The 69,789-nt window shown below is 32.2% G+C and overlaps 2 protein-coding genes and 3 long non-coding RNA genes across 13 annotated transcripts; 2 read left to right on the plus strand and 3 right to left on the minus strand.

The window, feature by feature from the left end:
- Positions 1-11,584: 11,584 nt before the first annotated feature.
- LOC107010773 lies at positions 11,585-15,014 on the plus strand. The gene is made up of 4 exons (XR_003576995.1): positions 11,585-11,838; positions 12,369-12,498; positions 14,573-14,679; positions 14,787-15,014. It is a non-coding gene; the product is annotated as an uncharacterized LOC107010773 (long non-coding RNA).
- Positions 15,015-21,238: 6,224 nt separating this feature from the next.
- Positions 21,239-22,896, minus strand: LOC107011947 (protein COFACTOR ASSEMBLY OF COMPLEX C SUBUNIT B CCB3, chloroplastic). Of its 2 annotated transcripts, XM_015211639.2 has the most exons (3): positions 22,753-22,896; positions 22,646-22,680; positions 21,239-21,926 (listed from the first exon to the last, which is right to left on the minus strand). In XM_015211639.2, exons 1-3 carry the CDS (start codon positions 22,793-22,795, stop codon positions 21,453-21,455), a joined length of 552 nt encoding a protein of 183 aa, XP_015067125.1. In that variant the 5' UTR covers positions 22,796-22,896; the 3' UTR covers positions 21,239-21,452. The 2 variants fall into 2 exon arrangements, with proteins under 2 accessions (XP_015067125.1, XP_015067126.1); XM_015211640.2 differs by lacking the exon at positions 22,646-22,680 and having other exon boundaries at positions 22,753-22,885.
- A 10,564-nt stretch (positions 22,897-33,460) lies between these two features.
- LOC107010888 lies at positions 33,461-35,226 on the minus strand. Its single transcript, XR_001455760.1, has 2 exons — positions 33,908-35,226; positions 33,461-33,797 (listed from the first exon to the last, which is right to left on the minus strand). It is a non-coding gene; the product is annotated as an uncharacterized LOC107010888 (long non-coding RNA).
- A 22,209-nt stretch (positions 35,227-57,435) lies between these two features.
- On the minus strand, positions 57,436-62,742 carry LOC107011699 (pentatricopeptide repeat-containing protein At2g17140). 8 transcript variants are annotated; one of them, XM_015211295.2, is made up of 5 exons: positions 60,212-62,742; positions 58,874-59,204; positions 58,302-58,415; positions 57,845-57,905; positions 57,436-57,745 (listed from the first exon to the last, which is right to left on the minus strand). In XM_015211295.2, the coding sequence occupies exons 1-2, from the start codon at positions 62,650-62,652 to the stop codon at positions 59,132-59,134; spliced, it is 2,514 nt and encodes an 837-aa protein (XP_015066781.1). In that variant the 5' UTR covers positions 62,653-62,742; the 3' UTR covers positions 57,436-57,745; positions 57,845-57,905; positions 58,302-58,415; positions 58,874-59,131. The 8 variants fall into 8 exon arrangements, with proteins under 8 accessions (XP_015066781.1, XP_015066782.1, XP_015066780.1 ...); XM_015211296.2 differs by having other exon boundaries at positions 57,845-57,936; XM_015211294.2 differs by lacking the exon at positions 57,845-57,905.
- Positions 62,743-64,247: 1,505 nt separating this feature from the next.
- LOC114076016 lies at positions 64,248-65,621 on the plus strand. Its single transcript, XR_003576268.1, has 3 exons — positions 64,248-64,451; positions 64,539-64,672; positions 65,310-65,621. It is a non-coding gene; the product is annotated as an uncharacterized LOC114076016 (long non-coding RNA).
- Positions 65,622-69,789: the final 4,168 nt, after the last annotated feature.

Below are 69,789 nucleotides of genomic sequence, written 5' to 3' on the forward strand. Positions count from 1 at the left end.
AGTTTAGTAATTTGATCATAGATGTTCTTGTGGTGATGACTTCCAGATTTTGGGGAATAATAGATGTTGAATTTTAGAAGTTATTGAATTGGTTTTATTAATGAGTTTAAGTCTTCCGCATTACTTTCTGTTGATATTAAATTGAAATGTTAGGGTTTAGATTGGTTGGTTCGCTCACATAGGAGGGTAAGTGTGGGTGCCAGTCGCGGCTCGGTTTTGGGTCGTGACATTGGATTTGTGAGGAAGTGGAGAGTGAATCATTTCACATCAAAAAGATTCACACAAGTAAAAATCCTGCAAATATGTTGACCAAGACGATTCCGAAAGACAAGTTCGAGTTATGCAAAGAACTTGTAGGCATGAGCTCTCTCTAGAGAAGATGAAGATACATCCTTCCAGTGAATGGGACTGAAGAGGGGGAGATTTGTTGAGTCCATCCCATTTCTTTTTTTTGGTCAACTTTTGTATTCAATTGCTTTAAGTAATTGTTAAAAAGGAACAGTAATTAGAGTTGAAAATAAATGATTTGGTGGTTGACAAATTAGTAAGATTTGCAACCCTTTTTTGATTTTGCTATATTTACTTATGTCATAGTGACATAGGATTGTTTTTATCCTTCTATAAATAGAGCATTCTTGCTCATTTGTAGAACACACGAAATTAGAGAGAAAAACTATTTTGAGAGCAAAGTGAGGTATTCCATAGACTATAGAAGAAATATAGTATGTGAAGAAAAATAGAGTGTGAGCGATATTTTAGTAAGGTGAAAATCAAAAGACTGTTGTTCCTTTTAAGTGTGTAGTAGTCACTTTTAGTATTGTATTCGTAACTATACAATGTAAAATCCCTTTTATAGTGATATCAGTTGATCCTCTTGGCCTGTGGTTTTTCCCTTATTTAGAAGGATTTTCACGTAAAATTTTCGGTGTCATTATTTTCCCATTTTATTCCCATTATTTTTACCTTATATATTTTTATGTTTATCCGCATTTTCCCAATAATTACTCATGCATGTTTGAGCTTAAAGTCGTTGAGAATGACAAATACAAAATGTGATGGTGTATTATAAGTTATCATGTGTGTATAGTTGTTGAGAACGGAAGATGAAAAATATGGTTGTGTTATTAATTATTCAATATGAAAGCAATCAAAATTAACAAATGTGGAAAGTGATGATTTGCTATTATTCTAATAAGATAAGAGATTTGAGTCATAAAATATTGATATTGTAATGTGTTAATGCAATCTTACGGGTTAACTTTTAAAGTATGGTTTGTTCTAGACTATAATTAAGTGCAACTCTATAAAGAGGAAAAGAGTGTAAATTCTCCATATCTTTACAACTTGAATGTTGCATAAAAGAGGGTTGAATATACGCAGTGACGGAGCCACCGATGAATCCCCTTGAGCGGAAAATTATATTATTTCTATATGGTTAAAATATTTTTTTAGATATATATAATAGATGTCGAACCCCCTTCGACTATTTCGTATATCTATTTCTTCAGATTTTGAACCCGTCATTAAAAATTATGGCTCTGCCTAGGAATATACAGCATATGATCAATCTCAATAATTTGCTTTTTTTTTAAAAATCTTTACTATGATAAGTTTTTTCTACAAACAAATAATATATAAGCATGAGAATTCCACTTAAATTTTTGGAGATTTGACCTGCATATTATTATTTTTTTAAGAATAAAAGTTACTTAAAATTTAAATGCAAACCGAAAAGTCCAAAACTTTCGACTTCTAAATACAACTAGGTAGAGATGGCCCGTACAAGTACGGGCCCAACATTAAACAAATTTTCTGAGCTAAATGCATAAAATAAGTTTCTGGCTACTTTATTTACATTGAATGTGTATCATTTATGTAGTGGTACATTTTTATCGCTTATCACCCAGACAAAAAGTACCTGTGAAAAAAGAGAGAAATATATGAGTTCAAAGTTGAATACTTAGTTAAACATATATAATTAGAGAAACCTCAAGAATAAAAGAGCACAAAGTAGCCTAATTCAAATGATGAAATCTCAAATATTTAGTAAATGTAGAAGGGTCTTTGTACACAAGTAACACAAGTCCTTTGTACACAATAATAGAGATTATAGATCACCTAGCATAGTGCAGCATATGTACAAAATCTTGAAGGAAAATTATTTTCATATCCTACATATCAGTGAAAACAACAAAATAATAACCTCTGTGTTGCAGCTTTATACATATGGTTTGATAGTGTGGTTTATAGTAAATCAACCAGTATGCTGAACAATATATACCAACCATCCAAACAGTATGCAGACAAAACAAGAGAAGGCACCCTTTACTAGTACAAGTGAAATTTACACTCAATAGAGCAAAATCTGATGAAACATCATGATGACATGGAAAAACTATATGATAAATAATAAATAAAACTCTTTTGGTTAGTGTTATAGAGGAAAACAATTCATACTATCAAAATATACACAAGCCATGAAGCTCAACATGACAAAGGATTCACACATGACATATATATTTAAATATATCCCCTGCTTATCCTAGTTATTCAGTCTAGGACATTCTCTGATCAAATCAACGGTTTAATAGGACGGACCGTTGATCAATCGACGACCGTCGATCCTTCCGTAGCCCCACACTTGGTCAGATTTCCCCGAGTTTTTCCAAATGCCTGAACTTCCAATAGACAATCACCATCTACAGTCCGTCGATGAAATGACGGGCCGTCGATGGCCTTTGTGGGTTACCTCTGCACTAAATCTCAGTTGCCTTTTGCGCTTTGATTTTGGACACCTTTCCTACGAAACAAAGATAAAAACATATTAAAAATTCTACAAAAAGACTCTAGACATACACCAATCTTAAGGAAAAACATTGAAAGTACAGTGAAACCACGGTACATGAGTAATTAGATTGTGTCAAGAGCCTCTTAAGTTTACATTTGAATGAAGAGGATAATCTTTGCAATTTCATTTCAAATAGACATAACATTAACAAGAGAGCACAAAAATGTCTGTCGTTGCATTTTTTTTTCATAAATGGAACATGAATTAGTGGTGTTGGTATATATCTTATTATCCATAATTACTCCATAGGTAATTACTAAATTCTAGAAAATCTCCAATAAAACTTTGTTAGATTCTAGTTGTCTCATCACAATATCATAACATAGCAAACAAAGTTAAATCAAAGCGAACTAAGTTTGTGCTCTTGCTAGAATGAGCTCTTAGCAGCTTTATTCAACCAAACTTCTACTATAGTCATTAACATATATTATGCACAACCCAATTATTTTACAAAACAATCAGTTACCGCTTCCAGCACAAAACTCCTAATTATGATTCCTCTAACCTAAACATGTTATCTATATAAATTTTATGAATTGATGTGCAGAGTAAAAATACAAGGAAGATGCGAATTCTGCAAATATCTCACCAGCTCATATTTCTCGTCCTCTGCAAACTCGAGACCATAATAAATCAAAATTCAACAATTTGATAGGTAAATTTCAAGCTCCATTGCAACTATCTGTCAAACAGAAATCCGAGATAAAATTAAGAAAAAATATCAGAAAATGGAGAAATCAACTCCCGAAAAAGAAATCACATGCAATAATGAGGAGGAGTTTAGTTTTATATTATTTACTACTACTTTTCCATTAAGAAAGCATGACCATATGTATCACTTACAAGCTTTCACTTGTATTATATCTTATGAAAGGAAAAAATGTGTAGTTGCTGAAAATCCATTACAGATGGGTACTTAGAAATTTAAAGAGAAAGAGAAATTGTGAAGGACTAAAGATGGAGATGATGATTAGATGTGAGAAGGTTAACATATACAGAGGATGCTAACGTTGACAACTGGAGTTATTTTACAAACTACACGTATAATTTTAGGATATCCAGCTTATGCCACCTGTTGTGATACTGTTTACAATGACAAATTTACCCTTCAACTTTTTGAAAATTAAAAAGAAGCACACATGTTGAAATAAGGCTTTTCTATAATAGTAGAAAAACAAGTTGATTTCGTCACCCAAAAGAATTAGAAATTAAGACTTCTTTTTAAAAACGATGAGACAATGTGAAGGCCATATGATTGAAAGCAGCCTATATATTTCTTTTTATGGAATTGATTAAATTAAAAAACAATTATTCAACTGTTAAGATAAAAAGATTTTTAAGAAAAAATAATTCATCTTTCGATAAAAATTTTTATCAACTTTACCCCAAATATTTACTTGATGAAAATTTCAAACGTTAAATTGTATTATAAAGACAAGATGTACAGTGTTTCTAACACTTAAACTATAATTAATTTATTCTTATTTTCACTTAATTAAATCATTGAATCAATAAAAATTCAATGGTATGGAATAGATATGTAAATGCTCAAGGGTAGGGAGACTTAACACAAAATATCACTTATAAAATATATTTTATTTATCTCTAAATAACTTATTTTTCCAATAATAAAAAAAATATTTTAAGTAATTAAACATAAAAAAGTAAATGATATTTTCCTCTATTAGTTTCTCCAATATATTAATGATGATTTTCTTGCTTGGAAGTATATTATAAAGAAGTAAAAATGAAACAATCAGAGAGAGTGTATGTGTACAACATATGAAGACAATATAGAGGAAAGATGCAACATTAATTTTAACAAACATTTTGAACTCTAGAAAAGTAGTTGTATATTTTGCTGCTTTGATTTTGATTAGTGGTGAGTTAATCCATTGGCTAACACAAATTATATTTCTAGAGTTTTCTAATTGTCTTATTCTATGGGTGTGGTTATGGATTCAATTATGTCAAAGTTGTTGAATATTTCTACATTTGTTTTCTCTATACTAATATATGTACTCCTTTCGTCTCATATTTGATGAACTCTTTTTATTTTGTTCCTATTCATATTCATTAACTAGCCTTTTAAAAAAAATTGAATCTTCAGAATTTGTTTTAGGAGAGAAATAATCTGGTAGACCCTCGTACTTGGCTTCGTTTGTAAGTTGAATTATTGTACTTCTGATTTTGTCAACTGAACCCTTAAATTCATTCAAACACAATATTTCAAGTCCCTTTCTCATCATTTGTTTGTGCGTCTATTACACTCAATTTACACATGAAATTCTACGTCATTTTAATGACGCATCAGTATTAATATTATTTTTTTTTAATGACAAATCAGAAATTGAATATTTAAAAATAAATAATATTTTTTAAAAAGCTGCAAATATTTTTGTCTCTCTATATACTCATTTTCCATATTCCCACTTCATCTTCTTCCTCCCCATCCTCTGCCCTTCACCTCAAAAAATAAAAATCACCATTTTTCGTCTTCCTCACACAAAATTTTTCTTATTGGCAAAATGTGAAAGATTATAATTAGCTCTTACACATACTTTTGATTCTATTTATTTAGATTTGATTAAAAAGATATATCAAGAAAACTTCAAATTGAAAAAAATTAATGTTTATAAGTAAATTCAAGCAATAGATCTTGAAAGATTAAGGTTCAAAAAGGTGAATGAGATGTATTTTAACAGAAGCTTTTTATTATGATTATGTTAATGGTGTATATGTCAAAAGAGAAGAAAAGAAAATAGATAGGGCAGGGGGTGGGTGGGTGGGTGGGAGATCTGGGGTTGAAAAGAAGAGGGAAAAGGTGGGAATGAGCTTAAGAAGAATAAGAAGAGAGAAGGGGTTGTGGCGGCGATGGTTTGATTGGGTTGAAGAAGGAGTTTTTGATTATTTTTTGAAAAGGTGGTGTGGGGAAGAAGATAGATTCTTTTCTTTTTTAAATTTTTTTATCATATAATTTTTAAAATTTAAAGTTTAAACAATGATGCTCACTCGTCTTAAATGCGTGTGGTCACACTCTCTTGCCAAGTCAGCTGTTTTAATGTCACATAAGCATGGTTAATGGTCAGAGAAGTTTAATATATTGTGTTTTGTTTAGTTTAGGATTTCAGGTGATAAAAAGTTAAGTGGAAGAGTTCAAAATACAAATTGATACAACTTTAAGGATCTACCGGACCATTCCGCCTTTGTTTTAACTTTCAAAGTTAGTAAGATATTCATTTAATATGCTATCTTTTTCGCATATTAGTTGATCATTTGTTTGAAACTGTCCATTGGGGCTAGGAAAGGCTAAGTATTACTCATTTCATTTTTTTTTTAAAAAAAAGACATAATTTAGTTCAAATTTTATGATCTTAAATAAAAATTATCTCAAATTTATAAATGCACTTTAATTTTAGAGATTAAAAAGAAAAACAAGTTATTTTGTTTTTGAGAATTAGTTTTTGTCCATTTTACCCTTCAATTATTCTTGTTAAACAATTTCGAGTTAATATCTTAGAAGGTCACTCAACTTTTACAATTTATATAACAAAATCATTAAACTTTATTTATATCGATAAAATCACTCAACTTAGACATAAGTATCAACGAAATCACTTAACTAGATTTGTCATTAAAACAAATCAGGCCTAGCAAAAATGACAACTGCTACTACTAGTGCCTTCTCCTTGTTGTTCAATTTCTTATTGATTAATCATCATATGGCATTTCCATTGGCTAATAACAAGAATGGACTTCATTCAATAGATGATAATTATAACATGATAATATAGAGAATGGGAGCAGTCATTGATAAAACATAAAGAAACATCAAGGAACAATGTGTTTCTCTTTAGCCTTTGAATTGATAGTGACTTAAGAACACGTTCATTTGAAATTATTGAAGTACAAAGGATAAGAACATCAGGATGTTGCTCATAGAGATCATGAGGATCTTGTAAAAAAAGAAACTCCTAAGGAATTCGCAATACGCGAATAATCTGTCCTTGAATAAGCACTCACAAAATGACCTTCACTAACAAAGGCCTTGGAAAGAAATTAACCAAAGTTAACAAACCTACTTGGCAATTTTGAGTATGTCTGATTGAGATGCTTATTTGATATCAATGCTTCATAGTTAGACGGCTGTGCAACATCAATGGCTTTGATGCTCAAACGGCGGATATGTGATGGAGAACAAACATGCAAGTGATGGCGGCTGCTGCTATCGGGGTTGGTGAGAACATGACACCAACGATTTGAATAGAAGGTGTCACGACCCAAATTCACAAATCGTGATGGCATCTATGTTCCCAACCAATAGGTAAGTCAACCCAACATATTTTATCAATTTTAACTAAATAGTGAGAAAAGGCAAACACTAAGTGAAAATCTCCAACATAAAGCTCTTTGTAAGTACGAATTGTGGAAAGCTAAAAATATCACCCAAGAATTGGTGTCATAAGTACAAGAGCTTCTAAATTATGATTGCAAGTCTGAAACTAAAATGACAACTCTAAAATAAGGGATATCCTGTCTGGATACTAAATAACAGAATAAGTAAAAGATAGAGGGAGGTGTGGGCCACAGACAGCTAAGCAGCTCACCACAACTCCAAGACACTCCAAGCTCGGACTCAAAATGCTCCACGAGATGTGCTCGTACTTGAAATCGAATCTGCACAACAAAGAGTGCAGAAAGTGTAATATGAGTATGAAATCACGTGTACCCAGTATATCTCATTGACCGATAACAAAGAAGTAGTGACGGGAGTTTATATAAGAAAAATCAATTCTGTAATTATACAAGTCTATATTACACTTAATAGTCAAGTTTCATCAAATAGAGGTAATCAAACATCAAGTACTTTCCAACCATCAAATATAACACATAATTATCAAGAATGAAGGATGTGATGATGCAATGCAATATGATACCATGAAATGATATGTCTCAGAACACCAAGTACTCTCTCAGCCGTATATACATGATACTCCTCGGAAATACATCGAGAGTTCATAACACATGGGAGACTCACGAGGTCCATATACCAACACGGATGATCTTCACGTGTTTGTGCGGACGATCTCAACGCACTATCATACAATCAAATCATTTCCGCACGGACAATCAACATGTGCCCATATAATCTTTACATCTCACCATCCTCGGCACGGACGATCTCCACGTGCCCAACTTATACGCAATCTCATGTCAATGCATGTGCACAATATTATTTTAAATAAGGAGACGATGATGCGTCTCAATCAGTCAAATTTCAACATAATACATAACCACCTCAAATATCACAACTATACGGGTGTAATAAAGAAAACACAATCACACAAGGAATTCAAGTCAATTATATATCAGCTAATGCTCATATTCTTTGGCATTCTCAAATTACAATCCACATTCTATAGTAATAACTTTCTCTTTATAACACAGTACTCGTACCAATGCCCGTCACACCATTTATATGACACCCCCCATCTTTCGCCCTTACCCATTGTCTCTTCCATTTTAAATCTTTAATTAAGAAAATGTCCTTCAACAAGTCTGAAAGTCTTAACAGATCTTAAATGCCGAACTTGTTAGGACCGAAAATAAGCAGGTGTAAATGCGGAAGCTAGCAATGCAAACCTCGAAAGACTACGAGTAAGAAGATAAAAAGAAATATACCAAAAGACACAAAGATTTAACGTGGTTCGGTAAATCGACCTACGTCCACAAAGGAGATGAGCAATCCACTATAAATATGAGAGTACAAATACAGAGCGAAACAACCTCAACCAAATCACTCGGAATACATGGGAGGTTCACACAAGTGATAATGTATCAAGCTTGTGACCCATAAATTCTCTCCCTAACCAAAACTCTCAAAGCCTTTAAGACTACATTGTGAATGCTGATTAAGTTAGAAGCAACATGTCTCTATTTATAGAGTCCTAAACCTTTTTCTACTGGAAAAAGGATTAGCCAATCCAAAATCTTTTCCTAAAAGGAAAACCTATTTATGGTAAGAAATCAGGGCAAATAAAATCTAACAAATCGTGTCACAAATTCTCAAGATAGTTCTTTCCCTTTTCGCAAAGTTTCGTAACATTTCCAATCTACCAATGATGCAACATTTTTAAGTAAGCGAATTTGTAAACATTCAAATTACTATATGTCTATCATAGATCCTAAAACTCACTCATATCTCTAATCAAGCTCCAAATCTTAATATAATTTATATGTCAAAATTATTATATTTACTAAATTTCAAGCCAAGAATTAAACCTTAATCTCTCTGAATACTCTAAAAAACCAGTCGTGACCTCCTAAACCAAAAGTCTCCCCCTCATTAATGCACCTCAATATGACTCGTGAATGCTTTTCTGCAACTCATTAATTACAAACACTTATACCACTAATATTAACAAGAAACAACAAACTACTACTACGAAGAAAATAAAAAGAAAATAAAGTAAATAATTATTCCCTGTGACTGTTCCAATCAATTTTCCTATCAACTAAGTATAATACTAATTATTTCTTAATAGTAATAATAATAAGGGATAATTGTATATAATAGCAAATTAATAATCTAAAATAAATAGAGTAGCTATCGTTTGATTTAATTGTGCTCTATAGCAAACGTTAGCCAAAGTTTGTCAGTCGCATCTCTCCCAAAAATCTCGCTCGCCACTCTCCTATTCTCGCTCGCCACTCTCCCTCTGCTCGTCTCTCTCTCTTTATACACAGAAGTGTATAAATTGTGTTTCTGTTTTGTATAAAGCGAGAGAAAATTGTATATACAAATGCAAAAACATATATTTTCGTGCTATACACTTAATTATACAATTTACAGACATTTTACTTCAATTCAATTGTAGACAAATGCAAATTTTATGCAAAAATAGCAGCGAAAAAGGCCAACGAATTATACAATTGCGAATTATACAATTGCAGTAATATACAATTTTCTCTCGCTTTATACAACAGAAGTGTATGAATTGTGTTCCTATTTTTGTATAAAGCGAGAGAAAAACATATATTTTCTTCCTATACACTTATAATTATGCAATATACATACATTTTACTTCGATTCAATTGTATGCAAAGCAAATCTTATACAAATATTGCAGCGAAATAGGCAGTGAATTATACTATTATGCATTATACAATTGCAGTGAAATAGGATAGCGAATTATACAATTGCAGCGAAATAGACCAGCGAATTATACAATTTAGGCCAGCGAATTATACCATTGTATATGTATAGCGAATTATACTGTTTCTATGTTTGCTATGGAGCGCAATTATACAAAATTTGCTATAGCATACAAATATGAATTTTTTGTTTGCTACATGTGAAAGTTGCCCTAATAATAAATAGAAAACCCATGGGTCATCCTTCCTCTAAACGGCATTTACTATGGCCATTAAAATTTTCATATTAACAAAGTAAAAGTCAATTTCAACAAGAAGAAAAAGACAAACAAAATTTTCTCCCACTATTCTATTTCAAAACTTTATAACCCATCAAAGTAATAAAATGAGGCGACATACATATTATTATGATCCATAAAAAAAATATTACTACTTTACTTGAAGATAATCTCTCCAAGTAATATTTTACTCTTCATGCCTATGAAAGGCAAATGGAAAGTGAAAGAACAAATATTACTACTTTACTTTTCCCTCTCACTATTCTATTATCCCCCTCTCTCTGTTCTTAATACTTTTTGTTTTTTTTTCTTCTTCCTCTTTCTATATTTTTTATTTGATTTAATATTCTTTTTTTATTTTATAACACGTTATCAACATGAAATTTTAACCAACGAAGCAAATTAATTTTCTTTTTTTCAAAGAAATCAGCATGACTTCATATTGTTTCAATGAAATAGATTTTTTTTTCTATTTTAAATTTTGTTCTAACATAAATACATCTTGGTATATAACTCATTCCTTGAGCATGCTTTTCTTGTAGGGGTATAATAATATCAAATATGGTATGTGAAAAAAATAATGATTTTGTGAAAGGAACAACTCTAATTTGGAGAAATTAGTAATATTATATTTGTTGAGAACAAAAAAATATTATGCTTATTAAAGAGAATATTACTTAGTCTTTCATATGTAGTGAACATATTTATATCTATTATATCTGGATACAAAGATCAAGTGCTCCTTATTAATGCTCAAGTATGTTGATCTCCGATCTACAAGTTTATCTCTTATTAATGGTATTAAAACGGTGAATTAGTACTAAAGATAGAGAAAAATACTATGACTACTATGATAATTGTGCACTATTATCAAAAGCTTGTTATGACTCTTTGCCAACATAATTTCAAAATTATTGCGTACATTTTAATCATATTCAAGGTATTTATAAATCTGAGATTTTAAAGTGACTCACTAAAGATAGAATTTTTCATGTTTACCATATCTTGTATTTATGCAACTATCACATTTGAAGTTTTTCTTTCGGGCATTTGCTATTTCTAAATGATGTTTTTTTTAATTGTTTATTATATAAATTTATTTAAATAATAACTATGTTGAGAATAGATTTTAAGTGATGGTTGGCAATATGATAAAGATAGAACAATATCCCCCTATTTAGAAAGGACAGTTTATAAGGACGAACACTGCATTAAAATGTGGTACAAAAAGAATTGTAAATTGTACATCGAATAGAAATTGAGTTGTATAAGTAGGGTTAAAATAGTAAAATCATATATTTTTCTTTCAAAAGTGCATAGCCTGTACTGCTTTATGCAGAAGCACGTGCAACACTATTTTTCATGTCAAAAATGAAACATCTCACCTTTTGCTTTTTCCCCCCTTCTCTCCCACTTTCTTCTTCTTCCTTCTTTCAAGAATCTAGAGTGTTCTCCACATCTATTCTCACCCTTGCTCATTTGCTCTTTATCAAATTCTGATATCGTCTTTAATCTCTGTTTAGCCCTCGAATTTCTCTTCGTACCTGTTGTATTACGGTGAGGTTTTTTTATGATTTTTCTACTCTTATATATTCCTAAACTTGAAAAACAGACCTATAATGGTAGCTATTTTACATGTATGTATCATCAATTGTATCTAATTTACTCATGCATGTTCGAAAATAGAAATAAATACATAGATGACTTTGGACCCTTGATGAACATAGTGCATCCAAAATTTGCACTTTTTCAATAGTGTTGATGCACATAGTTATGGTATTTCTACTTATTTTGGGGTTAAAACTCAAAAGGTCAAGAAGAGGAAATAGTTGAACGTGCAGATGAAGTTTGGCTTATTTTTGGGGACAAAACAATCGACTTCAGTACAAGTTTGCCAGTGTTGTTCTTACTGTAGAGAGATTAGAGTGGAGGGTAGATATAAAGATGGAATCCCTCACTTTATAGATATGCAAATGTTCTGTTAATTGATTATTCTGCTCATGCATGATTTTTTTCTCATTATTTTGTAGTATCAACTATCAAGTTCTTAAATACTAATTTTTTTGGCCAATATAATATTTTTGCAGATAATGATTGTGGTCACGTGTTTGACGAAATTCCCCAATGAAGGCAATACTTATGTGTTATGAAAATTGATCAGTTTCAACAGCTGGGTTGTCTTGGCAGATGTTAATGAAGTTGAACTATCTACTAAGGGTGAGTAGATGTTTATCCTCTTGATATTATTTTTCATTTAGTAGTTTCCTAATAAAATTGATAAATTTTACAACTCTCATTCATCAACATAAAGACTTTGAAAAAGCGGAACTCTAACACAAGACACAATAGCTGGCCATTGATGAAACTGATAAGACACTTGTAAAAAATAATCGATATGCTTAATTGATACTATACTTCCCATCAACAGAATGTATGGGAGCAAGAAAGGGTAATGGAATCTTAAAAAAAGGAGTAATATTTTCAGTAAGCTTACTTCTTCCCATTAGACTAAGCTTAAATGTGACTAGGTGATAGTGACATGTTAATAAACATCAAGTTGAACTAAGGACATATGTTAACTAATGCTTTAAACCAAATTTATTTTAAAATATTTTGATGGCTGATTTTGTTAGTTGTTTATTCATTTATCTATTTTAAACTAAGTGCTTCACAATCAATTTCAAATTCATTAAGGTACAACAAGTCTGTCAAAAGTCTCTTAAAAAGCATCATGGAATTTTATTGGATGGGTGGTGTTTCCTCTGTCAAAAGTCTTTTAAAAGGCATCACTTGCTTTTTTGAATCTTCATGTTTTTTCTCCTTCAACAATAATTTCACATTTCACTTTCGGTATTTGTGCTTCCCTTCAAACTTAGTTATAAGAAGTATTAAAACTTAACCCGTGTTACCAAGTGTTTTGAGTGATTTCTTTGAGATTAGTATCCACATTTAATGCAGTATGTTGGCCGTGATGATTATGAATACTGCCAACTTTCTTTCAGTTTCTATTTTATTTGATCATTTTGAGTAAATTAATGACTTGGGTCTGCCTGGTTGATATCTTGAGCTTAACAGTAACTTGTATAACAGTCTAAGAGTTTATGTGACTTCTCTTTATAGTTGTAGTCATTAGATATAGAATTTAATTGCTAATAGAATCTTTTACTTTGAATTCGGATGTTTGGCTTTACAAAAGCCCAAATTAAACAATTACATACAAGAAACTATTTCATAGATGCAAAGTGACGTAAATGAACCAAGAAGAGAGAGAGAGCAGAACAAAATGTCGGAGGATGAAGACGGAAAGAAACAATTAGGAAGAATTAATAGTGTCCAGTTCTTTCAGACATATTATCAAACAATATTAGTGTGTTAGTGTGAAAAGCATGCACTTAATAACATGCTAATAGAATATCCAACAGGAAAGTATAGTACAAAGTAGCCATACAAAACAAATTTAGAACCTCTTGATTTCATATAGTGTGAGAGGCTTGCTAAAAATGTTTGTACAAACAAGAAAGTCATAAAAAATTTGAAGAAAATCAGGTATACCATGCCTCTGTTTGCATCTTTCGGACTATCTGGTTAGAAAGAAAAGAGAGATGTTTTTGAAAGTCCAAAAATTCATGTCTTTTGTAAACAATATATGCCTTCAGAATTAGTGTTTTGATGTAGCAGACATGGTAGATGATATTTCTCAATAATTACAGTTCATTGAGTATTTGACAATATATCAGCTTTTGTTAATGTATTTTATCTTGTTGTGGATGTAAGCGTACTTCTGCTAAACCATCTTATATCCTTCTGTCGTAATATTTTTTGTTCACCACTGTTTAAAACTTTGCTATGTTTGTGTCAAATATGGTGCTTACAGATAATGAAAATCAACACAATTTTTCATTCCTGTCAAACCTTGACAGAAGTAAGATGTTCAATATTTGTATATATTATATAGTCATAAATATTGACTGATGTGTTCTATATAGATTTACTTTAAGACAACCCTCATTTTAGTAAAATACTATGTCCAGTTGTTTCTTCTACATACTTGCAAAATGATTTTTTTTTGTTATAATATAATCGACTTATGTATTGCTAACGATCCTGACTTTATTTCTGCCAATTATCTCATGTGTTATTGCCTATTTACATACAGGACAATGACAACATCCAGCTGATATGAATTTGAATATTGTATTTTCATTTTTTAACATACCTTAATTTGTCTAATTACAGGAACTTCCTCACTTGATTTTGTGACTTTTGCTTAATGAAGTTTTTGAATTTTCAGTCGATTCAAGTTTGCTCAATAGGGAGAATGAAATGAATCAGTTAACTTTTTGTCAAGGAAATGAATCAGTTAACTTTTTGTGAAGCCTTCGTTATTTAGCTTCGCTGGTAATATATATCCCACATTTTTTTGTCATATATACTTTTCCAACGGTTTCACTTTTATCATTAACAACTCAACTTTCTAAATTTACTAACACTAACAATTTTCTCAGGAACCCCTAACAACTCCCTATGCTATGGTTTTGGGATGATGAAGAAGATCAGCAACTAAAAATGAACAGCAGCATCCTCTACATATGATATGATAAGCAATCACATGTTGATCTCATATGTCAAAAAAAATATTTTGATTTTTTTATCTTAGTTAATATGGATCATCTTGATGTCCAATATCAGTTGTACATATATTTTGAATATCTCTAATAGTATATAACATATCACATTATCCATCTTCTGCAAAAACTATCATCAATGATTCATTAATACTGATATTTTGACTATTGGGTCCGTGCTTGCCACAGGCCACCCCCATCTAGTATGTAGATAAAATGATCATATACCCCTTCAATTTATATTTTAACTACACATTTATACTTTATGGAGATCCTATTACTCCATAAACTATATTAAAATGAATTAAATATTGGGATATATACTATTAACCATATGTTAAAATATAATATATATTATAGAATAAATATTTGCTCATTTTAATAGATCATATATTTGTTATGGTGTCTCTTTACTTATATAGTAAATGATTTAGTGTGTAGAGTTTTAATTTATACACAAATGATTAAATCATTGGTTCTTAAAAATATAAAGTGTTCTGTTCACAATCTAGAATGAAAATTGGACATGCTTGGTAAGTTGGATGTTATCTAAACTATTAATGTACTTATATTCTTAATCCTGATATAACTATTATGATTTTTATATATTAATTATCGTTTTGATGTATTAAAAGGTGAGATTATGAGATGAGTTAATATGCTTGGTAAGTTGGATGATAATTATATATATTGGTGAAATAATAAGTTAGTTGATGGAATCCACGTCTCGTTATAGAGATGGACTGGTATGCTTTTTGAGAAACTTATAAATTTTCATCATGTCAAACCTTGCAAGTGGATTTATGAATCCGACACATCAAATAAGTTTAGTAGTGCTCTACAAAAAATTAATCATTAAGTTAAATTCATCAGTAATTTAATTTATTGATTAGTATCTGAAATCTGGAAAGTATGCAAGTGTTTAACGGGAAATTTCAAAATATAAATAGAGATGAGTGCAATTATGAATTTTTAGAGGAATGATTTGTAATTTATTATGGTAAGTATTATGAAATAATATAAATTATAATGAAGAATAAAGTAGGGAGAAGAGAAAAGATTTCTTATTCATCTTGAAGTATATTCAGCATTCATTGGTCTTTCACCAATCTTATTTACAATTAAGAAAAACCCTTTATTTATAGGGAAAACCTTACTTGGTCTCCAAGTAGGATTTCTAACCATGTCCTACAAGGACTCCACATAATTAGACATTCACCATAATACAAATTGTTTATAACACTCCCCCTTGAATGTCAATAGATTATGTGCCTCGTTAAAACCTTACTAGATAAAACCCAGTGGGAAAAAAAGCTAGTGAAGGAAAAAGAGTACACATATCTAATAATACACATTATGGATGCCTCATTAAAACCTTACAAGGAAAACCCAGTGGGACAAAACCTTGTGAGGAAGAGTACATCGGACTGTCCGCAATTTCAGGAATAGGTCCCCCTAATGACAACATCAATTCAAAGACTAGAATCTTCGTTTTCCAAGCTTGTGCATCATCTTCTTGAAAGTTGTAGTTGGTAGGGACATGGTGAATAAATCAATTATAGTATTACTTGAACAAACCTTTTGTATGTTGATATGACCATTCTTGGGAGCTCATTAGTGTAGAAAAACCTTGACGAAATATGATTTCTTCTATCTGCTTTTATGAATCTTCCCTTCAAGATCAAATATTTCTGCAAGTTCCTTACTTTAACTTCTTTAAGCAAATAATCTATTGCCTTTTGAAAACTCTTCAAGAGTTTCAATTCTAGTTATCAACTTGCATAACAATATTTGTATATGATTCATGCATTTTGAATCGATTTAATCCTCATAAAGATTATAAACAAGTTCTCCAAAAACTTGCACATACTTTAGATTTTGAATCCTTCATGACTTTTCATATTAATTTTGTCAAGTGATAACATTCAATATTAAATGTATGATATATTCTAGTGACTAGATTACAAGTCAAATAAGTTTTACGCTTACCAAGATGCATCATTCCACTTTTAACTTGATAATTAATCTACATCAACATCTTTAATAGACGTAAAATCTATATCCTCGTAATCTTTTACAATATTGCACGCAATTGTATTAAAGATATCGTCAATGACATACCATTTTGTATCGATTCAGAAAACGACAAAACTTATTGAGATCTCATCACTTCATTATTTTTAGGTAACTACCCCTCTCATGAGGTTTCATAAAGTGTTATGTCGTAGGCTCTCCAAGAGCACATTGTCTCCTTATTATGATCATTTTGATTCTTAGATCCTCCCCTTTTTCAAGAATTATTTTATTTAAAATTGATTAGTCTATCATGCTTCATGCATGTCATAGACTTTATCCTTAAGGGACATTCAATAGATGTATTTACAACTCTTGTGTTGCTTCTAATCTCCCCCTTATGTTAGACAAACTAACATAGATCTCAATCTTTTGGAGAATCTATCTTTGTGCATCATATTATAATCATTAATCATATATTGCACATCAAAATTATCAGATGAAAATTATTTGGTCCCTAACTATAAACCAATTAACAGAAAAATTGATCATAACTTATTGTTTTGATTCATATTATGTAATATCATATTTCATATCAACATATGAAGTTTTTATTTTCATAAACAATAATTTTATTATTTTAGACATTTAGTGTCACATCATTTGAGTATTTATCAATATTACCAAGAAAAATTGTCTTGATTACATATTCTAAAATGGTACTCTTAACTCAATTATTTTTTCACAAACAATTTTGTGAATGTCAAACTGCAAGTTGACAACAAACGCACATGTGATTATCTTATAAATACATCTTTTTTATCATGCCACATGATAGGTGAAAGGGCCCAAATTCACTTTTTTTACTTTTCAGAATTTAGAGATTTAATCTCAACATTAGTTGATCCAATCAACTTGTCATGAGAACAAATACCAAAAGAATTCTTGAAGAATCTTCTAGTTTTTCAATATATGTCCATTACTCAGTATGCATATCTTTGGGATGACCAAATTATTCATACCAACTAATAAAATTATTAGTACTCGTAAACTCCAAGTTTAGTACACCATGTGTCTTCTGCTTTAGTAAATTTCTAATTTATTATTATATGAGTAAATTTTAATTTTATTACTCCAAGAGTAATTTTAGATTTATTTCTTCTCACTTACTTTACCTTTTAGGTGAGTCGTGATCTCATCATTAAATGAACTAATCTGAAGAAAATTGTGCATGTAAACATATTATTTGTACCAATATTTTTGCAAACATCAAGTTGCGAGATAATAATAGGTACACATGAGACCATATAGAAGAAACATTTATTAGGACCATTAAATATCTAAACAATCCACTAGGTGGATGACTAGGTCCACAAATATCTGTATACGTTCCTAGAACGCAGAGAATTCAATCTCAATTTCGTTTATGATGGTCTCACAATTAACTTGCCTTGTTAATAAGCAGTACAAGAAAATTCACGTCTAGCATGGTGGCTTATCACCTCATTCCCTTTAAAGAATGGATCTGTATTTTTACCATTTATCAAAGACTCTCATTCTTCATGAATGGAACACAATCATCTAAGTACATCAAATTTTGATAACTTAGTACCTCATTCCATATTCATGTGCATCATTTAATCAATTGTCTTCTTTTATACATTTATGCACTGCTACATTCACTTTGGGGAATGGTTCTGCTTCAACGAGATATATTTCATGACTAATTTTATCAAAATTTCATTATTTCCCTTAATCATCATTATATCATTAATATGGTGCATTGAGACTCAAACCCAACGTCTTATGCCATAAATCAATGAGAGACTTAAGCCCAACATCTTTCATCACAAAACATCAAGACTCCTGATATCTTACCCTCTTGGTGAGATCGGACGTAAATCCATCATCTTATTCTTTTGGTGAGATAAAACTTAAATTTATCGTCTTACCCACTTGATGTGATTGAACATAGATCCATTGTTTAACTCTTAATTGAAATTCATTCTAGAGTTCTTAATGATTATTTTTTTTCACTTTATAAGCTTTCATATTGATACTCTGAATCAATAAGCTTCTTCAAATTTAATGAGCAAATGAATTATATCACCAGCAAGTAACGATTATAATATTAAATGATTAACAAGCTAAAAAACGATCCATACCTACTTTACCTGTGTAAAGTTGACCATTTCAATTTTTTCCCGTACATATATATTATCATATTTAATAAGCTACAAACCTCTTAAAGAACAATAATTACTTGTAACATGAACTGGTTAATTTCGATTATGAGCAGGGAGGAATTTTTTTTCTACTATAGTCATCTTAATTAACTAAGTAACATCTCCCAACAGATAAATGTGATACATACCTTCATTAACGTTGGTTCCGTTAATCACACAAATGGAACACTACGAGCTTAATTAAAAGATTAGAGACTCATGCTGATAACGTGTTATGAAATATTATAAATTATAATGAAGAATAAAGTAGGGAAAAGAGAAAAGATTTCTTATTCATCTTGAAGTATATTCAACATTCATTGATCTTTCACCAATCTTATTGACAATGAATAAAAAACCCTTTATTTATAGGAAAACCTTACTTGATCTCCAAGTAGGATTCCTAACCATGTCCTACAAGGATTCCATATAATTAGACATTCATTATAATACAAATTGTTAATAACAGTAAGAATAAATTCAATTAATTATTTAAATTATTTTCATAAGTCCCTATAGTGCCCATATTTAACTAGAACTTGGAATCCTATTTCTATAGAAAAAGAAAGAATAAAATGGGTTTTTCTAGTCTTCAAGAAAAACTAGGTTTTCTAATCCTTTTTGGAATAGAAAGAAATCTTTATATATAGGGATTCTCATAATTTAGAAAATAGATGAATAGTTTTCTATTCATGCTTGCCCACCCAAGTATTGAGAGAGTTCTAATGTGAACTTGGGATCACTGTAGAAGACCATAACTATTGTCTATCTTGTAGATTCACTTGAAGTTTGTCTAACTTAAATATTCGCTTGAACGTACTTTCTCATGCTTCAAGAGGTATTTATCGAATTAAATTTGATCAAGTTTATGTGTTCTAGCATGATTATGTGTTCTAACATAAACAATATTGGTTATCTATTATTCATGCAAATAGTAATATCCTAATATGCTTTCGCTATTCATATATGTTTTCTAACATTAAATGCCCCCTTAAAACGTGATAACCAACCATCTGCCTTGTGGTGAGGCACACACACTTGATACGTGCGTTTCACCAATTAAACTTTTGAAAAAAGCTTTTTCTCCTTCTTCTTCATCCTTTCTTCTTCAATCTTTTTGCAGCTCTAATTTTTTTTTTTTTGGTGAAATCTTGATTTGGGGAAAATATTAGAGGGTACACAGTTGGCCTTCTTTAATTATTTTTTATCTTCCTCACAAGTTGATCTCGTCGTCCTTCATCCTTTTCACCATTGTCATATGAGAAATCATTGTTACCGCTCCACCTCCAACTTTACACCTCCCTAATTTACATTGAAATTCAAAACCTTAGCACATCTTTATCACCTTCATTTATAATATCTCCAAGGTGTTCATGATTTTCAACCCCATTAGTTTCATCATCTCCACCATCCTCGTGATTTTTTTCCTCTAATTCTTTTTTTTATTTTTTTAGGTAGATTGATTTTCCAAGAGTATTATATGAGTTTGAAAATTCGTTTGGAATCAACAATAAAGAATTTGATAAAACTGGTGGTGGCAGCCACAACTATGGTAGTGGCAACGACTATGGCGGTGGCAACACCTATTTAGAGTGGTGAATGATGGAGAGATTTGTTTTATATTGCTATGGAGAAGAAAGAAAATAAATTAGAAACATAAATAATTAAAAATAGATATATTTACTGAAAAAGGATATTAAATATAAAGTTTTAGTAATAGTTTTTGATGTTCACTCTCTCAAAGAGAGTCAAAAACACTTACATTGCCAACAAAGAATTAAGGGAGGTAATTATTACACATAAATATTTCAGGTGGGTGATAGAATTTTTGTAAAGTTAAAGTATAGTTGAAAATTCGAATATAGATTAGGGGGACTTTTGACCATTTCTCATATATGTATAAAAGGGATGGAGGGGAAGAGGAGGTTTCTCTCTTTTGCAACAATTGAAAACTTCTCCCCCTTCAAAACAGATTCTACCAAGACCTCACACTTTTCCATCCTCCATACCACAGATAACATATATATATATATATATAGAAGATAACTCACACTTTTCCACAGATATCATATTCACATTCACATACATAGAAGATAATTCACAGGGACACGGGATCTTTTATTAAAATATGTTGTATGTGCTCAGGGAAATGTAAAAATTGTATGGATGAACCACAAGCTGCACAGACTCCAATTATACAAAATAGGGGTCCTAGTAGTTAATTTCATCTGGACAGATATTATGTGCAATTGAACAACTACAATACAAAAGGATTTCTTTCTCTAGGTGACAGAAAAATATTAAGGAGCTAAACCTGTTTTTGAGATAGGAGGACAAGAAGCCCTTGAGGGCCTAGTAAAATCTCATTAAGGAAACTAACTAATCCAAACCAAACGACAGGAGTCACGTCAACTCCAGCAAGCGGAGGAATCAATTTTCGTGTTGCGCCAAGAAAGGGCTCTGTGGGTGCATAAGCTATGACATATGGGAACTTGCCAACTGGAAGCTTAGGATACCAGGACATGACTATTCTCAAAATGAACAGAAAGGCAAATGCTGATAGGAATGGGCCAAGAAAGCTGATTGCCAGTTTTGCTGTGCCAGGGTCTAAATCTAACAGCACCAATCTTTGCACCAGTGGTGAGGTATCAATTGCACCGTGTTTCAAGACATTAATAACTTCTTCTGAATTGAGAGGACCATTTGACTGAACGCCGTCCAGATAAGAACATGCTCTTAACCTTTGTAAATATCTTCTTCTCACGGGTATTAGGGAGTTTCCCTGTAAAGTTGATCAACTTAGCAAATTACAGAAATAATATAATTGGCAATGTTTCGTATCACTATCTTTTCTTCTTATTCTATTGGAGAGCAATAGAAATTAAATGTGGTCGATCAAGTCTTGCCTCAGTTCCATGAATCGACTTGTAAAAATAATACTGTTTCATAATTCCATGAATCGACTTGGAACAAATTCAAGTTCACAAATAGTAACGAATTTCAGAACATTAAAATGAAAAATTACCTTGAGAAAGAAAGTTGAAGTAAGATATGACACTTATGATAATTCCATTTCAATGTGGAACAATAAAAGATGCAGAATTGCCTAAATGGATAGACAGTAAATTCAAGGTAGATATATGATAATTTCCCTGACTCTACTTGCAAACATATTGTCCATCATTTGCGGAGCCAGAACATTTATTGAAGGGGTGTTAAAAAGTATTTGAATAAAGTTAAAAAGTGCTTATAAACACTTATTTCAAAGCCAAAATAATAAAAATTAGCCAAAAATCATAAGTTAAAAATCCAAACTTAAAGTCAATATCCTAAAGCTTCAACTTGTATCAAGAATGTCAAATTTTGATCTATATAGAGAGAGCGTTATTATCGGACTGTCCAACATCAGTTGTTTACAGAGTCATGACTAAAGGATTCTGGATTGAGCCGTTTTACCCTAATCTTTTCTGCTGAAATTATATATATACAGAGAGAACTTACATTGGTATGGGAGTGTAACAAAGCAGATGGGTATCCTAAATCAAAGATTCAAGAGTAAGTAGAAACCAAAAATCTCAACCAAAAAAAATAAAAAATAAAGAGATTACCATTCGATAGAGGTGGCCTGCAAATAAGGGAAGATATAGTCATTTCTCTCTCTCTCTCTCCTTCTGAGAAGCTCTTGAGGATATGAGAATGATATTAGACACTCAAATTTCTATATCCTCAACTTGGTCTGGTCCCTACCCTTTTCAAATCTTCCACTTTTTTATTTGATTTTTAATATTCTCGATTCTAATTTCTTTTTAATTTGTTTGAAAATGAATGAACTCTTTTCTTTTTCGGCAACACTTTATTTTTAAATTTTCATGTTATATGTTTAAAATCACAAAATTAAAAGACATTTTGGTATATTTGACATAACTTTAATTTTGAATCACAAGATTAAAATTTTTTTTTTCTTAAACTCCATTTCAAGTCAAACTAGGCCATCCTCTTTAAAACGAAAGGAATAGTTCAAAAGGATTTTTTTTTGTTTAAAAATCAAAACTTACCTCAAATAAGTTACTTACATTGAGAAGAAATATTTTGAATGTTTTTTGAACCAGTAAAATCTTAAAATTTACTTTTATAGTAACTAGTAAAACCTTATTTAAATTCTGGTCCCAAAAATGTAAAATTTTGAAATTTATTTTGAAATAGTAAAAATATGACATCTATTTATGAAATAGTAAAACTTCAAATTTACTCTAAAGAAGTAAAATTTCTACAGTATTAATGAAGTAATATTCTTGTATTTGAGCAAAATAATAAATTATGATGAACGTTTAATATCAAGCATTTTTGAATGATCAAGTTTAATTCCACAAGTGAATAAAAAATACCATAATTTACCTCCTTAAGAATTAAAATAATTAAAGATATATATGTTATTTTAATGTATGAAAGTCACTGCAACGCGTACAAGTATATCATCTAAGACAACTTTATTAGGTATCATTCTAAGGCCAAAAGAATCATATCTTGTAAAATGCTTACTACTTTAAAGTTTAACCATATTTTCATTTTTTAAAATTAATATATTGTGTAAATAGGGTTCACATTGATATATTCTGATTAGTTATTTTTTTCAATGAAAATAACAAAAATCATATTTTTCTTTGAAGGATGTAATAATAGTATGATTTCGCTTTGATACAAAATATTCAGCTGTTAATAAATATTTAGGCCTCATTTGTTTTCATTAAGATTAAGAATCTTCAATCTGAATACACATCTGAATATTAATATTTGAGTATTTTGATCTGAATACACATTTGAATATTAAGATGTGATCTCTAAATCTGAACACTCAATAATAATGTTTTTTTTCTTCAATATTTGAATGTGCAAGTGAAATTGAATATTATATTAATAGAATATTATAAAAAAATCATTTCAATAAAATATATCACTTTTAATTAAAAAAAATTGAAATTTTCTAATAATCATAATTTGGGTACTTTTTTTTTAATTCAAAAACCTTGATAAACAACAATACACTAAAAACTTTATTGCAACCGTTCTTGACACACGTCAATACAAGAATATTATTAATATAAAAAAATACTTGAAAGAATTTATGAAAACTTACCAGTTCAAGAGGGAAAAAATGGTGTTTGATTGAGAAAAGAGAGAAAAAAAGTTTTTAGTTATGAGATAGTAAGGCAAAACCAAAGCAGAGAAGAGATGATTTATTATTTAATAACTTATCAAATGAGTCTGAATGTTGTTAAGAGTTTCCTACAGATTTGATCCATTCAGACCTCTTCAGACCCATTAAGAGGTTTTAAAAAAATATTAAACAAATGAACTTAATGGGCCGAATCTGAATGATTCACATTCAGACCTAAAAATCAAACGTACTTAATGGGCTGAATCTGAATCATTAAGATTCAGGCCTCCACTAACTGCAAACAAATGAGGTCTTATTGTGTCAAGTTTAGAACTCAATATATCTTATTTATTTTATAATACCAGTATCTTCTATGCAATATATGATAGTATACAACAAATAATTAAAGGCTACAAAAAAAGCTAATTACTTTACGTATATTTACAAAGATCATGACACTAGTAGTGTCTAAACAATATTGACTATGGAGGATAATTTGAAAGCTCTTAGAGAGGTTACATTCTCGAAGAGGTTAATTATACATTATATAATTTATATATTGGAAGTTGAAATTTTTTAAGGGTATTTTTTATTAATAAATATTTACGGGTAATCGCAAAAAAAGAAGAAGATAAATTGATCGGTTACACTTTTTTACAAGTTATTTTATATAAATTTATTTTTACGACTATCGAAAGTTATAAACACTATGTGATTGGTTGCACATTTTTTTTTCCGACCAAGTGAAAAGTAACAAAATACACCTAAGACTGAGTATCACAAATACAAAATCAACTAAGATCGAGTACATTTGTTTCAAAAGCTACAATATTGTCTAAAATGGTAAATGACAGGTAATTGAGAAAGTCAGACATCACTCTGAAAACCTAGTAGCTCATCAAGACTTTCGGAAGGCACAACCTCGGGCAAAGAATTAATTGGGAGGATAGCACTAGAATCTGCATCAAACTGTGAGAAGTATAGTATGCGCATGAGAACACATATACTTATTAGGCATCATAGACCAACCAAGCAAGAGTAAGACAATTATCTCATAATAAGCACAAAATATACATATCTTAGCTAAAACTTATTCCTCAAATCTACTATCTCATGAACAACGGGGAGAAGATAGCTAACCAGAATCATCCGATGAAAAAATACAATACCATCAAATTAAGATAATAAGATAAGATAAGGTGCAAGATAATGCAATATGATGATATGCAATGCAATAGCCATATGATTTTACCGATAAACACCCATCACCCGCTCCATCAATTGCTTGCGGGGAACTGAAACTTGTAGGAGCTGATTCGCAAGATTCATATACTCGCAAAGAAATATTGTTCAACTTTCTGAGGAATCTTTTTCTTGTCCTCACATCAAAAGTGTCTTAGTCATAGGCACACGAGGTTCCTCTTGGTCATCCTCCCATTCCCCTCTCTCCATTCTGTTTCGCCTCTCGCCTCCTCTTCTAATCTCGATAGCCGTCTCTCTTCTCTTTTTCAATCTTACTCACCAAATTTAGAAATACATATGTATATCATTTAGATATATATGATTATCTCTGGTATACATATACAATTGGTGGAACTCATAAACAGTTCCTAAACTTGTTAGGTTTTTTTCCTCAGGCATATTCCTATTAAATCTTTGAACCATTCATAATTTGTTCCTTTTAAATATTGTTGGCTGATGTGGCACAAAATGTGATATCATGTCACTTGAGCGCGTGAAGATGTTTTGAAGGTGCTGATGTAAATCCATGAACCACCACCAACGATCTTCTTCCCCTTGTAACCGTAATTTATCCCTTTTTCTATTATTTTTCCTGTTTTTTTCTCTTCATCATTAAGTTGGAGCTACTCATCAGAATATCTCTCTTCTTCATTGATTTTTTTCTTAATTATCAAGTTCCAATGTCTTAGTTATCTTGTTCAACGATTTCTTCTTCTTCAACAATAAAAATGATATAGAAATTAGGGAATGAACTTACTCACTAGATTAAACTCCAAAATCGTGATTGAACTTTAAAATTATCTTCAATCTTTGATGATACTAGGGGTGTACAAAATTGAACCGAAAATCAAATCAAATCGCAAATCGAGTCAAACCAAAAAAAACCTGACTAGTGGTTTGATTTGACTTGGTTTGGTGTTGAAAAAAAACCCGGTTATATTTGTGTTGATTTGGTTTCAACAAAAAAAACAATCCGAGACCAAACCAACCCGACATTATATATATAATATTAAAAGTTTTATTCTATATGTAAAAATATTTACTTTAATATATTTTTAAATATTTGTTATACTTTTTCATAGTTTTATCTTTTAATATATTTAATTTTTTGTTCGAAAGTTAGAATTTTTAATGATCCAATAAAGATTATAGTCCATACATTTTGATAATTATAATAAAATTTAAATCAAAATCAAATTAATAGTAATGCAAAAGGAGAAAATCAATTCAACACTAAGAATGACAATAATATTGAATATTTATTTTTTGGTTTTACATAGGTTTACACAATTAAAATACATAATCTTGTAGACACAGAAATTTTATTAGATTTAATTCATACAAAATTTGGGTTAAATCCATGTTTATTTGGGTTGAATGGTTAACTTGGGCTCTACAAATATGTAAGCCCATTTTTATTAAATTCAAGTCCAAGGTCCATTTCACCTTGAAGCCCAAACTCATGCCACATGTCATAGTGACTAGGCATCTAAGACCAACAAGGTGACGCCACGTGTCCAAATGAGGTGGTAGTCCCAGTCAAATGCAAGAATGAATCACAATGCCTCAAGTGTCAAAATGACATCCTTTGACCAATCACAAGCAACCTTCTCCACTCCTTACAAATATAAATAGGGGATGGACATGACATTCAAGGGAGGAAGAAAACACTTCAACAAGCATTCTGCAATTGGAGAAAGCTACAACATCAATGACATAGCTCTTTGAAGGAGTGATCAACAGGGTTCTTTCGAGAGAACAGTTTGCAACGATGAAGCGCTTCCCGACGTTCTCGGAGATCAAATACATCTCAAGGAGGTTTACATAAGCTACAACATCAACTACATAGCTCTTCAAAGAATTGATCAACAGAGTTCTTCCCGGAGATCAACTTGCAACGACGAAGCGCTTTCCGACATTCCTGGAGATCAAATACATCTCAAGGAGGTCTACATCATCCTACATTCGAAAAATACGCTATTGAAGGCCCTCGAATCACGGAGAAACATAAGAGAGAAGAATCAAGAGAACAACAGAATTGTACTCACACGATTCATTAATAAAATCACATTTTTCTTTTATTTATTTTGGTTGCAGTGGATTTTTCGCGCTTACGAAAATTTGTTGCGAAAAAATTTGGCACGCCTAGTAGGACCAATTTTGCTCTTCATCTCTTCCTCCTAAAAAAAAAACAACTATTTCAACTCTGCAATGCCCTTAAAAAAGTTCAATCATATTTCATGCAAGGACTCTAGTGTTGCCACATTTGTTGATTTTAGTGATGTTGATCCAATCACTCGGCGCAAGTTCAAGACAAGCGTCTTGAATGAATCTGAATATTTCACCTCTTTGGAGATGCGAAGAAAGACCAAGTCTCGAATGACACCGACAACTGCAATCCCCGGGAGCAACATTGCATCAAAATTGTTTGATGAACTTTCTCACTCTGGCTTCAACTTTGGCGAATCTAAAATTTCAAAGATTCTTCAATTTCAACAAAGGCTAACTCCTTTTTGGTTGACGCAGCTGATATGGACGAGAAGTTTGCAATGATAGAGCAAACCATTGAAGCCTTGAAGAAGTCTATTGATGACAAAAATTTTCAAATTGTGCAACTTATGAGCAAGTTAGATCTCTACAACTGTAGAGAGTCACATCACAATCTAAAAACTCAAGAAAAAGTTGATATTGATTCTCTAAACAAGTAATTTGACTCTCAAATCATAAAACAGTCTGCTTCAATTGCCACTTTAACAGTTCAACAACTACAATGTATGATCACAAACACAATTAAAGCTCAATATGGTGGTCTGTCACAAAGTTCCTTAGGATAGTCAAAGTCATATTCTAAGTGAATTGAGGGTTTACTTATGCCAAATGGATATCAACCACCATAATTGCAGCAATTTGATGGAAGGGGAAATCCAAGGCAACATATTTCCCATTTTGTCGAGACTTGTAGCAGTTCCGGTACACATGATGATCTTCTTGTTAAGTAGTTTGTCCGTTTTTTAAAAGAAAACACCTTTGATTGGTGTAAGACCTCGAAAATGACTTAGGTAAACTAGAGACTAACATTTTGATCATGATGGTCTAAGGTCCTAAAATGTCTATAATATGGTATTGAGGCAGTTTCTAAGAGTTTAGGTGCATTGGAAGTCAAACGTCAAGGGACGACCAAGACGTTTGAAATGTTTGCCTTGAAACGACCTTGTGTGTCTAAGCATGTTTCGTTGAGTTTTACGTGTTCATTTTGGATGAAATTCATGTGACAGGTTCTAAAATCATATAAGATAATGTTTGGGTTTGGAAAGTCTGGGAAAACATCCCCAAGGACCATCCAAGGGTCCTTGAGGAAGGACCCAAAGTTGGTGTCAAGACTGCCAAAGACAACCCAAACCACGGAGGCAATCGACGCTTAGTGGGTAAGTCGATGCTCCATTGGTGGTGGCTCGTCGATTGGGTGTTATTTTGGGTAAAGGAGAGAACAAAGGTGGGTCTCTGAACCAAACGACGGGAGGAGAGGACGGTCTGTTTGTGGACAAATGGTTCGTCGATTGCCAACGTCGATGGTGTTGTGTCCCTGATACATTCTTCATCAAGGAGCCCAACTTTCAAAGATGTTTTCCAAAGTTTTCAAAGTTGAACTTGACCAATTTTATGATCTACCATGCGTTCTTGCATTAATGATTTTTAAGCATTGAATATGAATTAAATTATTATTGTATTGATGATTTTAACTCAATCAACCTATGAACCCATGTAATTGATGAACCCTAGTTTTAACTAAGTTATGAGTTACTTGATATTGATCTAATATCTATGAATTATGGTGTAGTTTTCTATGGTCTATCTCATGATGTAATAATTGTATTCAATTGATATATAGGTTGTATTAGACTGATGAATTTACATTGAATTGACCTATTTTCATTGAGTCTGATAGTTTTTACATTGAATTGATGTTCTTGGCCATTTGTAAGGGCTTTATGGTATTGAATTAGATGATTTAGCATCGAATTGAGGTGTTGAGGATGGAGTGGTGGTACGCTGCCCTAATTCCCTTATTTTTATTTATTTTAGAATTCAATTCTATTATGATTGGTATGGTACACTTATGGTGGTGGTGTTATGTGCTTTACTTACAATTGATATGACCTTGTCGGGGTTACTTTATGTATTATGATGATCATGACCTTGTCGGCAACTACTTGAAGTAATGTGGCTATTTGTGTAGTTGATTATGTGAAGCATGAAAATATATATCTACATGTGAAGTCATATGAAAGTATATGTGTTCTTCTATTGATGCTACTTAGGTGATCATGTTACACAATGACTTTGACATTGTGCGTATAGTCTTAGGGTGATGCTTGGTTATTCCTATTTGACTATATGAGTCAATGATTAGTCACATTGATGATGGTATGATACTGTATAGGATGACTTAAAGAGGATATGGTTTATGTCTATATGTTTCTAGAATGACATGTAATATGCGTTGATGTGAAGTATGTGGTGTCTTGTCTTGGTTGACTTGTGTCCCTTACTTGATGCATATATGAATGTGAATATGTGATGTCTTGACTTAGTATGCTAAAGCCTCTTAGTCTTGTATGTATGAATGACAAGAGACCTTAAATGATGTTAAGAGAGTCTTTTATGTGAAACCTTGAACCTAGTGGTAAGGTTATGAATGTTGAAGTAGAAAGCCATAATGGTATCCTTCAAGTAAAGGAATAATGGACTTATGGTTAATTCGATGGAACGACGTCATATCAAACCTTAGGAAAGTCATCATGAGCTTCTTGTCGCCATTGTGAAGTAACCCTAGAATACCTCTTTGGTAGGGTAAATATAAATGGGTTATGAACTTGATATGGAACCTCTTTATATAAACCTTAATGTGAATTACTCTATGAGAACGAAGGCTAGCACCGAGTGAGTATGGTAAGGGAAGTAGTTCTAGTTAAAGAACGAGACTAGAATACAAAGCATGCCCTTCATATTCCTTAACCATGCGCCTACATGGGATGTGTCCTAGTTCTACCATTGGCAAGTAGGACACCCTCATCAGATTAGGTTAGAACTTCGGATTCCATGTCTTGCTATCATGGTATATATCGGTTAATGCCTATTCTCATCATGTGGGATGCTTACTAGCATTATAGGAGTTTTATGAAGTTTAGATTGTGGTATGGGACGCTAACTAGACATTGCACAATAGCTAGAGAAGTTCTTTGAAGGTGTTAGTTAGAGTCTTGTCCAGGACCATTACTTGAATGTCCTATATGTGATGAATGTCTCTTAATGAACTAATGTTGTATGTTATGAAGCATGTAAACGAATGAGTACCTAATCTAAAGTGACTTAAGGTTTCCTTAGTTAAAGCGTGAAAAGGGCATAAGGGATGATCTCTTCATGTCTTACCTAGGTAAGTCTTGAGAATGAATCTAGTTAGGGAAGATAGTTGGTGTTGTGGACATGATCTAAGCCTTAGGTAGTCTTAAGAATTACTTAGGTAATCTTGAAGAGGTCAATCATGGACGTTATCTTCTTGATTTACTTAAGTAGGTCTTTTGATAGCCCTTGGAAACAGAAAGTCATATTATGTATGTGTTAATGTATTAAGTGAAAATGATTCTATCCTAGGGAGTCTATAGGATCTCTTGAGTGTGTGTAAGAGATTGTATGGGTGGTCGCTTCATAACTCACTCAAGTGAGACTTAGAATCACCTTTTGTAGATGAATCTCACATTGATGTGTATGATGTCTTGTGTGTGTGTATGTGACTTAATATAAGTAGTCTTGAGGGTTATTTAGGCATGCCTATAGAGGTTGTATGGGCGGTCTTTCTTTGTGTTGCTTAAGTGAGTCTTAGGATAGCTTTTAGTGAGGGAATTAAATGCTAGAAAGTGTCTAAATAAATGGTAAGACACTTCACTGTACAGTGAAGGGGCTTCACTGTAACAGTGAAATGAGTTCACTGTAAAGTGACTTTAAAAATGGGTTAATCGGTTTAGATATTTTCTTATGTGTTTTTAAGTTGATAAATGTTGTTCTTATGATTACATTATGATTTTTATATAAAAAAATGCATACTTCCAATAAATGTCAGTTTTCATGATTTTTATGCATTATGTCATACTTTGTACATGTGATTGTATTAATCTATGCGTTTATCTGTCTCTACAGTTGTTTGCAGGTGAGGAGAATTTGGGAAGAAAGACTTAGACCATAGCATCGTTTAAGAGAAGTTGAAGTATGCCCTCATTTGACTATAGGGCATATATGTCTTTTATGTTTCTATTTTGAAGTATTGTAATAGACGAAGTATTTCTATTTTCATATTGTGTATGGGCCGTGTCCCAAGTATTTTCATGTCTAAGATTGATGAGATTGAGACTTAGTATTTTCTATGATTTTATATGAAAGAGTTTTTAAAGACTATGATATTTTTTGTGAAATGTTTTAATTCTGCACTACTTTTCACTTTGTTTATGCGATGAACGATATGTAAGGGCTTGTACAAGACCTCCGAGAGGTCAAGTAGGCCGGTTGCAATCCGAAATTGACTCTAATTCCTAAGGTGTGGTTTCGGGATGTGATAAGCTTTGTATCAGAGCATAGGATGTGAAAGTAGTTTTAGGAATCGAAAAGTCTCACCACGTCACGTCTAGTAGAGTCTCGATCATCTGTGTGAGTCGCGACACATCTATGGGCGAGAGTCTATAAGACGATAGAGTTTCCATTCATTTCTACTCCTATTTCGTGTCGTAGAGTAAAAATTTATAAGTACTCTTTTCTTATGATTTTCCTTGTGTTTCTAGGAAGATGAATACGAGGAGGACACCGACTAGGAGAATTGAGGAGAATGATGTGCATGAGGAGATTCCTCCTCAAGTTGAGCAAGTTGAGCAAGTTCCTCAAGATCGGAAAGGAGTCCAAGATGCTCAAGTGCCTGCCGAAGGTGATCAAGTTCCTATTGTGGAAGGAGATAATAATGCCACGGAGTTGAGCAATAGGGATCACTACTAAAAATATAGTGAATACCGACCTAGAAATACCGACCTCCAGAGGTCAGTATTCTTGAAATACCGATCAAATATCGACTTTCCATGTTAAGCCAGAAAAAGCTTGGTCGCTATTCAATTCCGACCTTTGGAGGTCAGTATTTACTAACTAGAGTAGGTCAGTTTTAATTTATGTCGGTAAAAATTTTTATTTTATTTTTTGACTTCCGGAGGTTAGTTTAATATATTTGTTTATTTGTTTATTTTTATTGTTTCTATCTTCTGGAGGTCAAACTTTTTAATTATCAAATTTTAGAATACCGACCTCCAAAAGTCGGTATTTTTATTTCCTATTTTTTAGATTCTGACCTCTGGAGGTCGGAATTTTCATTTCTTATTTTTTTAATTTCGACCTCTGGAGGTCGGTATTTCTATTTCTTATTTTTTAGATTCCGACCTCCGGAGATCGGTATTTCTATTTCTTATTCTTTAGATTCCGACTTCCGGAGGTCGGTATTTATATTTCCTATTTTTAGATTCTGATCTTCGGAGGTCGGTATTTTTATTTCTTATTTTTGAGATTTCGACCTCCAGAGGTCGGTATTTGTATTTCTTATTTTTGAGATTCTGACCTCCGGAGGTCGGTATTTCTATTTCTTATTATTTAGATTCCGATCCTCGGAGGTCGGTATTTTTATTTCTTATTTTTTAGTTTCTAACCTCAGCAGGTCGGTATTCCTATTTCTTATTTTTTAGATTTCGACTTCCGGAGGTCGGTATTTCTGCTACAAATCTGGCAGCATTGAGCTGCAATTTGAGTATCCCGCCTGTATATTTATATAAAAATAACCCAAATAATTTCAAATAAGCTATTTCAAAATAAACTTCATCCAACTCAAAGAATTCCAAATGAGCTATTTTAAAATAAACATCATCCAACCAAAACAACACAGTATTTTCAAAATATACATTAAACTATTTCAAAATAAACTTCATCCAACTTCAAATTAAACTAAAATATGATCAGACAATCCAAAAATATAGAAGTCTAAAATGTCAAACCAATACAACTATTCATTATCACCGATACTCTCTTTATCACCCTTATCATTCTCATCACCCTCCTGATTAGCTCCATCATCACTACTTGCGGGACATGGAGGAAGAATATTTCACGATTCTCACTTTCTTCTTGTGTAAATGATCTATTCCGTCTCTCAAGAGGTAGAGTACTACGGTATTCCTGAGACATTCGTATAAACCTATCATGTATTTTAAACAAAGAACTCTACAAATAAGAATGTAATATATACAAGAAAGAGAAAAAAAGATTAACTTGAATAGAGTTCTTACATATGTCTCTTTTGCACGTGGCTCAATCCATCTTTCTTCTTCTTCGGGATTCGTACTCTTCTTGACGTGAGTAACCTTGAACATCTCTTCTACAGCTACCGACCTACCCAACTCTTTTTCCTGCAAATAAAACAAGTATAATTTCATCTACAAAAACTACTTATCAGAAAATAAAAACAAATATTTTACAAAATTAGTAAAGTTTACCATTCTTTCCTTCCTAGAAATTAGGCTAATAGCTCCACCGATGTGCAAAGAGACTTTTCTGATGCGCGAGCCATCTTCCCAATCACACTCCTCTTTATAAAGTTTTCATCAATATCCCAATGTTCCATTAATAGATCCCATCGAGTTGGTACCATAAAGTAAGGAATTCTATTATTTTTTCGACATTCACTAAATGTGCTAGGCAGCAACTTTGAATCTTTAACCTTAAAGTTTGCTTGAACTTCTTCCTCATGATCGGGAGCCCAGACATAATATTTCTGAAATGAAAAATGACTTAATTCAAACACTATATTCACCAACTAAATCACATTAACTTATTTGAAGAACTTAACAATTTTTCTAAGTCTAATTAGTTAAGTTTTAACTTACTTCTAACACTATTCACCAACGAAATCACATTACTTGTTTGGAAAACTTAACAACTGTCTAAGTCTAATTAGTTAAGTTTTTACTTACTTCTAACACTATATTGACCAACTAAATCACATAAAATATTTGGAGAACTTAAAGATTTTCTAAGGCTAATTAGTTTAGGTTTGACTTACTTCTAACACTATATTGACCAACTAAATCACATTAAGTATTTGGAGAACTTAAATACTTTGTAAGTATAATTAGTTAAGTTTTAACTTACTTCCAAACACTATATTCACCAACGAAATCACATTGCTTATATGGAAAACTTAACAACTTTCTAAGTCTAATTAGGTAAGTTTTAACTTACTTCTAACACTATATTCACCAACTAAATCACATTAAGTATTTGGAGAACTTAAAGACTTTCTAAGTCTAATTACTTAATTTTTAACTTACTTACAAACACTATATCACCAACAAAATCACATTACTTATTTGGAAAACATAACAACTTTCTAAGTCTAATTAGTTAAGTTTTAACTTACTTTTAACACTACATTCACCCACTAAATAACATTAAGTATTTGGAGAACTTAAAGACTTTCCAAGTCTAATTAATTAAATTTTAACTTAACTAAAACACTATAATCATCAACTAAATCAAATTAACTTATTTGGAGAACTTAAAGACTTTCTAAGTCTAATTAGTTAAGTTATAACTTAATTTAAACACTATATTCACCAACTAAATCACATTAACTTATTTGAATAACTTAACAAATTTTCAAAGTCTAATTAATTAAGTTTTAACTCACTTCTAACACTATTCACAACCGAAATAACATTACTTGTTTGGAAAACTTAACAACTTTCTAAGTCTAATTAGTAAAGTTTTAACTTAACTAAAACACTATATTCATCAACTAAATCATATTAACTTATTTGAAGAACTTAAAGACTTTCTAAGTCTAATTAGTTAAGTTTTAACTTAATTCAAACACTTTATTTTCCAATTAAATCACATTAACTTATTTGAAGAACTTAACAATTTTTCTAAGGGTAATTAGTTAAGGTTTAACTTACTTCTAACACTATTAACCAACGAAATCACATTACTTGTTTGGAAAACTTAACAACTTTCTAAGACTAATTACTTAAGTTTTAACTTACTTCTAACACTATATTCATCAACTAAATCACATTAAGTATTTGGAGAACTTAAAGACTTTCTAAGTCTAATTAGTCAAGTTTTAACTTACTTCTAACACTATTCACCAACGAAATAACATTACTTGTTTGGAAAACTTACAAACTTTCTAAGTCTAATGAGTTAAGTTTTAACTTACTTTTAACACTATATTCACCAACTAAATCACTTAAGCATTTGGAGAACTTAAAGACTTTCTAAGGCTAATTAGTTTAGGTTTAACTTACTTCTAACACTATATTGACCAACTAAATCATATTAAGTATTTGGAGAACTTAATGACTTTCTAAGTCTAATTATTTAAGTTTTAACTTAACTAAAGCACTATATTCACCAACGAAATCACATTACTTATTTGGAAAACTTAACAACTTTATAAGTCTAATTAGGTAAGTTTTAACTTACTTCTAACACTATATTCACCAACTAAATCACATTAAGTATTTGGAGAACAAACAGACTTTCTAAGTCTAATTAGTTAAGTTTTAACTTTATTCCAAACACTATATTTACCAACGAAATCACATTACTTATTTGGAAAACATAACAACTTTCTAAGTCTAATTAGTTAAGTTTTAACTTACTTCTAACGCTATATTCACCAACTAAAACACATTAAGTATTTGGAGAACAAACAGACTTTCTAAGTCTAATTAGTTAAGTTTTAACTTACTTCTAACGCTATATTCACCAACTAAAACACATTAAGTATTTGGAGAACAAACAGACTTTCTAAGTCTAATTAGTTAAGTTTTAACTTACTTCTAACGCTATATTCACCAACTAAAACACATTAAGTATTTGGAGAACAAACAGACTTTCTAAGTCTAATTAGTTAAGTTTTAACTTACTTCTAACGCTATATTCACCAACTAAAACACATTAAGTATTTGGAGAACAAACAGACTTTCTAAGTCTAATTAGTTAAGTTTTAACTTACTTCTAACGCTATATTCACCAACTAAAACACATTAAGTATTTGGAGAACAAACAGACTTTCTAAGTCTAATTAGTTAAGTTTTAACTTACTTCTAACGCTATATTCACCAACTAAAACACATTAAGTATTTGGAGAACAAACAGACTTTCTAAGTCTAATTAGTTAAGTTTTAACTTACTTCTAACGCTATATTCACCAACTAAAACACATTAAGTATTTGGAGAACAAACAGACTTTCTAAGTCTAATTAGTTAAGTTTTAACTTACTTCTAACGCTATATTCACCAACTAAAACACATTAAGTATTTGGAGAACAAACAGACTTTCTAAGTCTAATTAGTTAAGTTTTAACTTACTTCTAACGCTATATTCACCAACTAAAACACATTAAGTATTTGGAGAACAAACAGACTTTCTAAGTCTAATTAGTTAAGTTTTAACTTACTTCTAACGCTATATTCACCAACTAAAACACATTAAGTATTTGGAGAACAAACAGACTTTCTAAGTCTAATTAGTTAAGTTTTAACTTACTTCTAACGCTATATTCACCAACTAAAACACATTAAGTATTTGGAGAACAAACAGACTTTCTAAGTCTAATTAGTTAAGTTTTAACTTACTTCTAACGCTATATTCACCAACTAAAACACATTAAGTATTTGGAGAACAAACAGACTTTCTAAGTCTAATTAGTTAAGTTTTAACTTACTTCTAACGCTATATTCACCAACTAAAACACATTAAGTATTTGGAGAACAAACAGACTTTCTAAGTCTAATTAGTTAAGTTTTAACTTACTTCTAACGCTATATTCACCAACTAAAACACATTAAGTATTTGGAGAACAAACAGACTTTCTAAGTCTAATTAGTTAAGTTTTAACTTACTTCTAACGCTATATTCACCAACTAAAACACATTAAGTATTTGGAGAACAAACAGACTTTCTAAGTCTAATTAGTTAAGTTTTAACTTACTTCTAACGCTATATTCACCAACTAAAACACATTAAGTATTTGGAGAACAAACAGACTTTCTAAGTCTAATTAGTTAAGTTTTAACTTACTTCTAACGCTATATTCACCAACTAAAACACATTAAGTATTTGGAGAACAAACAGACTTTCTAAGTCTAATTAGTTAAGTTTTAACTTACTTCTAACGCTATATTCACCAACTAAAACACATTAAGTATTTGGAGAACAAACAGACTTTCTAAGTCTAATTAGTTAAGTTTTAACTTACTTCTAACGCTATATTCACCAACTAAAACACATTAAGTATTTGGAGAACAAACAGACTTTCTAAGTCTAATTAGTTAAGTTTTAACTTACTTCTAACGCTATATTCACCAACTAAAACACATTAAGTATTTGGAGAACAAACAGACTTTCTAAGTCTAATTAGTTAAGTTTTAACTTACTTCTAACGCTATATTCACCAACTAAAACACATTAAGTATTTGGAGAACAAACAGACTTTCTAAGTCTAATTAGTTAAGTTTTAACTTTATTCCAAACACTATATTTACCAACGAAATCACATTACTTATTTGGAAAACATAACAACTTTCTAAGTCTAATTAGTTAAGTTTTAACTTACTTCTAAAACTATATTGGCTAACTAAATCACATTAAGTTTTTGGAGAACTTAAAGTCTTTCTAAGGCTACTTAGTTAAGTTTTAACTTAACTAAAACACTCTATTCATAAACTAAATCAAATTAACTTATTTGGAGAGCTTAAAGACTTTCTAAGTCTAATTAGTTAAGTTTAAACTTAATTCAAACACTATATTCATCAACTAATTCACATTAACTTATTTGAATAACTTAACAATATTTCTAAGTCTAATTAGTGAAGTTTTAACTTACTTTTAACACTATTCACCAACGAAATCACTTTACTTGTTTGGAAAACTTAACAACTTTCTAAGTCTAATTAGTTAAGTTTTAACTTAACTAAACCCCTATATTCATCAACTAAATCACATTACCTTATTTGAAGAACTTAAAGACTTTCTAAGGCTAAATAGTTAAGTTTTAACTTAATTCCAACACTATATTCACCAATTAAATCACATTAACTTATTTGAAGACCTTAAAGACTTTCTAAGTCTAGTTAGTTAAGTTTTAACTTAATTCCAACACTATATTCACCAATTAAATCACATTAACTTATTTGAAGACCTTAAAGACTTTCTAAGTCTAGTTAGTTAAGTTTTAACTTAATTCCAACACTATATTCACCAATTAAATCACATTAACTTATTTGAAGACCTTAAAGACTTTCTAAGTCTAGTTAGTTAAGTTTTAACTTAATTCCAACACTATATTCACCAATTAAATCACATTAACTTATTTGAAGACCTTAAAGACTTTCTAAGTCTAGTTAGTTAAGTTTTAACTTAATTCCAACACTATATTCACCAATTAAATCACATTAACTTATTTGAAGACCTTAAAGACTTTCTAAGTCTAGTTAGTTAAGTTTTAACTTAATTCCAACACTATATTCACCAATTAAATCACATTAACTTATTTGAAGACCTTAAAGACTTTCTAAGTCTAGTTAGTTAAGTTTTAACTTAATTCCAACACTATATTCACCAATTAAATCACATTAACTTATTTGAAGACCTTAAAGACTTTCTAAGTCTAGTTAGTTAAGTTTTAACTTAATTCCAACACTATATTCACCAATTAAATCACATTAACTTATTTGAAGACCTTAAAGACTTTCTAAGTCTAGTTAGTTAAGTTTTAACTTAATTCCAACACTATATTCACCAATTAAATCACATTAACTTATTTGAAGACCTTAAAGACTTTCTAAGTCTAGTTAGTTAAGTTTTAACTTAATTCCAACACTATATTCACCAATTAAATCACATTAACTTATTTGAAGACCTTAAAGACTTTCTAAGTCTAGTTAGTTAAGTTTTAACTTAATTCCAACACTATATTCACCAATTAAATCACATTAACTTATTTGAAGACCTTAAAGACTTTCTAAGTCTAGTTAGTTAAGTTTTAACTTAATTCCAACACTATATTCACCAATTAAATCACATTAACTTATTTGAAGACCTTAAAGACTTTCTAAGTCTAGTTAGTTAAGTTTTAACTTAATTCCAACACTATATTCACCAATTAAATCACATTAACTTATTTGAAGACCTTAAAGACTTTCTAAGTCTAGTTAGTTAAGTTTTAACTTAATTCCAACACTATATTCACCAATTAAATCACATTAACTTATTTGAAGACCTTAAAGACTTTCTAAGTCTAGTTAGTTAAGTTTTAACTTAATTCCAACACTATATTCACCAATTAAATCACATTAACTTATTTGAAGACCTTAAAGACTTTCTAAGTCTAGTTAGTTAAGTTTTAACTTAATTCCAACACTATATTCACCAATTAAATCACATTAACTTATTTGAAGACCTTAAAGACTTTCTAAGTCTAGTTAGTTAAGTTTTAACTTAATTCCAACACTATATTCACCAATTAAATCACATTAACTTATTTGAAGACCTTAAAGACTTTCTAAGTCTAGTTAGTTAAGTTTTAACTTAATTCCAACACTATATTCACCAATTAAATCACATTAACTTATTTGAAGACCTTAAAGACTTTCTAAGTCTAGTTAGTTAAGTTTTAACTTAATTCCAACACTATATTCACCAATTAAATCACATTAACTTATTTGAAGACCTTAAAGACTTTCTAAGTCTAGTTAGTTAAGTTTTAACTTAATTCCAACACTATATTCACCAATTAAATCACATTAACTTATTTGAAGACCTTAAAGACTTTCTAAGTCTAGTTAGTTAAGTTTTAACTTAATTCCAACACTATATTCACCAATTAAATCACATTAACTTATTTGAAGACCTTAAAGACTTTCTAAGTCTAGTTAGTTAAGTTTTAACTTAATTCCAACACTATATTCACCAATTAAATCACATTAACTTATTTGAAGACCTTAAAGACTTTCTAAGTCTAATTAGTTAAGTTTTAACTTACTTCTAACACTATTCACCAACGAAATCACATTACTTGTTTGGAAAACTTAACCACTTTCTAAGTCTAATGAGTTAAGTTTTAACTTACTTCTAACAGTATATTCACCAATCAAATCACATTAAGTATTTGGAGAACTTAAAGACTTTCTAAGGCTAATTAGTTTTGGTTTAACTTACTTCTAACACTATATTACCAACTAAATCACATTAAGTATTTGGAGAACTTAATGACTTTCTGAGTCTAATTAGTTAAGTTTTAACTTAACTAAAACACTATATTAACCAACTAAATCACATTAACTTATTTGAAATACTTAACAACTTTCTAAGTCTAATTAGTTTAGTTTTAAATTACTTCTAACACTATATTCACCAACACTAGATGGACACAAATCGATCTTGCAAGAAAATTAATTTTGTCATCAATAGGATCAACTAGTGTTGATACTTATCCTTAACAAATATATTTTTTATAATTTAAAGCTAAGTGTCAACACTAGATGAACACAAATCAATCTTGCAAGAAAATCGATTTTGTCATCAATAGGATCAACTAGTGTTGGTACTTATGCTTAACAAATATATTATATCTAAATTTAAAGCGAAGTGTCAACTCTAGATGGACACAAACCGATCTTGCAAGAAAATTTATTTAGTCATCAATAGGATCAACTAGTGTTGGTACTTATGCTTAACAAATATATTATATCTAAATTTAAAGCTAACTGTCAACACTAGAAGGACACAAACCGATCTTGCAAGAAAATTGATTTAGTCATCAAGAGGATCAACTAGTATTGATACTTATCCTCAACAAATATATTATTTCTAAATTTAAAGCTAATTGTCTATACAAGATGGACACAAATCAAGTAGGTGGATACAAACACATTATATAAAATAATTGTACTTAAACTTTAGAGATTCATAATCACCAAACCTTATCTCCAACTTTGATGAAAGAAGCAATATAATGTTGTATCAACTTTATTATATGTTGAGCTTCCTGAGTTGCCTAGCACGAAAAGAGGTAAAAAGTTAACACTAAAAAAATAGAGTTTGAACTTACTTACACGCACATGTTACATACAAGAAGATCAAGTAGGGCATTAAGTCATACTCTTAAGTCATTTGTATTTTTATTTCAAAATAGTTCGATTTGATTCACTAACATCAATAGCTCAACTCAAGTATGGATTCCCACCAACCTACTAATTCACCCCAAACACGAGGATGTATGATTTTTTCTTTATGATAGAACCATTTATTAACAACAAAAATATCTTCAAGTACTTCACTAAACAAAATTGGAAATATGTTTTCAATTAGAGATTCTAATAACACTTCAAGCACTTAAATAAAAATCTTTTAAGGGAGATGTGCATACAAAAACGCAAGCAGAAAGTAGCAACTCCCAAAGTCAGAAAACTATTTCCTCTAGGTGGTCCTAATGACTGATGAACATCAATACAAAAATTATGAGGTAATAATAAAAAATGGGTAACAAACTGTTGATAACTTATGAACATCATTAAGAAAATTATGAGGTAGTAATAAAAAGGAAAAACAAACCTGCACAGATCCATTTGGTACGAAATAACAGGCATTTGAGCCTCAGCTTGAGCAGTTGATGTTGTTCCTATCGCCCTCTAGCCGAGCTGCTGACTTGCTATCGTTGGTTGGAGCTGCTGGTTGCCTGGGGTTATGCCGGAGTTGTGGCTGCTGGTGCTGCTGTCGGATGCTCGCCGATGGCTGGCTGTTGATCCTCGCCGGAGTTTGCTGTGGAGAAGAGACAGGAGGGGGATAGAGGAAGAATGAAGAGAGGAGGTGGAAAGAGACAGGGGTCGAGGGAAGAGGAGAAGAGGAAGACGAGAGGGAGAGAGAGGAGTCATCGGGGCTGCTGCTCGCCGGTGATCCGTTCGGAGGAGGAGAAGAGGAAAGCGGGGCGAGGGGAGAAGAGATGAGGAAAAGAGAGAGAGGCGGGTGAAGGGGGTGGGTATGAGAGAGATACATTTGAGTTAGGATTTTAATATTGTCCTTTTTCTTTAAGAGAAGTATTTAGTTTACTGATCACGGGATGTTAGTATTTTTTAGAATAATTAATTTATCGATCACAAAATGTCGATATTTATTGAAATAATTATCTATATTTAATAAATACCAACATCGTGAATTCAATATTATTTAAATAAAATAATAATTTAAATAGGTCGGTATATATATATATATATATATATATATATATATATATCAATAGAAGTTTAATTAATAAATTTAATTTGTCGATCAAGTTAATTTTATAAATTGAAATTATATTCCTCCTAATTATATAAATTCAAATATAATATATTAATCTCGCCTTAAAATGATCATTGATATCTCTTTCATTTATGATGTATTTCATACATAATTATTCAATGTAATTCATACTTAGATGAAGTATCCTTTACATGTCATCATAATTAGGAAGTGATCACTAAACTTGACATACGCTCAAGATCGAAAGTATATAATAATACTATGTCGTATTTCATATTCAAAGTTCACGATTAGATGATGGACTAATAGATTTGTATATTACTCTAGAAATATAAGTATAATTATATTATAGCCTAATTCATAACAACATAATTTCATACTCGAAATATAAATTATAGATATTTTTTATTTATTCCATATAGTCTAACTTGTTATTTATAAAAGTATACAATACACTTTTTGAACAATTAATTGTAAGTTTCAAATGAAATTTTAATATTATGCTAAATAGCAAAAATTATGATTAATAGAAATACTTTAAACAAACCAATCTCTGTATGTCGTTTTTATTAAAAGTAATTAGATATAATAAAAAAAAATATCGACCTCATGAGACGGGTATCACATTAAACTTTAAGAAAAATAACAAGTAATCACGTTATATATATATATATATATATACATATATATATATATATATAGAGAGAGAGAGAGAGAGAGAGAGAGAGAGAAGTTTAAATTTATAATTTTAATTTATCCATCAAGTTAATTTTATAAATCTAAATTATACACCTCCTAATTATATAAATTTAATTTTATCTATGAACGAAAGTTTATCAATATCAATTCTAATATATAAATCTCTTTAAATAGATCATCAACATTTATTTAATTGATAATATATTTCATATATAGTTAATTAACGTCTTTCATACTCAGATGAAGTATCCTTTACATGTCATTCATAATTAGGAAGTGATCACTACACTTGACATACATTCAAGATCGAAAGTATATAATAATACTATCTCGCATTTCACACTCGAATAGATTATATGTTAGCTCTTCACCTCTACAGCATAACATGAGATATTAAGTTCACGATTAGATGACGGACTAATAGAATTTTGTACATTACTCTAGAAATATAAGTATAATTATATCCTAATTCATATCAACGTATTTCATACTCTAAATATAGATTAGACATATTTTTTTTAATTTTTTCACGAAGTCTAACTTTTTATTGATAAAGTATACAAAATTATTACACTTTTTGAACAATTAATTGTATGTTTCAAATGAAATTTTAGTATTATGCTAAATAACAAAAGTTATGATTATTAGAAATATTTTAAATAAACCAACCTCTGGATGTCGCTTTTGTTAAAATGAATTTTATAACAAAAAAAATACCGATCTCATGAGGTCGGTATCACATTAAATTTTAAGAAAAATAAAAGGAATCATATTAAATAAATAATATTGACATCGAGAGGTCGGAATATTATGTTAGTTTATTTTTTAACTGATATAAAACTGTCATCCAGAGTACGATTTATTTAAAGTTAATTGAACGATATAAATATTTATACTAAAACTAATTAAATTGCATGATATTTAATTTTACCAATTTTTGGAAGTCGGTATTATAATATTTTTTGTTTTTTAGTTTACGCAAAAACATCCTCATGAGGTCGTTATTTAACAAAAATAACATCACCGATCTCATGAGGTCGATATTTATATGAAGAAAAGATACCGACTTCATGAGGTCAGTATTTGGATGAAATACATATACCTACTTCATGATGTCAGTATTTGGATGAAATACAAATACCGACTTCATGATGTCGATATTTGGATATGGATGAAATAAAAATACCGACCTCATTAGGTCGGTATTTAGATGAAAGATAAATATAGATCTCATAAAGTCGGTATTAGATGAAGTAAAAATACTGACCACATGAGGTCGATATTTGGATGAAGAAAAAATACCAACTTCATGAGGTCGGTATTTGGATAAAATAAAAAAACTGACTTCATGAAGTCAATATTTGGATGAAATAAAAATATCGACCTAATGATGTCGGTATTTGGATATGAATGAAATAAAAATACTGACCTCATTAGGTCAGTATTTAGATGAAAGATAACTATCGATCTCATGAAGTCAGTATTTAGATGAAATAAAAATACCGACCTCATGAGGTCGATATTTTGATGAAGAAAAAATACCGACTTCACGGGGTCGGTATTTGGATGAAATAAAAATGCCGACTTCATGATGTCAGTATTTGGATAAAATAAAAATACCGTCCTCATGATGTCGGTATTTATACCGACCTCATTAGTTCGGTATTTAGATGAAAGATAAATACCGATCTCATGAGATCGACATTTAGATGAAGTAAAAATACCGACCTCATGAGGTCGATATTTGAATGAAGAAAAAATACCGACTTCATGAGGTCGATATTTGGATGAAATGAAAATACCAACTTCATGATGTCAGTATTTGGATGAAATAAAAATACCAACCTCATATGTTGGTATTTGGATATGGATGAAATAAAAATACCGACCTTATTAGGTGGGTATTTAGATGAAATATAAATACCGATCTCATGAGGTCGGTATTTAGATAAAGTAAAAATATCGACCTCATTAGGTCGATATTTGGATGAAGAAGAAATATCGACTTCATGAGGTCGGTATTTGGATTAAATAAAAATACCGACTTCATGATGTCAGTATTTGGGTGAAATAAAAATATCGACCTCATGATGTCGGTATTTGGATATTGATGAAATAAAAATACCGAAAATAAAATATTCTTATTCACTTATTTTATTTAATACCGACGTCAAGAAGTCGATTTTTATTGTAATTAATTTTTTCTGTGAAAAATACCGACCGTTTGAGGTCGGAATTTTTTTCCCTCCTTATTTTGCCTATAATCCAACTAGTTTTATTATTTTTAACAATACTGAGCTCCAGAGGTCAAAAATTACCGACATCTTTTGAGGTCGGTATTCACTATTTTTTTAGTAGTGGATATTAGAGAGACTTTGCTTGCTTTAGCCCAAGTCGTGACTACTCAAGTGAATTTGAGCATAGTGCCTAGGGTGAATGTTGGAGAGCACTATGACCTCTATATTGAGAGACTTTATGAGGATGAATTCTCCTATCTTTCTTGGCTATAAGGTGGGAGAGGATCCCCAAGAGTTTCTTGATGGAGTGTATAAGGTGTTGAGTGCCATGGGGGTTACATCTAGGGAGAAGGCGGAGTTGGATTCATACCGATCGAGGGATGTTTCTCAAATATGGTACACTCAATGGAAGGATAATAGGCCACAGGAGTCGGATCCTATTGAGGGGGAAGAATTTAAGGAAGCTTTTCTTGGTAAGTACTTTCCCCGTGAAAGGAGGGAAGTTAAGGTAGAGGAGTTTATCAATCTCAATCAAGGCAATATGATTGTTGAGGAATACTCTTTGAAATTCTCTATTATCTAGATACGCCCCATCTCTTGTTTCTAATCCAAGGGATGAAATGAGTCGCTTTGTGATCGGGGTCACCGACTTAGTGAGGGAGGAATGTCGTACTGTGATGTTACATGATGATATGACCCTAGCTAGACTCATGGTATATGCGCAATCAATTGAAGAGTCTAAACTTTGGAGGATTAATTGGAATTTGAAAAGGGGTGGTTATAGTGATCAAGGGCAACCTAGGTTCAAAATCAGGGCTCAAACTCAAGATGGACTTATTGCTAAGGTGAAATGGGAGAAAGTAGATGGTTCTCAAAATATTAAACCTATATGTGTCACTTGTGGAAAGAGACATTATGGTGAGTGTCTAAGGGGTACCGGGAGTTTTTATAGTTGTGGTAAGGAAGGACACAAGGTGAGAGATTGTCCTATCATTGCTTCTAGAGGAAGAGAGGGTAAGCAAGTTGCTCGTAGTGTTACAAAGGATGATGCTCCAACAAATAGGCATTTATATGCACTCCGGACTAGAGGAGAGAACCGGGATGGTGATGATGATGATGAGGGTAAGTCCTTGCATTCTTTTTAGTGATATGAGTTCCTTCTAAGTGGGGGAGTATGGTTAGTAGAGATGGGATAGAAAGTCTTAGAAGCATGTTGCATGTGCATGGGGTGTTTAGGAGTTTGGTTGAAATTGAATTTCATTAAATTCTTGCATTGTGTGTTTTATGAAGCCATGATTATGTTTTGAAATGTTTTTATATGATGTTACCTTGCATACTAGCATGTTCCTATCATGAATTGCCTAAAAATTGCCTTTTTACAAAATTTATTGAATTCACTGTAAGGTGCTGCCAGTTCACTGTTAAATTTTTTGAAATTTGACTAATTGATTCTTTGGTCTAAATTGTTGTAATATGGTTAGAACTGATGTATATAAGTATTATATTGAATATAAAATGATTTCTACTTTTTGGAATGAAGCATGTGAGTATTGTAGCATAATGAGTTATAGAATTGTCTTCTAGTTTTCTTGTTGTGTTGTGAATCTCTTGACAATGTGAAATTGATTTTTTCTTCTTTATTATGTGTTTTATGGTATGTTTATGAGCTTATAGTTGAATTTATATTCTTGGAAGTGTTCGGAGAGTGACAAGTGTCATTCGAGGACGAATGTTGTCCTAGTAGGGGAGATTGTAAGACCGTGAAAATGACTTAGGTAATCTAGAGCCTAACATGTTGGTCATGATGGTATAAGGTCCTAAATAGGTCTATAATATGGTATTGATACAGTGTCTAAGAGTTTAGGTGCATTGGAAGTCAAACAAAAGGTTTGCCTTGAAACGACCTTGTGTGTCTAAGCATGTTTCGTTGAGTTTTACATGTTTGTATTGTATGAAATTCATGTGAGAGGAGATAAACTCGTATAAGATCATGTTTGGGTTAGAAATGTCCGGGCATACATCCCCAAGGACCATCCACGGGTCCTTGAGGAAGGACCAAAAGTTGGTGCCAAGACTGCCCAAGAGAGCCCAAACCACGGAGGCAATCGACGCCCAGTGGGTCAGTCGACGCCCCGTTGGTGGTGGCTCGTCGATTTCAAGTTAGTATGAGGAGAGGAGATACCAAAGGGGGGTCTCTCAACCAAACAACGGGAGGATAGGACGGTCTGTTTGTGGACAAACCGTACATGACTGCCAACCGTTGATGGAGCTGTGTCCCTGCGTGCATTTCATTGCCAAGTGAGGGGTGAACTTGTAAATTCACCCACTTCCAAATAAGAGTATTGGAGGGTATTAAGGGTTAAATTAGGTATTTTAAACATGTATATAAGTCTTTAACACTTAGAAGAATTCATTCTTCTAAATCAAAACCTCAAAATCCCTTAGAAATTCCTAAAGACTCCATTGAAGCAAAAAGTCAAGGAACAACTCGGATTGGAGAATTGAGTGGATATTATTCATCAAATTGATGTATTAAAATCATTTAGGTATGTTTTTTGATCCTTGAAACTCTCTTCATCAAGGAGCCCAACTTTCAAAGTTCCAAAGTTTTCAAAGTTGAACTTGACCAATTTTATGATCTACCATGAGTTCTTGCATTATGATTTTTAAGAATTGAATATGAATTAAATTGTTATTGTATTGATGATTTTAACTCAATTAACCTATGAACCCATGTAATTGATGAACCCTAGTTTTGACTAAGTTATGGGTTACTTGATATTGATTTAATATCTATGAATTATGGTGTAGTTTTCTATGGGCTACCTAATGATGTAATAATTGTATTCAATTGATACGTAGGTTGTATTAGATTGATGAATTTACATTGAATTGACCTATTTTCATTGAGTGTGATAGTTTTTACATTGAATTGATTTTCATGGACATTGGCAAGGGTCTTATGGTATTGAATTAGATGATTTAGCATCGAATTGAGGTGTTGAGGATGGAGTGGTGGTAAGCTGCCCTAATTCCCTTATCTTTATATATTTTAGACTTCAATTATATTGTGATTGGTATGTTGCACTTATGGTGGCGGTGTTATGTGCTTTACTTTACAATTGATGTGGCCTTATCGATGTTACTTTATGTATTATGATGATCATGGCCTTGTCAGAAACTACTTGAAGTAATGCTGCTATTTGTGTATTTGATTATGTGAATCATAAAAATATCTATCTACATGTGAAGTCATATGAAAGTATATGTGTTCTTCTATTGATGCTACTTAGGTGATCATGTTAGACTATGACTTTGACATTGTGTATATAGTCTTAGGGTGACGCTTGGTTATTCCTAATTGACTATATGAGTCAATGATTGGTCACATTGATGATGGTATGATAGTTTATAGTATGACTTAAAGAGGATATGGTTATGTCAATGTAAATCTAGAATGACATGTAATATGTGTTAATGTGAAGTATGTCGTGTCTTGTCTTGGTTGACTTGTGTCCCTTACTTGATGAATATATGAATTCGAATATGTGATGTCTTGACTTTGGATGCTAAAAACTCTTAGTCTTGTATATATGAATGACAAGATACCTTAAGTGATGTTAAGAGAGTCTTTTATGTGAAATCTTGAACCTAGTGGTAAGGTTATGAATGTTGAAAGAAAGCCATAATGGTATCCTTCAAGTAAAGAAGTAATGGACTTAAGGTTGATTAGCTGGAACGGATTCATATAAAACCTTAGTAAAGTAATCATGAGCTTCTTGTCGCCATTGTGACGTAACACTAGAAGACCTCTTTGGTAGGGTAAAATTAAATGGGTTATGAACTTGATATAGAACCCCTTTATATGAACCTTAATGTGAATTACTCTATGAGAACAAAGGCTAGCACCGAGTGAGTATGGTAAGGGAAGTATTTCTAGTTAAAGAACGAGACTAGATTACAAAGCATGCCCTTCATACTCCTTAACCATGTGCCTACATGGGATGTGTCCTAGTTCTACCATTGGCAAGTAGAACACCCTCATCGAAGTAGGTTAGAAATTTTGGATTCCATGTCTTGCTATCATGGTCTATGTCAGTTAATGCCTATTCTCATCATGTGGGATACTTACTAGCATTAGAGAAGTTCTATGAAGTTTAGGTGGTGGTATGGGATAATGTCTAGACATTGCAGAATAGGCTTTGAAGGTGTTAGTTAGAGTCCTTAGATCTTGTCTAAGACCATTAATTGAATGTCCTTTATGTGATGAATGTCTATTAATGAACTAATGACATATGTTATGAAACATGTAAATGAATGAGTACCTAATCTAAAGTGACTTAGGTATCCTTGGTTAAAGTGTGAAGATGGCATAATGGATGATCTCTTCATGTCTTACCTAGGGAAGTCTTGAGAATGACTCTAGTTAGGGGAAGATAGTTGGTGTTGTGGACATGATCTAAGCCTTATGTAGTCTTAAGGAATACTTAGATAATCTTGAAGAGGTTAATCATGACCGTTATCTTCTTGATTTACTTAAGTAGGTCTTTTGATATCCTTTGGAAACAGAATGTCATATTATGTATGTGTTAATGTATTAAGTGAGAATGATTCTATCCTAGGGAGTCTATAGGATCTCTTGAGTGTGTGTGTAAGGGATTGTATTGGCGGTCGCTTCACAACTCACTCAAGTGAAATTTAGAATCACCTTTGGTAGAAGAATCTTATGTTGATGTGTATGATGTCTTGTGAGTGTGTATGTGAGTTATTATAAGTAATGTTGAGAGTCATTTAGGCTGCCTATAGAGGTTTTATGGGCGGTCTCTCTTTTTGTTGCTTAAGTGAGTCTTAGGATAGCTTTTAGTGAGGGAACTACATGCTAGAAAGTGTCGAAATAAATGGTAAGACACTTCAACTATACAGTAAAGGGACTTCACCTTAACAGTGAAATGGGTTCACTATAAAGTGACATTAAAAATGGGTTAATTTGTTTAAATGTTTTCTTATGTGTTTCTAAGTTGATTAATGTTTTTCGTATGATTATATTATGATTTTTAAATAAAAAGATGCATACTTCCAATAAATGTCTGTTTTCATGATTTTTATGCATTATGTCATACTTTGTGCATGTGGTTGTATTAATCCATGTGTTTATCTGTCTCTACAATTTTTGGTTGGTGAGGAGCATTTGGGAAGAAATACTTAAACCGTAGCATCGTTTAAGAGAAGTTGAAGTATGCCCTCATTTGACTCAAGAGCATATATGTCTTTTATGTTTCTATTTTGAAGTATCTTAATAGACTAAGTATTTCAATTTTTGTATTGTGTATGGGCCGTGTCCCAAGTATTTTCGTGTCTAAGATTGATGAGATTGAGACTTAGTATTTCCTATGATTTTATATGAAAAAGTTTTTAAAGATTATGCTATGTTCTGTGAAAAGTTTTAATTGCACTACTTTTCACTATGCTTATGTGATGAACGATATGTCAATGCTTGTACAAGACCTCCGAGAGGTCAAGCACGCCGGTTGCAATCCGAGATTGACCCTAAATTCTAGGGTGTGGCTTTGGTATGTGACAATTGGTATATGGACTTGGAGCCTGAATCAATTGATAGTTGGGGACAACTAGAAAATCAATTTCTCAATTATTTCTACTACAGTTTCCGTCGTACAGTGAGTGTGATGGAATTGACAAACATAAAACAAGGTAAGGATGAACTCGTTGTGGACTACATCAATCGTTGGCGAATGCTGAGCCTAGATTGCAAGGATCAACTTTCTGAAATCTCTGCAATCAAAATTTGTATACAAGGAATGGATTGGGGCCTTGTATATATCCTTCAAGAGATTAAGCCTCGAACTTTTGAAGAACTAGCTACCCGCGCTCATGACATGGAGTTTAGAATTGAAATCCATGGAAATACATCACATGTATTTGATCCAAAAAAAGAAGACATACAATTCAACAAGTCGTTAGACTACACAACTAATGAGTCCATGGCGGTAACCACAACTTCTATGAAAGCCTCCGGGAGATAAAAGTTCAAAGAGATTGTAGCACATCAAAAAATGCGAGAAGTGAAAAATCAATCTACTTTGAAGGAGTTACAAGCAAAAGAGTATCTCTTTCCGGACTCTGAAGTTCCTGCGATTCTTGACGAGTTGCTAACCAAGAAAGTCATTGTAATCCCAGAGTCAAAGTGACCCGAAGAATCCAATAAAGTCGATGATCCTATGTATTGTAAATTTCATACATCATGGGTCATCACACCACAAAATGATTCACTTTAAAAGAAAAGATCATTACATTGGTACGAGAGGGAAAGATCATCATTGACGATGGTGAGACAGCTTAGATAAACCATGCTAGTGTCAAACTAGATTATGAATCGATTTCAGAAGTTCTACATCATGTGGCATCGCTAAAAATTGAAGGAGATGTCATCATTCTGCAGTTTGGGAGCTTTGAACCAGTTGAAGTTTCCGTCTTGAAGAAAACAACAAACACATCTAAGGTAGATGCCTTCTTCAATGAAGAGGGTGATGACACTTGGACTTTGGTCGCTCGCAAAAGGCAGAATCATCAAGGTACTTCTAAACTCCATCTTTCAAAAGTTGACAGAAAATCAATTATGAATCAACTTCGGCAATGCGAAAGCATGAAATACAACTCCAAAGTGAAGTACATTAATGATTCATCACAAAAGGTTAGAAGACCAATTACATTGATGGAATTCTTCCCTGAAATGCTCCTCAACATACGAGCCTAAACTGCAAGTTACAACTCTCCTTAAGGTATGAGCATAAACTGCATGTTATTTCTGGCCTACAAGAATATAAACTGTGTATGGCCTAAAAAACATTTTCAGACACTCTAATTTCAGTCAAATGAGTAAACAAAATTGGTGGCATTGCGGGATCATCACACTAGATCTTTTAAATCATATAGCTAGCAAATGAGTTCAAATGTGTCATAAATGAGAAAAAGAGAAAGTTGAGCAAGACATCTTAGCTGACTTTAAAGGCGCATTTATAAAAATTGACAAAAGTTTTGACCATGATTTTCACATATATTTCAATTCTTGGAGTCTTCCTCGCAACGTAAAAGTTGCCTTGTGATTAAGAGGTTTCTATGCCAAGTTATGGAGTCTCTACCACGACCGCTCAAAGCTGTAAAATAGACCATCAAATTTCGAAATTAAATTGAGCAGACATATTTGTGAAAATCCGTATAGGTTTTGGCCATGATTTTTACACATAGTGTAGTTTTTTGAGTTGTTTTTCCATCAGAAAAAAGAAAATCCCAATTTCAATACTCCTACTTTGAGTTGTGAATTTTATAGTACAGACGCGCCAAGCTGAATAGTCGAGAAGGATAAAATTGTAAGCTGATTTCGAAGTGACAAGTAAATTCCACCAATGCCGCAAGGAAGCTGAATTCTCCAAGTAGTATCTCGCCAAGTCTCCAATGAAAGCTAAAGAAGTCAATTTTCTCAACCAACTTTAGGATGAAGGTTTAAGCTGAAACACTAAATGATTGTTTGCGAAATCCTCGTTTGAAAAGGTAGATGTCGCGCTAAATTGTAATATGCAAAAACTACAATCATAAGTGTAGATACATCATGTGTTCCTTTGCAATTACGAATGTTATTTACATCTTCTTGATAAGATGTCGAGATTGGTGATGCTCCTTTGGAAACCTGAAACAAAAAAGGATAATAATTGGAGTCAACGGTGCCAACTACTTTTCAATTTTTCTTGGTTGATAATACTTCTGATATTACATGTAGTAAGTGCATGACCCTTCAATATGACATGACAAACATGAGTAGCAGCACAACAATTCTGTTCGACATAGCGTTGCCAATATCACGAAATTTTGTACGGTCAAATTGAATCTTGAAAATCAATCTCCTTATTTAAGAAAAATTTTAATACAAAACAAAGATGCAATACCAAAACCATTACCTACAAGAAAAAGAAACAAAAAAAATCCAAAAGACGCAAATCCATGAGGAAAACTACCAGATTTGATGGCCAACTTCAAAATTTGATTCCCGTCGATCCGGAAGGAGTCTAACATTGATTTTTGGATATGTTGTATAAACAAAAGTATAGTTTCATCAGAATCAAGTGTCTCGTCATTTGAATTCTCCTACACCAATAAAGTGATGTTTTGGTGAGATTGCATATAGCCGTGAGAAGAACGTCCAGATTTGGGGTCCAACTTCAGAAATTGATTTCCGTCGATTCGAAAAGGTTTCTAACTGTGATTATTGGATATCTCATAATAATCAAAGTCTATTTTCTCTAGAATCAAGTCTCTCATCGTTTGAATGTTCATACACCAAGAAATTGGTGTTTTGGCGAGATCGCGCATAGCCGTGAGAAGAACGTCCAAATTTACAATCTAACTTCAAAAATTGATTTTCGTCGATCCAAACGGTTTCTAACTGTGATTTTTGGATATGCCGTAGTCCTCGAAGTCAAGTTTCTCAAAAACCAAGCCGCTCATCGTTTGAATGTTCCTACACTAAGTAATTGATGTTTTGGTGAGATCGCGTATAGTTGTGAGAAGAATTGACAGATTTGGGGTCCGACTTCAAAAATTGATTCCCGACAATCTGGAAGGTTTTTATGGATGATTTTTGGATAGGACACAGTACTATGAATCTTGTTTCTTTCAAACCAAGCCACCGTCATTTGAACATTTTTACACTAAGAAAGCGAAATTTTGTTGAGACTGCACGAGATTGAGAAAAGAAGACACCAAATTTAGAGTTCTATATTGATTTGGTTAGAAAAATTATCTTTCCAATGATTCTTTGATCAATCCTTTGTACATGGGAGATTCTTATATAGAAGTTATTTTGAATAATTGTTATTTCTTGTACAAGGAAATTTTTGGTAAATTTGGAAGAATCAAATCATATCAATTCCTAGCATCTAAATGAAAGTTGCTAGCACTCAAAAGAAAAACAGTAAGTCTTGAGATGTCAAGAATGATTCTTACAAAATCAACCAAAGGGAATGATTCTTACAAAATCAAATGTTCCTTTTATTTGATTCAAGATCCAATCAATCTTCTTGTTCTTCTCACACCTTGCAAGGAAGATTACACAATGTTACTACTCACTAGACCTATCTACTTGAAATCAATATATAGGGTCCACGTGGTTGTCAAGCAAGAATGTTTAAACAAATAAAAAATTTTGAGATCACTACAAACAAATCATTTGTAGTGACCTAGTTAGAATGCGATGACAAGAAATACTCTTGAAGTCTCAACAATGTCTTCATAAGGACTTCAACTTTCGTCGTCAAATTCGACAAGCCTACACGTTGACATGTCTAAAAATATACACATACATGAATACTTCATGTCTTGTCACCAAGTGTTGGCAAACCTACACTTCAACAAGGCTTGAAGTAGGGGGCATCTGTAGACACACAAAATTTATTGGATTTAGTTCATACGAAATTGGGATTAAACCCATGTTTATTTGGGTTGAATGATTAATTTGGGCTTTACAAATATATAAGCCCGTTTTTATTAAATTCAAGTTCAAGGTCCATTTCACCTTGAGGTCATAGTGACTAGACATCTAAGACCAACAAGGTGATGCCACGTGTCCAAATGAGGTGGTAGTCCCAGTCAAATGCAAGAACGAATCACAATGCGACAAGTGTCAAAATGACATCCTTTGGACAAGCAACCTTGTCCACCCCTTACAACTATAAATAGGGGATGAACATGACATTCAAGGGAGGAAGAAAACACTTCAACAAGCATTCTGCAATTGGATAAAGCTACAATATCAACGACATAGCTCTTCGAAGTAGTAATCAACGGAGTTCTTCCCAGAGATCAACTTGTAAAGAAGAAGCGCTTCCCGACGTTCTTGGATATCAAATACATCTGAAGGAGGTCTACATAAGCTACAACATCAACTACATAGCTCTTCAAAGGATTGATCAACAGAGTTCTTCCCGGAGATCAACTTGCAACGACGAAGCGCTTTCCGACATTCTTGGAGGTCAAATACTTCTCAAGGAGGTCTACATCATCCAACATTCGAGAAATACGCTACTGAAGGCCCTTGAATCAAGGAGAAACATAAAAAAGAACAATCAAGAGAACAACAGAATTGTACTCACACGATTCATTAATAAAATCACATCTTCTTTTATTTATTTTGGTTGCAGTGTATTTTTCACGCTTACGAAAATTTGTTGCGAAAAAATCTAATTTTACTTTATTTTAATATTTAGTCATGTAACTAATACTCATTAAACTTATTTAGCATGATTTAGTACTTTTAAATTATGATCAATTTCATTATGACTAACTAATTTGCAATATTTGTTTTACGCGATTTCATTATTATTTTTTTGTTGGATATTTTAGTGTCATTAATCATTTCATGTTTTGTGTTATTTTCTTAAAAAAACAGCTTAGATAGTTGCATCATGGTAGGACTAAAGAAATATTTGAAGTACAAGTAAATATATGCTTGTATTAATACTTTATCGGAAAAACCCAAAAAAATCCTAAAATTCGAAAAATCCGAAGTTGAAATATTCAAATTTTATTGGTTTGTTTTGGTTTATAAATTAAAAAATCTGACACAAATGATTTGATTTGATACTTGAAAAACTCAAACCAACCCGGTTATGTACACCCCTAGATGATACCTTTAACGAAACACTCAAAATCACTTTAAAATCTAAGAATTTTAGTTGTAAATAGCATAAATGTCACTGAAAGAAGACCGATTTTTAGAATTTTCTCGTCTAGAACCAATGCACTTCGGGTTAGAAGTGTTTTGAGGGTGGAAACGAAGGGGCTTTAGATTTTTAGGTTTGTGAAACGAATATGTGACGCTGACGTATAAATGGATTGAAGTTTGATTGGTTGTAATTTTCACGTGGGAAAGGTGGATCTCACGCGCACAATCAACAAAAAAATATTTGTTAAAAGTTTTGGATCACATCAGCCAACAGTGTTGAAAAGGAACAAATTATAGATAATTCAAGGATTCAATACGAAAATGACTTAGTTGAGGTACTTGAAGGAAAAAACCCGACAAGTTTAAGGATTTGTTTATGTTATCAGCCTATACAATTCGATAAATATACAAAAACAATTTATGTATCTACTCCCACTGCCCTCTCTTGCTCACTTCTATCCTCCCCATAACATGTAGCTACGAATCGTAATTAACAAATTATACCTATGAAGCCTTATTAAGTTACTTTTAATGGCTATTTGTGAAATTTCCTCATTTAATATCCCCAATTTCAACCTAACACACACATTTGACACCCTTATATGTGTATAATTTCTTTATGACTTATAACATAATATTCACATCTAAACAGATTCAACATAACTACACAAAGAATCTTATTTCCCAAATAAAAATAATTATTAACGATTTAACTTGTAGGAGATTCAAACCATTATACTTTCTTACAAAAGAGACTTGGATTATCACCCTTGGGCAAATTTTGTGGAGAGGGTGCATCAACCATATTATTCTACACCAAACACAGTACGAAGATTGTGATGCTATGCAAACAATTCTTTTTGCTAATTTTTTAACAGTTAACGAACAAATTGGTCAATATTCTCCAAGTCGTCACTACAATGAAACTGATAGAGGAAGTATTGACTGGACAGGAAATACAATATGTTGCCTCACAATAGTGCATAGTAACATAGTTCATAATTGTACATAAAAAGTAGTGCACTCAATGGGACAATGTTAAATTAGCTATCTGTCTCTCTCCAACTCTGCTGATTTTTCCTCCCATGTTTGGGTTCTCACTTTTCTGCTTCTTCCATAGGTTCTCCAATGGTAGACTTTGACAAGTTACCTAGTCGCTCATCATAAGTAAACAATTTTCTGTAAGAGCAAATATCAATCAAGTTTGAGAGTGAAATGAAACTGTAGCTTGAGTGTAAAACAAACATACAGAGGATATTTTTCCAATGTCGATGTTCAAAATACCTTCTGAAGTTCAGGGATTCACTCAACTGTTGGAGAACAGTTAAGTTCAGCAGAAATCTAAAGAGGATCAAAACTTTTTAGGAATTGTTAAAAGAATTTATGCTTTCCTTGAATTTATTTATATAAGTCAGTCAGCTAGTCCAAGTCTACATTTCAATGAAGATTATATGGGTTTCATAATTCAGAAATCTGAATATTGAAAACCCATATAAATTTTGAAAACCATGTGCACTCAACTTCTTATTTGACACAGTGTTAGGTGACCTATTAGGACAAGGGGAAAGGAATTATAGAGGAGACAACCGAGACATAAAACCATCACCTCATCATTCTTTTTCCTTCAAAAATAGTCTTCAAACAGTGAAAATTGAGATACGTTTTTCATATTCGTAACTATAGAAAAGCAGTAATAAAAAACTTACAATGGATTAGCACAAGCACGTGGCCCAGTCATCAAAAGAGCAATATTCCACAATTAATGTGGGCTCAGACTTCTAGACTCAATTTGGGGGTTTCAGCTACTGCAGTTCCGTCAGCTGTTTTAAGAAAGGATCATGTGAATGAAGTTGAAAGCAAGAGGAAAGCAGTATGAAAATGAATGTTGATGGTGATGTGTCGGACAAAGGGATCGAATAGAATATTGAAAAAAAGAAATATGTGGAGGAGAAAATCACTACGTAAGAAGTTAATTCGGAGAGATGTTACTAGTGCTTCTCAAAATGAATTGGCCGGTCAAAATTGAAGATCCCATACATCAAAAATTAGCTAGCTGGTGAAGGATAGCTAACACTTGAGTTCTTTCACCAGGTAGCTAAAAATATTATCTAGCTGGTAAAAGAAATCAAATATTTGAATTTTCATGTATGCATCTTCTATCAAATCAATCTCTGGGGTTTTAGTTAAAAAAGGAAGAATCAAACTGACGCAGGTCCAAAATATTATATTAAGGCCAGACCAGGAATGCAGCAGTAGCAAAAAAAGTGACAATGAAAACCTTTATAAACTGCAAATAGTGATTCATTGTCCTGTATTGGCACAGATCTCCATTTGCTTGTATCCATGTCAGCCCCAATAATCATTTATGATTAGAAACTAGATAAGCTTCCTTTAACTGGACGCATTGTATAGCTTTTAAGTGGATCATGTTTAGCTACCTATTCCCTGAACGCAAAATCCATGATCGCGAAGAAAGGAACATCCAATTAATAGTTTCTTAGTCATCCAGAAAACCATTTTTGGGAGTTTATAGACACTATATACTTCCTTGACCCCACCCTTTCTGCACCCGCTTCAAATTTTTCAAGGCTGCTGCACTTCCATCATCTCTGTCAAAACAGGATAGACAGTTCAGGAGATATAATGAAACACTATGAAGAAATTTCATGAAACAACTTAAAAGAATATTCTATTAAAAGGCAGTTTATTCAAGGCATCACATAATGGAATCATGGAAATAATAAGATTCATAGAGCACCACGTCTTTTGTATGCTTTTCACCATCTGTATACCGCTTGTGTACCAGGGTTCTCCATAATCAGTAAATTATCACTTCAACGGGAAAGTAATGGAAAAGACAGAAGAAGGAAGGCAAAAAATGAGCCACGAGAATGACGAGATCCATATTCCAAACTATGTTGGCTTTACCCTACCAAGTTTAGGCTAAAAAGGTAAGGATGACTCATACTCATAGATGATCCTATTAAACAGAAGTGTGACACTTTTTCCTTTTCATATTCTTCTTCCACAAGATTCATATTTTTTTCCTTCAAATTTTCGAGATATGAAATGATTTCTCATAGATCCAGAAGTTCTACAACCTAATCACTTTACACAATGTTGCTAAGGGTTCATTTATAGCGCGCTTAAGCTCTAAGATCCAGTAAAAGCTAGGGTATGAAAATTATCGGTTAAGTAGTTTTTTACTGTAGATACTAAAGCGAGTGACTCATCTCTTGTTGGTTATATCTTTAAGAGAGCCAATAATAGACAATAAATCTAGTTAGTAAGTTGCTAAATCATCTGCTAAAGAGTGTTACATAAGATTATTTGTTTTTGATAACCAAGGTGTCCGGGCTGACTTACACGCACCTAGACTAATTACATATATTTTAAACTTTTTTACCATCAGCAGTTTTTTATCCCTTAAAGCTCCAATAGACTTTGTTGATTACTTCATTCGCTTTTGACTAATCTGAGACTACCCCAGGTAAAAGCAGCAACCTAGTAAACTTGTATTCACTTTTTGAGGTACAAACAACTAAGTATTAAATAATAGAGGACCACCAAATCAAACGGAAAAATATGATAAAGAAGATGAACTTAAACTCCTTACCTGTGAACAATTGCCTGCCAACCATCTCCGCCATATTTACTTCGCTTCATGTGATTTAACTCCCTATAGTTTTGATAAGCTTTGTTACCCACCTTACCTTCTGAAACCATCTCTAGCATCCTCTCTGTTAGTTCATCTGCCACATTCTTTTGTCCCAATTTAATTAAGCCATCAATAACTGGCATGAAGGATGCAGGATCAAACCCATATCCTATGTGCATCATCTTGATGAGAATATCATGAGCACCTTCTAAATTCTCCACCTTACACAGCTTGTCTATAAGATCTTTGTAAAGGAAACTTCCTAGATCAAAGTGTTTATCTATTGCAGTTTCCAGAAATTGCTTAGCTTCCACGATTTCATCTCCAGCAAGGAATTCATTGAACATCAGAGCGTAGAGTGCTTCAGTGTGACCACATATAGTGGAAGCTATATCAAATACCTCTTGAGCTGGTCTGAACTCACCAGTCCTACAATATGATTTAATAAGCAACTCAAATGTATGCATATTAGGAATAATTCCTTTCTGTAACATTTCATTCAAAAGAGGAATTGCTTCTTCAGTTCTCCCAGATTTACATAAACAGCCTATCATGATATTGTAAGTGTAAACACTTGGAGAAATTCCTTTTTCTCTCATTTCATCCATCAGGCCACACATTTCAAATATTTGATTTTTATCCCCCAATCCGAGTATCAAAGAATTATAAGTCCGTAAGCTCTTTTTACAATCTTTTGTCTCCATGTCCTTTAGAACTTGAAATGCAGATGATACCTTTCCTCTTTTACACAAATGATGTAAAATAGTATTGTAAATAACTGAATCAGGGTACAACTTCTTTCTCATCATCTCAACAAACTTCTTCTTAGCTTCATCAAGCTTCCCTTCTCTGAATAAACTGTTAATAATGGTTGAATAGGTGATCAAGTCAGGCAGACATTTCCTCTCATGATCATCTTCGTTAACCAAACTCATAAGCGAATTTCCAAGATCACCAAGGGCAATACTTCCATGACTCCACATTTCACTCACAATTTCAAGAGCTTTGTCCACCTCTCCAGTTTGGCAAAGACCATGAATCACGATGTTGCAGCTCACAGTATCCAGGGCATAACCTCTCTCATTCATCTTCTGCAGTAACTGTTGTGCCTCTGATACTTTTCCTTCTTTCCACATGCTATGAAGTAGAGTATTACAAGTGTATTTATTAGGAATGCATCCTCTCTTCATCATCTCACGCAGAATATTCTTTGCCTCAGTCACTTTACTTTTTGTGCAGTAGCCATGGAGTAGAGTGCTATAGGTAACTGTATCTGGGAATATACCATCATTTATCATTAAGCTCATCAACATTTTGGCATCACCAAGCATCCCATGCTTGCAGAGGCCATGAATCAGGATGTTATATGAATATATGGTGGGATCTACTCCATTTTGGGGCATTTCTTTCAGAACTGTTTGAGCCTCCAAGAGCTTTCCGTTCCTAACTAGTCCACATAACCAGATATTGTAGCTCTGCACATTGAAGAAAATATCATCTTTCTTCATAGATTCTGTCAGTGTCCTTGCTTCTTCCAGCATCCCTTTCTGACAAAATCCCTGCAACATCAAATTGAAAGTTACAAGATTAGGCCTTGGCAATCCGAATACCTCATCTATTTGCATATCTCTGAAAATTCTGGAAGCTTCAAGAATCTTGCCGGAGTTGCAAAGAGCTGAGATCCTAGAATTAAAGGTAACAACATCAGGAAGTAGGCCATCGTCCCTCATCCTCTGAACCAACCTCTCAGCCTCATCAACATCGCCTTTCCTGCAGAAACTTGCTATGAGAGTGTTGTAGATTATGACATTAGGACAAACATTCATCATCTTCATTGTATCCAAAAGTTTTAAACCTTGTAATGAAAGTCCAAATTTGCAATAACCACGAATCAAAATCCCAAAAGTGAAGTGATTGGGGTGACACCCTTTGTGAGGCATAAGATCAAACAGGTGGCGGGCATCTCGTAAGCGATCGGAATTACAGAGTCCATGAATGAGAAGATTAAAGGTATAAGTTACAGGGGAAACAGAAGCAGAAATCATGTCTTGATACAACCAGGAGATAAAATTGGAGTAATTAAATTTGAAAGATTTATATATAAGAAAATTGTAGAGTGAGAGTCTGGGCGGTGGGTGATGTGAGCGAGTAGAACGAAAGAGAAAAATGGCGTCATGAATGTGGCCATGAGAAGCTAGGAGTTTGACAATGGTGTATTGACAAGTAAGATGAGGGGAGAGAGATAGAAGGAAAGAGTGAAGTGTGTGTATTTGTGGAAGCATATGGTAACGGAGGAGGATACGGGTAAGGGGAAGAATTGAATGGAGTGGGGGATTTGGTGTAGAGAGAGTGCGTCTCAACAGTTGCCACGCCACCACCTTCGAATCCCTGCTCTTCATCTTTCACTTGCTTCTCTTCCTCTCGACCACAAAAGAGTCCAAAAAACCACACCATAACTTGACCTACTCTCAAGAGAAAATTAAGGGAAATGTGTCAAATAAGTCTCTTTTTTGTTTTTGATGACAGATTGACAATAGCTCGTTAAATTTTTTTAAAAATATAATTAAGTAAATATGGTACTAAATTAACATTTTTAAAATTTTTTAATTTTTTATAAAAATACAAAAAAACACACTTCTATAATTCAAATCAAATCATTTTAAAAAAAATCTTTTCATCTTCTTCCTCCCTTCTCTCTCTTCTACCTCTCTTCTCTATTGGTGCATTGTTCTTCTTTTTTTTAGGAAATTCAGAAATCCCTCGTTACTCTTTCTCTCCAGTCCTCCATTATATTCCTCTCCAGTCGTTACTCTCTCATTTTTCTGAACTGTAATCGTGTTTGACTAGAAATGGGTAAGTTATTTTTTTGAAATATTTTACAATTTTCAAAGTTTTTTCCTTGGATTAATGAACAATAAAATGTTCAGTAGATGTAAAAATTGAATAATCGACTTAATGGTGTGTATTATTTATTATTTTTGAAAGAAAATCAACCAACCCAAAACAGCCTCATTTTGAGGAAATGTATATGTATTTTATCGTTCAGTGAAAAGTCATTTTTTGTTACTGTTGTTGTTCTTTTTGTGGCCATTTTGATGATATGATTTTAAAAATATAGTGTTATTCAGGTGTCCAACATATATTTCATTTGTTGAAACATTTAGCATATGTTGCCACATTTTAGTGATATGTTGGTGCATATTCAAATAGTTATCATATGTTGTAACATCTCACCTTAGGTCAACATCTTGAACATCTACTGCACATAAGATTCATATGTTGCTACAATCGGTACATTTGTGTCAACATATGATTCATATGTAGCAACATAAGATCTATATGTTGCAATAGAAAATTTATGTGTCGCAACAGCAGGTACAGATGTGGCAATATAATGTTAATTTATCGCAACAGACTATCCATCTGTTGCAACATACAACTATCATTATTTTTTAATGAATTGTAAATCTCAATCTTTTTTTATTTACCTTGTAGATGAAATGAATGATACAAAAAACTTCATCTTCTAACATGAAATGCTCTTTTTGTCTATGCGAAGAATGTGAGCAGCAACATGATTATTTTATTAGTCGTGTTAAAAAACTCACTGATATTTTTAAGAAAATGTCTCATAATATTGATGTGCAAAGATCCAAGAAGTGTAAGAGGTTGAAAAAATTTATTTCCCAAACACTTTATGTATTAGTGAGAAGAAATAAAAGGAGAAAAAGGAAAAAGAGGAGAAGGAGAAGGAGAAGAATGCAAAGCAGAAGCAGGAAAAGAAGGAGAAGGAAAAAGAAGACAAAGGAGGAGAAGGAGAAGGAGAAGGAGAAGGAGAAGGAGAAGAAGGCAAAGAAGGAGGAGGAGGAGAAGGAGAAGAAGGCAAAACAGTAGAAGGAGAAAGGGAAGGAGAAGGAAAAGGAGAAGAAGGCAAAGGAGGAGGAGGAGGAGGAGAAGGAGAAGGAGCAGAAGAAGGAAAAACAGGAGAAGGAGAAGGAGAAGGAGAAGAAGATGAAGGCAAAGGAGATGGAGAAAGAGACAGAGAAAAATAAAGAGAAGAAAGTCGAAGTTGTCAGTTGTGATGTGAAGCGACAATACCATTTGAAGGTTTTAACATTGACGGTGAGGGTCCAACTGAACTAATGTCATCCTTCTCACAATGGATAAACGAGGGTCTTTACAAGCATCATGCAAAAAAGTAAGTAAAGTAAGGTCGTTCAACTATTATTAGTATTTCTTCTTGTTGTCCACTAAATAATTATTTATAATGATTACACAATTGCAGAGGAAAAGGAGGATCACTACTTAGCCAATTGCTCAAAACTTGATTTTGACCAACTTGATTTTGTAGTTGCATTTCCAAGGAATAAGGACTGGTTCTACGTAATGTCTCAACCCAATAAGTGCTGGAATGATGAGGTAAATCTATGCCCACTTTTAAATGCATTGTTTAGTATTGATACACTTGTTTCATGCATGTGTGCAGTATGTGGATGTCATATTTTACTATTTGCATAAGAAGACAAAGCAACAGATTCAGTCTAAATATCAATATACCATCACTAGTTGTTTTTCTAAACATGCATTGACAATGCTACTGAATATGAGGATAAAATCGTTGGCATAATGAAAGTGTTTGGTATACCTTGTGGAATGTCTTGACACTTGGCAGATGATGTTTATGTCCCTGTAAATAGTAATGGGAATTTCATTGGGTCTTGCCAGTCACTGCATTGAAGGAACGATGCATAAAAGTGTATGATTCCATGTCCTCAAGTAGGTCTAAGAGAAAATTATCATCCGAGCTTAAAAAGTTGTCTACAATGTTGCCAAAGTACCTTGAGTTAAGTGGATTTTTGAATAAAAAGAGCGAACCAACTGGTCAGTTCTTAAATGTTACCAAGGAAAGAACAAATCTCACCCATTCGAAGTCAAACATGTTACTGGAATTGCTCAACAAGAAAGCAGTAGTCTGTAGGTATCACATTATTTTTTCGTCTTACAACTATCGAAATTTGAGGTTATTATATTTTCTGATTGATTATGTTCCCTGCAGAGAATGTGGACTTTATGTTGCTGCATACACTGAGTTTTTGAGTGATGGATTAGAAGTACCATCATGTGAAATTAGTGTTGACACACTTCGCTTGAGATATGCTTCACTCCTATGGAATTATGGGATTATAAATGCTCGAAATGACTATGTTAGTAACAATGAAGACCCAAAGATACCTAGACCTAAAAAAGCTAAGATCGATGAAATGTTGTGTTTACAACCATTGATTAGATAGGTGGTTATGTATATCATATCATTGTATTTTACGTTTTTGTGGATAAGTTGTATAAAACAATTGGTTAATTGTTAATATAACTTTTTTTTATGATTATTTTGATTTTGTTGGATCAAATGTCAATTATGACGGAAAGGATCAAAGGTGTTGTTTGTGGCAACATATGTAATTTCTTTTGTGATAAACACGAAACTAAAATGACTTTAATTTTCAAAGAATATATGTGGCAACATATGTGTAACATTCTGAAAGATTTTATATCTAGTGAAGATCCCAATAGGTCTTTGAGAATGAGTATTGGTGATAGATAGACATTCTAATGCTCAATAGTGAGAAATGTTGGGCATAGTATAGAAAATTGGCTAAGGGGTAATAACCAATTTCTATATAATACCCAATAAGCAAAATATTGGGTATATTAGAAAATATTGACTTAAAGGGTGTTACCCATATACCTAAGTATTAATGAGCTTGTTCAGGAAATGTACCTGCAATGAAGACCATGAGCTAAAATTCGGAAATTCATCAATTGCAAACACATTAGGTACTAGGAATCCAAGTGTCAATCCTAGTACCCTAAGTACATAACCATTTAAAATGATCATGTAGAGTGAGCAGTGTCCAAGGACATAGTGAGGGTTTTTGGGTCAATAAGTAAACATTCCCAAAGGAACCATAAATAATAGTTAGTTAGGAAAGTACAACCAACACATGTGCAAGCACATGTGCAAGACATGTGAAGAAGCGGCCAAAGGAGGGGACCACCCTAACCAAATTCGATTAGGGTAGTTAGGGGGAAAAACGTGCACAAGGGACCACTTCATATGGAGCCTAACTTCCTAACTAACTCTAGATCATAACTAACTGTCCTAACTAGATAAATTACCTAGGACTAATCGAATTATACACATTAGTGCACCCGACAACCTAGGACCAAAACCGGGTTGACACTAACCTATTACTAGTTAAAGAGACAACCTAGTACCTAACCTAGGATGGTCCAAAAGGTTAGTTATGGTCATAAAAACTTAGGGGTACTTTAGTAATTTCCCTAGGTTACATAATTAATTAATTTATCAAATTATTTAATTAATTTAAAAAGGGCTAAAACCGAAAGGAAATTTTCAGATTTCGATTAAGACAAGAAAGGGACAACCTAGTACCTAACCTAAGATGGTCCAAAGAGTTAGTGAAGATCCTAACGACTTAAAGATACTTTAATAATTACCCTAGGTTACTTAATTAATTAATTTAGAAACTTAATTAATTAATTTAAAGGGGAAAAACAGAAATCACAAAACTATTTCCAAATTTCGGTTAAGACAAGAAAAAGACAACCTAGTACCTAACCTAGGATGGTCCAAAGGATTAATTATGGTTATAACGACTAAAGGGTACCTTAGTAATTACACTGGGTCACTTAAATAATTAAATTGTACATTTAATTAATAAAATTAAAGGGGTCAAACGAAAATTCTTATGCTAACCTAGTACAATTCAAGAAACATCCTAGTACTTAACCTAAGATGGTCCTAAAGGGTTGATTATGGTTCCAATGACTTAGGGGTACTTAGTACTTATCCTAGGTCACTAAATTAATTAAATTAAGGATTTAATTAATTAAAATAAAGTCCAAATGTTGACCAAAACCATAGTCAACACCAAAATTCCAGATTTTGGGTCAAGTCTTCATTCTCCTATGTTTAGTCAATTTAGGAGGGGCTTTTTAGTAATTAGTTAATTAATTTATTTAATTAACTTATTAAACCCTAAGTTGAATGAGTCAATATCAGTCAATATGACGTTATAAAGATGATATATCCATCAAATGCTAATATGATGCTGTCCAAGATGTTTAAAAAAAATGTTATGCCTAAAGTTATGTTATAAGGTTAGCTAAAAGGATCTCTGTGAAATCATAATTTGAGTGAATGTTTGGCACTAACAAAAACATATTTCAAAATTTAAATGGGAATTTGATATAATGTTATCTCTAAATAAGTGAAAGATTCGCTAATAAATAAAGTACCCCAAATGGAGCATGATTGAATGAAACTTTTGCTTATGCCAACAGAACAGTTATGAAATCTATAGCCAATTATTTATGCCAATACTAATCTTATGCCAATAAATTGACTAACACTACATTGTCAAACAAGTTGTAGGGAATTGGATATAATATTATGTTAAATAACTAAAATATTGGCTAATGTATAATGTATAAAAACTTAAGCATTTTGAACATGAAAATTGGCTTATGTCAACAAATATGGCTATGAAATCTATGCCCAATTGTTTATGCCAATACTAATCGTATGCCAATAAAATGGCTAACGATACATTGTCTAAAAGTGATGCATGCAAATGGCTATAATATTATGTTAAATAATTAAAAGATTGGCTAATGGTTCATACATATTAAATTTAAATATGAACACACGTAAAATTGACACATGCCAACAAAAAATGGTTATGTAGTTTAATATTCAAAGGTTGAGCCAATACTAATCGTATGCCAATCTTGTGTAGTTAGAGTATCAAATGATAATATAAGCACTTTTAAACTAATTCAATGAACCCATAATCAAGGGCATGTCACTCATTGAGACAACTCCCAATATGGTAAAAAAGAATGACATATGAACTCATGAAACTCATTGAATGAAGTGCTCATCATGTATAAACGATGATATGAATCTACTACACCAAAGTAAGTAAGTAACATGAGTTTTAACATAAGTAAATGGGTCTAAAGTAACTAAGTGACCATAATGGGGTGTTAAAGGAAGTGATACAAGTCTCACTTACACCTAAGCTACTATGTTAATAGAATACTCACGTATGAATGTGTTAGAATGTGTGAGACCAGTATCATTAACACCAAAGGATGATATCTAAGGAAAATTCACATTTCATCAATGTAATGTAAGGATGACCAGTCATCAATAGAGTAAGTAAATCTCATTCTAGAAGTAAGCCTCCATAATGCTTGAGTCAACACAAAAAGATAAATAAGAAATGAACATTCACGTAATCAGGTGAGTAACTATGTTAATCATGATGCTAATGAAAATGGTGACAACATGATAAAAGGCTAAGATGAATGGTGAGACAAGTCTCAACCAAGCCTAAGTAAAGGTCACTAAAAGTACTCACCTAAGAGAGTGTTGAATATCAAGAGACAAGTCTCAATCATACTCTATATGTAAGTGTAAGGACAATTCACACTTAATACTAATGATGAGATGAGAAATAATCTAATGAGCAATGATGCTCTTATGCTAGAAGCCAACTTCTATGATGTGTGAGATGAATGTAATGGAACTTTATTTAGAGCACCGATAGGCTAGCTATGAGTCGCGATTCCTTCTTTAGGGAAGGCAGAGGTTCGTGTAAATCTCATGAGATGAGACTGTTAGTTTAGGCGGGTATGGGTCTCCTTATATATCCTAGTCTTTGAACTTATGCAGCCAACATAGGGTTCTAGCAGGGTTCAATTCCCTATATACGCTAGCATGTTTTGGTTTCACCATGGCCAGTGACTCCACCTCTTTTTGATGTGGGGAAGACACCAAATTTTATGATGCTCACATGATCTATGTCGATTAAGGTTGGAGTTTCTCAAAGTATGAAGATAATGAAATGAATGATACCGAAGGTGTTTGTGCAAGACAATCAGGAGGTGAAATCAAATTCAAGTAATGACATTAGGTCATTCTTGGTCATTGCACTTCATGATCCCGATGAGAGTCTTAAACTTCATCCTAGGTATAGCTGGTGTTTACATCAGCCTACGAATGAATGAAATGAATAATATGAAGTACGAATGAACGAATGAAGCAGACTCTGTGTTTGCTAAAGATGGCCCTCGGGTTGAGGTCCCATATGTTGGGCCCTCACTTGAGATGTCTTAATGCTACATCAACGATTCCAAAGTCTCGTGTATATGAAATGTATGATATATTGTCACGACCCAAAACCGAGCCGCGACTGGCACCCACACTTACCCTCCTATGTGAGCGAACCAACCAATCTAAACCCTAACATTTCAATTTAATATCAACAGGAAGTAATGCGGAAGACTTAAACTCATTAATAAAAACCAATTCAATAACTTCTAAAATTCAACATCTATTATTCCCCAAAATCTGGAAGTCATCACCACAAGAATATCTATGAACGAATTACTAAACTAAGAGTATTCTAATGAGCTAAAATAAACAAAAGCTAGTCCATGCCGGAACT

Source organism: Solanum pennellii, chromosome 2 (genome assembly GCF_001406875.1).
Source record: "Solanum pennellii chromosome 2, SPENNV200".
NCBI classification, from domain to species: Eukaryota; Viridiplantae; Streptophyta; class Magnoliopsida; order Solanales; family Solanaceae; genus Solanum; species Solanum pennellii.

Excerpts from the sequence above, each read along its gene's own strand:
- LOC107011947 (XM_015211639.2), bottom strand. The coding sequence starts at position 22,795 with ATGACTATATCTTCCCTTATTTGCAGGCCACCTCTATCGAATG. Across the intron at positions 22,681-22,752 it reads CAGGCCACCTCTATCGAATG|GATACCCATCTGCTTTGTTA; the intron begins GTAATCTCTTTA and ends TCTTTGATTTAG. Across the intron at positions 21,927-22,645 it reads TGTTACACTCCCATACCAAT|GGAAACTCCCTAATACCCGT; the intron begins GTAAGTTCTCTC and ends TCAACTTTACAG.
- LOC107011699 (XM_015211294.2), bottom strand. The coding sequence starts at position 62,652 with ATGAAGAGCAGGGATTCGAAGGTGGTGGCGTGGCAACTGTTGAGACGC. Across the intron at positions 59,205-60,211 it reads TGGCAGGCAATTGTTCACAG|AGATGATGGAAGTGCAGCAG; the intron begins GTAAGGAGTTTA and ends CTGTTTTGACAG.